The sequence below is a fragment of the Dasypus novemcinctus genome, chromosome 4 (assembly GCF_030445035.2).
Source record: "Dasypus novemcinctus isolate mDasNov1 chromosome 4, mDasNov1.1.hap2, whole genome shotgun sequence".
NCBI classification, from domain to species: Eukaryota; Metazoa; Chordata; class Mammalia; order Cingulata; family Dasypodidae; genus Dasypus; species Dasypus novemcinctus.
The window spans coordinates 98,171,306-98,243,394 of NC_080676.1; positions in this window are offsets into that span (position 1 = coordinate 98,171,306).

Sequence of the window (72,089 nt, forward strand, 5' to 3'; positions counted from 1 at the left end):
ATAATTAAAATTACTGGTATTCTTAGGCAAATAAGGAAGAAAACACTGGTAGCCATTAGGCAAATACAGCTGCAAAAATGCCCTCCAAAATTCTAGTCCTGTTCCTGTTTCTATAATGACTTTTAAACTTAACAATTCCATTAGAAATATTGAAAAGAATTGAAAAATGCTGTCTGCTTTTATAAGCCTACAATTAATCATAGCTTTAAACCAGTCCTCTCTACTTGCTCCTAGAAGGCTGTTTCAGAAATTATTCATATATATCTCACTAGAGTATTGATAAAATGGTAAACTGATGGAAGCAATATTTCTGGAAACCATCCCCTAAAATAGCTATTTCCTCTAAACTGTCATTGTTAAATGCAGTACAAGCATGCAATTTTATTCTACTTGAGTATTTTCTCCCCAAATGTATATAGGCTTACTGAAAAAATCAGCTAGCATTATATCTATTTGATCTTAAGATGAATAAAAAAGTAAATTTGTGTTTAAAAAGATTATTATTTTGACAAATTTTATTTTAAGAAAAATTGTGTTTTATAGGATGTTTGAAGATAATTCCAAAGATCTTTTTAGTAAGTCAAGGCATGCAGGTATGTAAAGTATGAAGGATGTACTTTTTTGAGATAAAGAGTGTAGTTTTATCCTAAAGGAAAATGACTGATTTTCACAGAATAATTAGCAAGAATATGTATGACACAGCCTAGGTGGCTATGGAAAGTTGTGAAAGGTTTATGAAAATAAATTTTATTTATCATGGTTGATGCCATGTAGGGTTTCATAAGCTTATTTATAATAGTTTTAGGAGTTTTTATATCAAACTGTGTATCCATGAAAAACTAGAATTTGGTTTCCTCCCTAATAAAATAATGAAATTTTTTTGGTTTATTAGACTGATTTTGATGAGAAGTTATAAAAAGTTTTTTTTAAAAACATTATCTGGGTATTCTGCCTAGAGAAAAAAGATTCTATGTTTTATCACAATAATATCCTTAATCATCCTTATTGTTTTAGAAGACAAGTCTTTTCATTTAAATAAAAATAATTTTTCCTTATAGTTATAATAACTCCTATTTTACTCTTTTATTGTCACTTTATTTAAATAAGGAACCAAATATTGTTTTATGATGACCCATTTTCCTTTTAAACTTAATGATCAAAACTGACAACTTTTGACATTTTGCCATCCAAAAATCAAACCCTAAAGGATATCTTATTTTAAATTGTTGCAAAGTATTTGTGTTTTCACCTTGTAAAAAATAAGATGTTAAAAAAAGCTAGGTTCATTTAATGTGTTATGAGTTGCATACGAAGTATTATAAAAATTAAAAGGGATTTTCTAATCTTCCGTGATTGAATTTACACTGGTGTTCATAGAAATATTCAAAGATTATATAAAATTCCTGGAGACTTGAGAATGCTATCACTACCTATAATGTGTCCTAATACAGTTCTGCATGATATGAGACAACAGTATAATGTTGTTGGTCATGGTTTTAATTATTGTAAAAAATATTACATGTCACAGCAAATTTCCTAGTCAGTTACATTGTTATACTCTTATGTTTCTCTGAAAGTGCATGTGGTCAGTTATAGGATAGAACTTCATCTTCGACAAAAAAATAACTTCAATGGAAAATCTAGGCAAGTATATAAATTACGATCTACTTGCTAATCAAAATAACATAATAAAAGTGTAAAGGTGAGGCAGGAAAAAAGTCTGCTCTGCTCTGTGGTTGATGAATTCAATAGAAGTTAATTGCCAAGTGTTTATGTCTTTGGAATACCTTCATTTAGAAAATGCTCTTAAGGAATTTAGTGCCTAGATTATAAACTCTTGCAATAGTCCCATTTGTCCCTTTGAGGCAGGTTGGTACAGGGAAATGAGGAGAAAATGAGACACAGCATGGCCAACAGACAACATGGTCATGAGACCCTGCCTGGAAACCACTACTACTAAAGACAAAGCCAGAGGACCTATCAAGACCTTGACAATGAGGTCCCAGCTGGAACTCTTTCCGAGGTTGAAGGGAGGCCCTGGATAATTTCAAGAAGGCCTCCTCACTGGTCCCAGATATCCCCAAACAAAAGTCCTCACCATTGGCCCCTGCCATTGGTAGGGTAGCCAATAAGAATTATTGCTTAAAATTAGCAAGGGGAGGAATAATTAATAGTTTAATAAAGATAACCCATAAGCCAAATTGCTGTCTCTGCCTAGAGGAGCCCACATCAAATCTCCAGCCATATTTCCATCCTTTTCTCCCACTCTTCAGCAAGCTCTGCCCCTTTCCCCCAGTACTCAAGAAATTCTTTTTACTGGCTTAACTAAACTGGCATGTTCTTAAGTTCTTTTATATCACATAGCCAAGAACCTAGAGGAATCTAGCACTTCCAAGGTTTCATCCTGGTTTTGGTTGTTATTTCTAAATTTTAAGGTGCTTTGCTCCTTGTGTGTAACCTGGTAGCCCCCTTGAACTCTGGGTGTCTACTGGACACCTGAGACTGAGAATTGGAGTTCTCCAGCTATACAGGTACCAAAAGACTTGCATTAATTCTAAACAAAAACAAAAACAAACAAAACCTCCATGCAGCCCTATTAAGAATATATATATATATATAAGAATATATATATAAATTAAGAATATATATATATATATAAAGGAATCAAACTTCAATTGAAGACGTAAGTGAGGATAACCTAGGGCAGCAGTTTGATATTATATATGAATTCCAAAAAGAAATATAGATTATGTTTGTAAACTGGTCTCTTTCCCTTGGCATGTTAGATTGTATTAAATTCAGAGGTTTTACTCTTACTTGATAAATTGTGATTAGGGCTTTGATTCAACCATATCAGTAGGACACTGAGTTCCCACCCTCTTGGTGGGTGGGTATTCATGAAAATGACAGGGCAGAGGAGAGAGTTTTGTAGTTTTGATGCTGGAGCCCCGTGAAGTAAATACACAGAGAAGAAAAACACAGAGGAAGAGAAACAGCTCTGTAGATAAAGCCCTGGAAAAAGAGATGAACCTGATGGTCTACAGCTGACCTTGTAAAGAGACCAGAGCAGCTGAGCTCAGAGAGAAATGATCCTCTGGAAGACAGAGATGAGCCTTTTGCCAGACCACAGCTGAGATCAGAAGAAGCTGGGACCTTTCAAGAGCCTTGAAAGGAAAGAGGAAGGCTGAACCCTTACAGACATTGTCTGCCATCTTGCATCAACACATAGAAACAGACTTTGGGTGAGAAAGTATCTCTTAAGTAACCTTGACTTGGACTCTTTAGGGCCTTGTAACTGTAAGCTTCTACTCCAAATAAATATCCTTTATAAAAGCCAGCAGATTTCTGGTATATTGCTTCAACTCCTCTTTGGCTGACTAAAAACCTGGTTAGGATTAAGATACATCAAAATACTGGGTAGAGAGGCTCTCTCTGTCTATAGGAGCCCACAATAAATCTTAGTGTGGGCTTTCCATCCTTCTTTCCCATTTCTGAGCAAGCTCTGTTCTTTTCCCCCACTTCCCAATAAATTCTTTTTACTGGCCTAACTAAGGTGGCATGTGCTCAAATTCTTTCATGCAATATATCCAAGAACCCAAAGGAATCCAACACTTCATGGATTCAGTTGGCAAGCATCAGCCAGGAGGTTTTAGAGGCAAGTAACCATCCCTGACACCCAGCAAGAACTGGTGAGTCTAAACTTTTAATTATAGCCTGTCTATGCCATCTTTTGGTTCTGCCATTTTAAAGGCAGTTCCTGGGCAGGCTCCCACAGGACATAAACTCAGACTTCCCAGGCTTCTCACTTTCTCTTCAGAGGTGGAAGGGGTGAGCTCCCATGTCAGGTAGAACCAAGGAAATTCTGGGTGGCAGTTGAAACCGTCCTTGAGATCTGAGTGGACATGTGGCCAAAGTCCAACAGAAGTCTTCTAGGGGTTTACCAGGCTCTCTCTGTGATTTGAGAGTAGATATCACCTATTACATCTTTTCTTTAGACCACTAGTTAATTCATTTTAATTAGAAGTGCCTTTAATCTTCCAACTACTGCTGTCCTCATATTGGGTCTGTAAGATGCTTTAGAATGCCTTAGAAACTGAAAATGCATTTGTTAACAAGGCATGAGTCCCACCTTCAGAAGTGCCCTGAATCTTTGCTCCTTCTCAGGCCTGGGAAGGTCCTGAGGTTGTCTCAGGGGACCCCTGAGGTTATTTGCTGGGAAGTCATAGGACAATTAGTCTCTAGTTTTTAAATGGGCTTTTAATGTCAGGTTTAACTGCAGAACTTGGACCCTGGGATTCACCATGAGTTGGGGTCCCTTGCGGCTAACTTTCCTAAGATTTTTAAAAGTAGGCAAAAGCATTTAAAGGTCCCTATCAGTCTGTTTCCCAGTAGGTCTGAGAATTGGACCAAGAAGTCTCCCAAAATCTCTAAGACTCTGGGGATGCCCAGAAGCGTAATGTTCTCAGTCTCCAGAATGTGAGGATAGTGAGCAGGGCTCCCTGATTTCCAGGAAACTGGCTCAGTGATCAAGCCATTCAGTCATGTCTAGCAGTGGAATGACATCCAAACTGACAAATGTACTTTATCCTCCCCTAAGATAATAGATGGCTCTTCCAGCATTCCAGCAGACTCCCCATTGGGGTGCCTTCTCAGAAATTGGGGCAATCTGCCTACTGATGGTCTAAAAAGAAAGAGGCTAATCTTTTCCTGCCACACAATGTAGCCACAGCATGGCTGAGAGTGGGCTCTGTATGGGACCTTCAGTTCCAATTAAACCTGTGTAAGAGATAATGAGAGGAAAAACAGATCTGAGGACCAGAGACCACATACCTATGTCATCCTAAAGGGATAAGGAATTGTACTACCAAACAAGTCAATTTTAAATAGGTTCATAAAAGTTACTCAGAGACAGAGCCTAGAAATCTAGCCTTATTTCAAAGAAAGCTCATAGAGCAAGGGTTCTTAACAATGGGCCAGTGAGCCTGAATTGAAATTAAAAAACAAAAACAAAAACAAAAACATTCTTGTAGGGACATGTTGGTGCAAGTGTAATGTATTTATTAAATAATACAATACACAGTATAGTGTGGACTGAGTAAGTGGTCCATGGTTTTCACCTGATTGGCAAAGGGGTCCATGGAACAAAAAATGTTAAAAACCCCTTTGTAGAGGCAATAAAAATACACTTTTGGTAGATCCTAACTCTAGAGAAGGATAGATGCTCCTAGGAAATCCAATCTGCTTGGATATCTGTAGAAAACTGTAAAAACTTTCCCTGAGCCCCCGAACTTCCATTAAATCCCTTTTAGAAACAGTCCTCTCAGTTTTCAACAATTGAGACCATTCCATCAAGATGGAGAAGGTAAGGAAGAGCAGACTACCACAGTTGTGATCCAAAACTTCTTAAAAAATGAAGCCAATAAAATAGCCAAACATAGTCAATAATAAAATAATAATGATAGTTTTAAAAATAAGAAATAAAATACAAAAATTTTTTTAAAGATTAAAAAATTTTTAGAATAGAAATAATAAAAAATATTTAAACAATTGTTTTGACATTTTGCCTTTCATTACTGTAAAATCTGTTGTCCTATATATATGGTAACATTTTCTTCCATTTATTCCCCTAGTGTCTTACTTTTTTCATTTAGTCTTCAAAGAAGTTTTAGGTTACAGAAAAGTCACATACTAAATACAGAGGACTCCCATATATCCAATCCCTTCCCCTTTTCCCCCTTCCAATATTAATAATATTTATATGTGAGTTATATGTTTGTTACAACTGATATACAAATATTGAAACATAGCTACTAACCATGGTCAATGGTTTATATCATGGTTTACATTTAGGACCACAACTTTTACAAATTTTTATGTAATTTAACATGGCCTGTATCCATCATAGCAAGATCCTTATGCTCCCCGAGGTGACAGAGTTGGACTCAGTTGTGGTTTCCCTATACATGGCTCTTCTGTCTTTCTTTTTGAACCTATAATTAGCACTAGAGTTGGTAGGTGTATGTTCAAGAGAATTAAATCTTTGGGTGGTTCAAGTGCCAGTTGGGCTCTGAATCTCAATGGAGTTGCAACACCTAATCTCCAGTTCATTGGACTTACCCAGGTCTGCCAACAAGGAGGTGAATTAACCAATACACCAAGGAATGCAGAGAGTCTACAACTGCAAGCAAGAGAATCCCATCCATCAGCCCTAATGGACCATGGGTCCCTCTCAATTTGAAGTAAAGTGGACATCACCATTCCAGAATCCTCAGGATTAGGGAATTAACTATGGACTAAAGTAGACTTACTGGTATTCTACCATAGACTAATTGTGATTCTAGCAATGGAAAAAATTATATCATCCATGTGAAGGTAGTGTTCAATGGAGGTTTTGAGGGAAGGGAGAGGTGCAATACAGGAGCATTTTGGGACTTGGAAATTGTCCTGAATGACGTTGCAACAACAGGTATAGGCCATTATTTATCTTGCCATAAACTACAGAACTGGGGGGGAAAGTATGTAAACTGCAATGTCAACTTCATTCATGTTTAGTGGCAATGCTCCAATATGTGTTCATTATTTGTAACAAATGTACCACACTAATGAAAGATGTTGTTAATATGGAAAAGTGTGGGAGGGATAGGGAGTCGGACATATGGGAATCGCCAAATTTTTTATGTAACATTTTTGTAATCTAAGTATCTTTTAAAAATAAAACTAATAATAAAAATAAAAAATAAAATGCACTTTCTAATTTCAGAAAAAAATCTTTAAGATGATGGAAGTTGTAAGTTTGTGTTTAATGAAATTAAGTTACAGTAAATTTCATTTGTTGCTAATTATAATTTAATAAGCTTATTTAAAGGTAAAGTAACTTACAGTTAATTAAAGTAACTTATGGTTAATTATAAAAGCATCCTCTTAACTGAAGCATTTACATGGCTAATTCTAGGTAGCCATTATTAATTATTAAGAGAAACCTGTATTTACTCTAGAAAAAGAAAAGTTCTACAAAGTTAAGTTCATTTGATATATTATGAACTGTATTGGAAGTATTTAGAAAGTATATAAAAATGAAAATACAGGCTTTAGTTTTGTCAAACCCTCTTGTATACTCAAACCAGGCCCAAATACGTTGCATGGTGCCTCTCCATTTGAGTTATTGCCTAGGTCTGTCAATGATCCCTAAAATAATAATGGTGTCTACACCATTTCTGGTTATAATCCTGAAGTGAATAGAGAGTACATTGCAGGTAGAGATATTATCTGTATTTTGGACTTTAATTTCTCTGTGAAACCAAAGAAGGAGATTTACATTGTCCAAAATTCATATTTTCTAAGGCAAACTATCTGATTTAAACTTTCTGGTCAGTATATTTGGACAACCTAACTCAGCTTTATTTGTCATGGAATGTAGAAGAAAGGGTAAGATTGTGATATTCTATATGGGTTAATGTTATACTCTGATGCTTTTCAGACTGTTTTATAGGTAAAATTTTAAAAAGTATTTGTAGGGTCTCTTGAAGGACTGAGGACAGAAAGGTAGAATTATTAAACTATCCTACTTGGGGAAGTTCTGCTATTTTCTCAAGTAATAGGGCCTCCCAACTTACTGAAACTGTAATCAAAGAACTTAGCAAGATCTAAATCTAACATCTACTCCTTTTGAGAAACAAAATATCCCCATCTAAACTTGTAACAGAGAGACCTATGAAAATAAACTCTGAAACACACGAACATTGACTCAGTGAAATATGCTAATGAGTGAAGCTCTCAATCTCAAGGCTCTGATAAAAGTTATTTCTGTAATGATAAAACTATACTTAATTACAATTAATGCCTAAGAACTGCCCCCTGAAAACTTCTTTTTTGAAACATGTGGCCTCTTTTCAAACTCTGAAAACAAACTTAGTACTTACCATCTGTCCACACAGGACATGAGTCCTAGGGTTGAAAATCCCTGGTCCCAAGGGATTAATATCAAATATTAATGCACGATGCATTCAGAGAAAGATTAAAGGGGTGGGATGTTTTAAAAAATAATATAGAATTTCTATGGCTGAGTGATTTGAAATAGTCAGGAGGACATTCATGATTCCAAATCCCTCAAGGTTAAGGAATGTCCAAAAATTCAAAGGGGAATTAAAACCATGGGCAAGAAAATCCAGTTTGTAGGGATTTACTGACTACAGTAAATTTACTTATTGTAATTTATGTTAACTAAGGGATTTATAACATGTTTGTAACCAGATTCCTTCCTTGCCCCTCACTTAAAGGCAGTTTGTTTAGCTAATCTCCATTCCTTTACTTGCTATTATAGTTGCCCTGGAAGTTCGAGATTATTTTTTTGAACCCCAAAAGGAGAAACATTATGTTTGCAAACTAATATATTCCTCTGGGTATGATACCCATTGATTGTATTAAATTCAGCTGAGACATCTTTGATTAAATTACATGTTAAGACTGCTATAGAGTTTTGTATTGTACTACATCAGTGAGGGGGAACTTAGATTAAGTCATCGCCCCCTTGCTGGTTCTGATATAAAGGGACACTTACTCAGACAGACACAGAATGAGAGAGCTCTGCCATTTTTGATACTGCTACATGACAGAAAGAAGAAGACTCAAATGGTTGAGGCCTTGGGAGGAGATGAACTATTTGCCTAATAACTCACAGCTGACATTGAGAAGAGAGCAGAACAGTTGAGACTGATATAGGAGGACCAGAAAGAAACAGCCCTATGCCAGAAGATAGAGGACTACAAGATCAAGCACAAAGCCTCAAGAGGCTGGGCCCACAGAGCAAATCAAGAAGAAATGGTGAGCCCAAAGAGGAAGACTGAAACCAGTGAAGAGATTGGTTGACATCTTGCTTCACCATATGTCAACACACCAGGATCAACAGAAGCTTACTTTGGTGAGAAAGTATCTCTAATGATGCCTCAGTTTGAACTCTTCATGGCCTTGGAACTGTAAACCTTTATCCCAAATATATCCCATTATAAAAACCAACACTTTTTCTGATACTTTGCATAGGCAGCCCTTTAGCAAACTATGACTGTTATTAACTTATGTTAACTGAGAGATTTACAAAACTTTTATAAGGATGCTTGCCCTTCCATTATGGTGCTGAACTACAGCACATTTGTTTAGCTTATTTCCATTTCTTTACTTGTTATTGTAGTTGTTACCTTATGTAATTGATGTATAAGATTGTTGTAACCAGATTTCTAGCCCTCTTTTGCAGCCACCATGTGCTTACCCTAGTTGGCTTTTATCAGTTTTCAAGTGCTTTTCAAATCCCTATTTGCACACTCATTATTAATGATAGCCAAAATAGAACAAATTAATATATGCCAATTTAAATAACATCATTCTCTCCACTTCCCTTTGTTTAAATCCCAAAAAAACCTTAAGTTCTTTAGATTCAGGGAGACAGATATGAGAATTCTCCTGTCTCCTTATCTGATTGCCTTACATTTAAACTGTTTCTTTTCTTGAAATCCTAGTGTCTCAAAATTGACTTCTGTGCACATTGGGCAATGTACCCTTGCCAGTAACAACCTTTTGGTCCATGCTCCAGTCAAACATCCAAAAAAATTGTTAGAGTTGTTAGAGCCCTTTCTAACCCCTTGACTCACAACATTGAATGCAGAATCTCTGCTTCTTGGGCCAGTGTGTTCCAACTTTATGTTCCTTTCATCACTATTTCTCACTCAATACCCATTCCCACACATAATTCCATGATTTCTGTCAATGTACTTTGGGCAAATCATGTTTTCCTTTTGTAGTTTACCTCCTCATTATACCTCACCTTTTGGGGTCTTGTTGGGTCTTCAATCTAGCTATAGGTCTGGAGAAAAGAGGGGTGATAGGGGTGGGTCCTAAGAGAAATTAGCAGTACCTTTCAAGATAACTATCTCAGTATAATTTGGGGAAACAGGGTTAATTTCTGCAGATCTGAGTATGAGGATGTTTCTGTAACTGCAGATTTATCAGGCATAGCAAGGTTAATCTCTTTAGTTGGAAGCAGAATGGCTGTTTCCTCAGGGCATACTGAAGGTGCGGTGGCTATTTCTTAGGATAGGTCTTTATGTTTTATCAGGCAAAGAAGTCTCAGCAGAATTTAGGGTTTCAATGTCCCCACTGTTATTACTATCAACACATTTGTCAACATTCCAATTTCCAGGATCCCATTCCTTTCCAAACAATGTTCTCACTTAATTCTTGAAGAGCTAGGGATTCAATTCATTCAATTCATTTTGTAATTCAGCCACCTGACAGTCTGTGCCTGGTTTTCAAAAACATTAAGCCTGTGCCTACAAGATATAATAATTTCAGGGCAAACTTACAATCTTTCACGGCCTTCATGAAGTGCTTGAGGTGGAATTAAAGTCCTGAGCTCATCCTTCATTCTATTTTTTTTTTTTTTCCCGTAAATTATCAGGGATTGAACCTGGGCCCTTGTACATGCAAAGCAGGTACTCAACCACTGAGCTACATCTGCTTCCCTTATTCTTTACTTTAATAACTTTATGCAGCATATTAGGGACAAGCAGTCAACATCATTAAACTCTTTGACTCCAAAAAACTCTGTTAAGGTATATACTGTTATCCAGAACCTTGCCTCTTACAAGCATTTTTGTAGCAATAGTCAACCATGATATTTTGAGTATCTCTATTCACAATTCACACCGTGCACTATTAGCACCATCTTGATCATTAGAAATAGTGTTCATTAGTGGCTATATTAGTCTGCCAAAGTGGTGCCAATGCAAAGTGTCAAAAATCCATTGGCTTTTATAAAGAGTATTTATTTGGGGTAAAAGCTTACAGCCCCAAGACTGTTGGCAAGTCCAACTTAAGGTACCATAAAAGGTAGTTTCTCACCAAAGTCAGCTGCCACGTGTTGAAGCAAGATGGTGGACATCTCTCCCAGGTTTTAGTCTTCCCATCTGGATTTCCTTTATTAGTCTCAGCTCTCTTCCCAAGTTCAGCTGTAAACTTTCCAGCAAAAGGTCCCTCTTTTTCTGGTGCTTTAACTATTTAAGCCCTCTCCTTTCTGTCACATGGCACGTTCAAAATAATAAAGTTCTCTCCTCTTCCCATGTCTTTTTTAATTCATTTCTGCTTTATATCAGGCCCATAGGGACTCAACTTGAGTCATACTCCATTGTTGTGGTTGAATCAAAGAAAACCCTCAAAGCAATCTTAACAGGTAATCTAATCAAGGTTCCTTCAACTGAATCCAATATAAGCAAACGGTATCACATCCAGAGCAATAGGTTAGTTTACAAACATAATTTTTCTCATTTTGGGATTCACAAAAATAATCTCAGACTGTCACAGTGCCTTTTTATCTACTTAGATTAGAGAACAAATTCCAAAAACCCAGAACCAATTTAGAAATCTCATCTTTAAAATTCTGTATTTCAAGAACTACTCTTCGTACATGTACATGGAGGCATTTATTACAGTAATTGGCTCACATGATTTTGGAGACTGGCTTGTCTGAATTCTGTAAGGCAGACTGCAACCTGGAAATTCTGTGAAGGTTTAGATGAATTCCCCAGGAGAAGCTGGAAGGCTGAAATAGAGATAGAAGAATTCTATCTGCTGAAACCATCAGTTCTCCCTTTAAGAACTTCAAATGATTAGATGAGTTTTCTTTAATTGCTGAAGGCAGTCTCCTTTGCTGATGAGTTTTCTTTAATTGCTGAAGGCAGTCTCCTTTGCTGATACAGATGTAATGAGCAATAGAAGCATTCAATTGAATGGTGATTTAAATCCATGAAATATCTTCAAAGTAATAATCAGGCTGAAGTTTGCATCTAGTCAAGTTGACACATGTACTTAACCATCATTATTTGCATATATATAATTTTTATGTTAAGTATTTTATGCTTCTATATTTTGTTTTGGTATGAAGTATGAGATAAATACCTGTCCTTTTCCCATAGAAAGATAATGCCACTTTTATTATATATGCTTGAATATTTTCTTATATTTTAAATTTAATATGCTTATCCTAAACTTTATAGCTTGGTAATAATTGCATCCATTGATTTAATCGTTAAAAATTTGTAGTCTATTTTATAATAAATCAAAGTTTCTTATATTCCATTCATACATGAGTCTGTATATTATATTTATATTTATAGTTGAACTTAATGATTATTTCTATTTCTAAAATTAAGTAGAAATATTCACTATAATTCTAATAAGTGGGTGGAGAATAATATGAGAAGTAATGTATTTTTGAAATATTAAGCATTCTCATCTACGGACATGCTCACCACTTACATAAATTTGTTTTGGTCATCAGTTAAATTTCTATTTTCTTTATATAGTTTATAAATGGATGCTATTGTGTTTATTTTTGACAAATTTCCTAAAGCGGTCATTTTTCTCATCTTGTTTAAATGATTATTAGGAAAGTTGCATTTAAATATTTTTAATGAGGTTAATTTTGTTGAACTTTTTTGAGCTGGCCAGATAGGCAATCACATATACAATACTAAAATTGTTCTTCCTTTTTCAACATTTTCCATTTAATTTTGCCCTGTGTCATTGATTTAGTGGGGAGAGTGAGCACAACTCATGTTTATTTTTTTAATAGAAATGCTTCTGTCAGTCAAATATTTCAACATTAATTTTGACTACTGATTTGGGGTTGATATAATTCTTATTTCATTATTTTGGAGAAATATTCTCACCCTGTTTTGTTGTTTTGCCATGAAAAGATGTTAAATATGATCAAATCTATTTTTGTCTTATTTTAATCTAATTTGTAGCTAATGAGTTTCCTTTTTGGATCAATCCAGAATTTTATGAATAAACAGCAATTGATCCTCATATGTAATTTTTTAAATGATACTTTAATTGTTTAATTCACAAATATTTTATATAGGGTTTAGGCTGTTGTTTCAAAAATGTTTTCTTTTGCAAGTTTATAAAAATGAGTTGAAAAACATAAGGATAAACCTTTTTTAACCATTTTGTATTACAAAGCACTTTTAGGAGTGTAGGCTTAAACTCCTGTCTAAAACCTTTATGGAAACCTCAAAATAGTTCAGAGTCAATATCATTATGTAGATTGTTGCTGTTGAGTTGGTTGATGCTTTTGCCTAGTAAATGATATATTTAAGTGTTACTTCTTTGATGGATTCAGCTTGGTTCAATTTTATTTTTTTAGAATCGCACAATTTATTATGATTTTAAACTTATTAACATTGTGATTTACTTATTTTTTTAGAAATGCTCTTAATAAAGTTACATCACATTACTTATTCATGTTTATGCTTGCATTTTTCTTCATTTACCTTTGATTTTTCATAAAAAAATATATTTAAAGTTTTCAGTCTTTAGAAGACTTAGATTTCAAATTTTTATTGTGCTATATTTTGAAATGGCCAATGTCTTCATTTCTGCTATAATTATTTTACCTAGTTTTCATTAAATTGTTTGGTATTCATTCTCTTGCTTAATTTACTTAACTTTGAAGAATTTACTCTTTGATAATATTTAAACATTTGGGACTATGAGTTTCTTTACCTATACATTTTTGCCACATCCAATAAAGTTATTTAAAAAATATATTCAGTTTGATTTCATTCTTAACTCATGATTCATTTTCTTCTATCCTTTTTCATTGTTTATATAGTCCATTTCCATTGCCTTTTTTTTTGTACTAAATTGATTATTCTTTTTATTATCTACCATTTTATCTTTTTATTCTGCTATTGCAAACTACTGTTTCTATAGTAGTTTGATATGGTTCATGAATTCCAAAAAGAAATATTGGATTATGTTTGTAAACTGGTCTGTACCTGGATGTGATTAAATTATGATTAGGGCTTTGATTGGCCACATCTGTAGGGTGTTGAGTTCCTGGTCCTTGATGGGTGGAGACTCACAGATAAAAGACATCGCAAAAGGAAAGAGTTGGAATTTCGATGTTGAAGTTTTGATGTTGGAGTTTTTGATTTTGGAGTTTTGACGCTGAGTCTTGAGCTGGAGCCCCAGGAAGTAAGCATAGTGAGGAGCTTGGTTGTAAGGAAAGAAAGAAGCCCTGGGAAGAGGAACAAGCTGTTTTACTAATAGTCTACAGCTGGCCTTGTGGAGAATGGCAAGGCCTAGAAAACCTCATAGTCTACAGCTGACCTTGAGGAGCTGAGCCCTGAATGAAATGAATCCCAGAAAGAGAGGAAGCTAGGAAGCCTGAGCCCTGGCAGATGTCAGCAGCCATTTTGCTCCAACATATGGTAAAAGACTTTGGTGAGGGTAGTAACTTATACTTTATGGCCTGGTAACTGTAAGCTTCTACCTCAAATAAATAATCCTTTATAAAATTCAACAGATTTGATATTTTGCATCAGCACCCTTTTGGCTGACTATTACACACTCTGATTTCCTTTTTGATTAATTTAACACATTTCATATACTGATATATCTGAAATATATTTACTTTATCATATATTCATATTATTTATCCTTGTTAAATATATGTTCAGAGCAAATTATATATACATTGTTTCTTATTATTTTTTATTATGTTTCTCTCTTTAAATTTCTATAAGACATAAAATAGCAATGTTATATAATTTGTGTAAAAAAATGTTCATGCTAGATAATCATGGTACTTTATACCATTCTCTAAAATGCAATGGTTCTTTTTTGGCTTATTTAAAATGTTTTGGTTTTAATTATATTTTCTGATATCCATTTTTTTTCTTAATTTTCTAGATTGCCAAAGGGGTGCTGATGCAAAGTACCAGAAATCTGTTGACTTTTATAAAGGGGCTTTGTTTGAGGTTAAAAGCCTATAGTTTTAAGATGACAAAATTTCCATACTAAGGCATTACTAAAGATGCTTTCTCACCAAATTTATCTACTGTTGATCCCATTGTGTTGTAATATCATGAAACAAGATCACCAATGATCTCTGCAAGGTTTCAGCCTTCCCCTTTGGGCTCTCCATTTCCTCTTTGGTTGCTCTGTGCGCCAAGCCTCTTAAATTATCCTGTAGCCTCTCTCTTCTGGTATAGGACTTGTCCCTTAGGGCTTTTGTCCTTGCAGCAATACTTTGGGAAAAACTGGAGTCTTTTCTCTCACTTGGCAGTTAGTTCCCTTTTATTCCTCCCTCTGTGTTGTGTGAGCCCATCTGTATCAGACCCAGCTAGGAAAGGGGATTCAACCCCTCATACCTTACTCACCTAGTCCAATAAAATGCCTCACACTATTCTTAACAGGTAATCTAATCAAAGACCCTACAGCTTAATTTAATGTAATCAAAGGATGTCACACCCAGAGGAATATATTTCTTTACAAACATAATCTTTCCCATTTTGGGATTCATAAAATAATCTCAAACTGCCATACTCTACCCTCTGAATCCCAAAATAACGTTACAATATTTTCTTAAAAACTGAAATAATTTCAGTAGCAATGCTAAGTACAAGATCACATAAAAATCAGCTATAGGAATAGAGGTTGTCTTGGGTCAGAAGTCTACTCTGGCTGTAGACCTGTGAAACCTATAAAACAACTTATCTGTCTCCAATATACAAATGAGGTACAGACATAGGATAAACATTTGCATTATGCAAGGAGAATTTGAGAGAGAAACATGCATTATAGGTCCCCTGAAGGCATACTCCATCAGGTTTCAAAGTCTGAGTTATCCTTAAAATAATGCTTTCTTCTCCTCCTCAGGACTCATTGGGGTTAACCTATTCCATAGACTTACACAATGGTCGTACTTCTGGTTCCACCTTCTTCAAGCATCTGGATGGTGACTGAGCTCCAGAACTCACCCTCTAAGAACATTTGGGTGACAGTCACGTGTTCCTCAATCCCACTGGCAACATTCTCTCTAATCTCTGGCATATAGGCCGAACCCCCTCGGTTCAGTGAGGTGGAGACCTAACTCTCTCCAAACTATGGAGAATAGGCCCACACCCCCTCAGACCAGTGAGATGGTGACCTAATTCTCCCCAGCCACCAGAGAATGTGCCTCTCTGTAGCCTGGGGTGGCAAAACTCTCTCTAAACAATGAGCTGTAACATCTACCCTCTTCAAATGCCAGCGCAAGTTCACCCTCTGCATACACATGGGTGGGGTTCCTCGCTTGGCCCAAGGAGATGTCTTAATTCCAGACCTCAGCTTCTGTGGTTTTCTTCTTAAAGGCTTTTCCCTTTCAATTTCTCCCCTCCCTGTCCCTTTTAGTCCAGTCTGACAGTGGTTTCATTCATACAGATCTCACAAAATACTTGTTGTTTTTTAGCATGTTGTAAACAAGGATCGAGCTATCAGATAGTACAAATTTCCACAAGTCCTTCATGGATAATTGCATTTTCAATCCTGACTTACAAGTTCTAAGTTCAGTTAATTCCTCAAATGGGGTATTACCAACTGGGTGCTTGATTTCCAGAAGCTTGGAATTTCTGAAATAAGTCTCTGGTTTCTTTGTGCCAACAATTCTGTTCTCAGCTTACCGCTTTCCTCTCACATTTTGCTGTAAACTGCAAGGAGAAGCCAGGCTGTACTGTCCACATTTACTTCAGAAATTTCATCAGCTAAATGTCCAAGCTTACCATTTTCAAATTCTGCCTTCTATTTAATATTAGGAGGCAATTTTGCCAGGTTTTCTGCCACATCAACACATGGATCACCTTTCCCCTAGTTTCTAATAATCACTTCAACATGTCCTTCTAAGGCCTTATCAAATATCTCTTTAGTGAAGTGGTTGTGGCTCAACCAATTGGGCTAACCAATTTACCACTTGGAAGATCTCTGGTTTGGGTTCTGTTGCCTCCTAAAGAAAACAAGCTGGATGCAGCACCCACTGCAATGAGCAGAAATGCCTAACTGAGCAGATACCACAAGCCAGCAGATTCCATAGCCCACAGGGAGCAGATGTGGCTCAGGCCATTTGGCACTCACCTCCCATGTGGGAAGTCCTGGGTTCTGTTCCTGGTGCCTTCTGGAGAAGGTGAGCAAACAATGAGCAAACATATAAGAGAAGCATCTGGGGGGAGGGAGGATAAATTAAAATAAATAACTCTTTTTAAAAATTGTCTCTTTAGTATCCATATTTGTACCAACAGACTCTTGAAAGTTATCTAGGACTTTTCCATCAAGCATCTAACAATTTCTCCAAAAATACCCTTTACCATTTATCAAACTGTTCTAGAATGTTTGGTAATTGTAGCAGCACAACCCCACCCTTCTTGTACCAATTTCTGTTTTGTTTGCCAAAGATATGCCAATGAAGAAAACGTGTTGGTTTTTATAATGGGAATTTATTTTGGGTAAAAGCTTACAATTCCAAGGTTACAAAAACTCTAACTCAAGGCATTATAAGAGGTGCTTTCTCACTAAAGTCAGTTGCCATATGTTGAAGCAAGATTGTGGGCAATCTCTGCCTGTCTTTCCTTCCCCTCCAGGCTTCCTCTCTTAGGCCCAACTGCTCTACTTCCCAAATTCAGCTGCAAGCAGAAATAGGACTTGTCTCTTAGGGTTTCCTTTATCAGACTTGGCTTTTCTGATCTCTTCCTAATTTCAGCTGTAAACCATCAGGAAAATTACTCATCTCTTCCAGGGCCTCAGCTGTTTGAACCTTCTTCTTCTGTCACATGGCAGGGTAAAAAATGGCAGAGATCTCTCTTACTGTGTCTATATGACTGTCCATTTATATAAGATGCAGCAAAGGTGTGGGTACTCAACTCATGTCCCACCTCACTGTTGTGAATCAATAAAAAGCCCTACAGCAATCTTAACAGGTAAACTAATCAAAGGTCCCTCAGCTGAATTCAATGCAATCAAGAGTATCACACCCAGAAGAATAGAATACTTTACAAACATAATATTTATCTCTTTGGGATTCATAAAATAATCTCAAACTGCCACACTTAACTTTTTTACTGTTCCCTGATGTATCATTTTTTAAAGATTTATTTTATTTATTTATCTCCCCCTCATTGTGTTGCTGTCTGTTCTTAGTGTCCATTTGGTGTGTATTCTCTGTTTCTGCATATCTTCTCTTTAGGAGACACTTGGAACCAAACCTGGGACCCTCTGTGTGTCAGAGAGGCACTCAATCACCTGAGCCACTTCACTTCCCTGGTTTGTTGCATCTTTCATGGTCTTTCCTCTTTGTGTCTCATTTGTTGCATCATGTTGTTGCATCAGCTTATCAGGGCTGCCTGCCATGTCAGCTTGTCTTCTCCAGGAGGCACAGGGAACTGAACCCAGGACCTCCCATGTGGTAGGCAGAAGTCTAACTGCTTAAGCCACATCCGCTTCCCCCTGAGGTATCTCTGATATAATCTTAGTATTTTCCTTTTCAAGTCACTTTTCTTAGGTCTATTTTTCATTTACTTTATATATTACATGTCTTCATTTACTACAAGCTTCTCTATCTTTTAATAGAAGAATTTAAAATATGTATTATCAAAATATTTCTTTTTTGAATATAATTTTCTTATGTTTTAATAATAAGATGAATACATGTTTTCAAAACTCACATATTACACTAAAAGAAGAAACAAGTAACCAAATGTACCAGATTGAAATAAATCATGATAATAGTTTAGCAACCATGCACTGAAATCATTCTCTCACAAAAGACAGAGATATAAATATAGCTATTGTTAGAAAAATAAATACAGATGTATGTGTATGTAGAACCTGGAAATAAATCAGTGAAAAAGAAACACATTTGTTCCTTTCATGAACTTCATTTCAGTGAGTGAAATTACTTATTAACATCAATAATAAGTAATAAAATAATATAAAGTAGTCATATATGCTCAGGGAAAAATGAAATAGTTTGAAAAATTATTTATTACTGCATAAAAAATTTCCCTCCAAACTTATTGGCCTAAATATCCATTTATTATTTTTTGTATGTTGGTCACGGAACTAGACTTTTCTGCTGATTCAGCTGGGCTTGCTATTGTGTCTGTGGTCAGGTGGCTTACACTGGTTGATGTAGGATGGCCACGTTGAAATGTTTGAGGTCTGATTTTTTATCTGCTTATGCAATAGTTGTTCACAGTGCAGTGATAAGAATCTGATGTTATACTACTTCCCAATTTCAGGGGTGTATGTTTTTCTGTATGCCCAAAGTCACGCTGGAATGAAAGTCATTTGGGTCTTTGTCTATTTCTCTGACCACACCCAGCTGTTCAGATCCAGTAATTGCTACCTGACAGTTGAATAGTTTTCAACAGTGCCCAGGGGGCTTAATGGCATTACAGAGTAATCAAATCTAATTCAGGCTCATTTTAAGGCAGGGGTTCTTAACCAGGGGTCCATGGACCCCAAGGGGTCCATTTGCTTGAACTGAAATTTCAAGAAAACCTTATTCTTGAGGGTATGTGTTGTAGTGAGTGTGAAATATTTATTAAATAATACACAGTATAGTGTGGACTTAGTGAGGGGTTTTTGGTTTTCACCTGTCTGGCAAAGGAGTCTGTGGAACAAAAAATGTTAAGAACCCTTGGTTTAATGAGTAGTTTCTGAGGTCAATTTTTGAGATGTGTTCTGGTCCCAGGCATGTACTTCCTTACTGTCTCTTTCCCAGCTTTTCTGCATCTGCCTCAGGAAAAATCTCTTAACCACTGCACTGGAGCTAGGGGTAGGGATAATGAGCTGTTTCTCTCTGAGAGATGCCCCTGCTTTAGGAGCAGAGTGTGTACTAGTGTGGGAAGTGGACAGTAGCCTTGCCTTCTTGGCTTGCTCCTGGTGTGGAAACACTGTCTTTTGGGCTGGAGCCAGGGCAATTGAAATCCCAGTATACTTAGCAGTCCTGCACTCAAAATAGCACCTCTATCTGATTAATGGGACTGGGTAGAATAAAGGACTCCCTTTCTCTTAGCTGTACTTGCCCAATACTTAGTCTCAGCTGCTGGTAGCTGGGCCAGAATGAGAAATACTGATATTCTTACCAGGAAGACAGTCCTCTAACCAGAACTGTATTTTATTTGGTACACCAAAGAAATTGGAGTTTCCATCTGGTTGAGTTGGGAGAGGGGAATGAGGGAATAGGTTTTGATTCAAAGATCTCTGACTCTCATTATTACTTCAGTATATTTTCTTTTCTTTCTTTCATGATTTTATTTTAAGTGTTGGATTAAACCTGGAGCCTTGTAATTGGGAAGCTAGTGCTCAACCACAGAGCCACATCAGCTCCTGAGATGTTTTTTTCATTTGTTTGTTTATCTTTGTTTTTAGGAGATACTTGGAACTGAACCTGGGACCTCCCATGTGGGAAACAGGCACTGAACCACTTGACACTCTCTATAGTATATTTCCTTGAACACGTATTTATTCATTTGCTGTATATCCTTAAAATCATTTTCTGATACTTTCAATGGATGTTTTTTGCATTATTATTAAATATTTTTAGCAGTTTCTCTGGGGAAGTCTGCAAAGTAACTTCTGCTGCCAATGACTAATGCCTTTCACTTATAGGATATTTTAATTTCTTCAAATTTTGCGTTCTTCAGCAGTATATTTTATTTATAACTATAAAATTTCAAATTGCCTGTGTATATCTTAATGAAGGGTTATATGGAATCAGGTAAAACATTATATACTTATCAGCCTATTGCTTCCTGTAAACTATGCAATGTGTGGTTGGGAAATAACTGTAGATTTGGTTTAAAATATATTTTCCTTTTTATTGGGTCAGTGGCCTGAAGACTGTTTGGCAAATGAAAATGTTAGGCAATTTCTTTCATGCACCCATGGTCATGACCTCGGGTGCCATGGTCATTGTCAATGTGTTGTAGGTACCCATAAGTAGAGGAAAGTTCTGTGAGTCCTTGTAATGTTGAAGCTGGATTCACTCATTGATATCCAAAGCCTGTCTATACAGGTTAGTGCATATATTTGTCCATCTGACAGAGGAAGGGGTCCTATGTAGTCTGTTTGCCAACATTGCCCAGCCTGTATTTCCCACAGTATCAGTCCCATATTATGGAGTAGGGGACGCCTCCATTGAGTACATGTTGGACAAGTCTCATAGGCTATACCTACATTGCTATATTTCAAAAGAAGATATAAACTTTTACATAATTTCCATACAGTCGTAGGTTTCTTGTGCCCCAATTTACTATGTGGCCAATCTACTTGGTCATGGTTTAAATCAATCCATTTAATTTTATCTATCATGTCAGCTTCCAAATTTCCTGGAGTCATACATGAATTATGTGCTGAAACATGCCAGATTGTTATTTTGGAATCAAAGTTTTGTGCCCTAACCCAGATATCTTCCATAGGGATTTACCCCATATGTCCTTACTGGTGAAGGTCCATTTCTCCTGTTATTACTGTCCCATCCAGAAAGTCAGACCAAGATACATGGTCCAGCTGTCAGTGCACATGGAGATCAGTATAGGCTCTTGAACTATAACCATCCAAAAGACTCATAGTTCAGCCCATTGGCTGCTCTGACGTTCTCCTTCATTCATCCATATGGTGCCCATAGTTCTTTGAACTGTTATTTCTTACCATCGGGGGAGGGGAGTATTTCCTGTAGGAATCACCAATTTACCAGAGTCATCCAATGCGGCTCCTCCACCCTCTATTATTGATGCTACTTTTTCTATCATTGGCACAGGTGGTGTAGGAAAGTTTGGATTTTCTACATTCATAACTGGCTCCAACAATTTTTATAATTCCTTAGATAGTAGACTACTATGGAGACAACGCTTATAAATAAGCATGCTATTTTTGTATTGTACTAGCCTGTGCACAAGCACTTTTGGGACATATACAAGTGTCTTTGACCCATCTACTTATTGGCAGATAAATTCACACAATTATTGGCAAAGCCATTGTTATAGGCTCAGTTCGCTTAAGACCAAGATATACTGCTAATAGTTGTTTTACTATAGAATTATATGATTGTTCTATTCCATTCCATTATTATTCTATTTCCTTTCTGGTTTCCAGAAACAGAGTGGTACTCACTTCTAATTTTGTTTTTGTCACAGGCCCCACCCAAACTCTTCTAGATAACTGGCAACATCCAATTCACAAGCTTGCCCTGCTATTAAGGTAACTGGAGTTTGGATCTGTTTTACAGCTCGTTATCTTTGTTGTTGAAATGCTGGCTCAGCTTATTGTTTCACTGCCACTGAGCTTCCTTTATGATCAATCTATATAATGGAATAGCTTAAAGTATTTGAGCTAGGTGGGGATAAAAGATCTCCAGTAATTTAATAAGCCTATAAAGCTTGCATCTCCTATATGGAGCAGGGAGTTGGATGCATTTGTACTTTATCTATGACTTCTTCCAGAACAACCTTTGTCTTTCAAGACCAAACCACCTCTAGAAATTTTACAGACTGCCTGGGCCCCTGGATCTTGGCATCATTGATAGCCCATCCTTAATGCATTAAAAGATTCTATAATGGTAGGGGTCTGCTATTTATTGAGATTTAAAACTGTCAGAAGTAAGCATAATATCATCAATATAATGAAACACAATGACATTTGATGACTTTTCCCATCTTGCTAGATCAGTTGTCATCATTTTGTGACAGATGGTATACATCCATGTGGTAAAACTTGAAAAGCCCACTGCTGCCTTGCCCATGTAAATGCAAATTGATTTTGGCTCTCTTCAGCTAGTGGGATACTGAAAAATGTGTTAGCTAAGTCTAATATATACTAGAACTGGACTGATAAGTTATGGAGAAACATTGAAATACTTTGTACTATAGCATAAATAAGAGGAATGCCTTAGTTTGCTACAGAGCTGCCAATGCAAAGTACCAGAAATACGTTGGCTTTCATAATGGGGATTTGATTTAGGGTAAAAGTTTATAGTTCTGAGTTCATAAAATGTCCAAATCAAAGCACCATCAGAGATACTTTATCACCAAAGTCAGCTACTGATGATCCTGGTGTCCTGCCATGTGGTGAAGATGGTGGCCAATCTCTACTAAGGTACCTGCCTTCACCTCCAGAATCTACAGGCCCTATAGAGCTCAGCTGTGGAAATCCAGACATAGGGTTGTCCCTTTCCTATCCTCTCTCTCAGTCTTGGATACTCCACTTTCTTTCTAAGTTCAGCTGTGGGCTATCAGGCAGATGGCTCATCTCTTCAGACTTGGGTTGCTCCATGAGCCCGAACTTTGTGCTTAAGCTTTGGCTGCTAGCAATCCTCAAGTCTCTATCACATGGCAGGATCAAAAAGGGCAGCTTCTTTTCTCTGTGTATTTCTCTTTGTGTTTCCATTTATACAGGACCCAGCAAGAGGGCAGAGACTCAATCTGAGCCATACTTCACTAACATAGTACAATCATAAGTATTCAAGTCATCTAAAGTGAATCTCACACAATCAAAGGGTAACACACCCACAGGAATAGATTAGTTTAAGAACATAATCTTTTGGGATTCAAAAGAGAACTTCAAACTGTCACAAGGAACAACCTTATTTAATTTTCTAAAATCAACCGTCATTCTCCAACTACCATCAGTTTTTTTTTTTTTTTTTCCAATGGCCATACAGAACTATTCAGAGGACTATTTATTTTCACCAGTTCTCTTAATGTCTCATTGATTTCATCATGTCCACTGGGGAGGCAATATTATTTGATATGAGTGACACTCCTGTATGGGGCAGGTATATTAGGGACCAATGAGCAGCAACCCATATAATTGATTTCACCATGCAGATATGAAGCCCTTTTGGGCCCATTTCTTATGACTAACAAAAATACTACACTTTCCTGGTGCTATCTTCCAATTCCCCTGTAACTTTCCCTATTCATTGAAAATTTTAATATACAACTTACTCTCTTCTTCCTTTCCATTGTTCTCACCATCATTACTGATAATTTCAAGATCTGTAGATGGCTCATACATTAACTAGGAAGTCGATTTTGTTCAATACAGCACTTCCAAATATATTTACCACTCTTTCATATCTGGCATCCACTCGTATAGCTTCTATACTTCTTTACCACCAAGAATCACATCTTGATTTAGAGTATCCCACTCTCTGACAAACCCCTTTCTATCTATGCAGGTTTTATTTGACCACCGCAATTCCAAAACTTCTTTTACAGCATTAAGGTCCTCAAGTATATTGATCTTTGTCTCTCTCCACCATCTTTTTCCTGTTCTCACTATTCTACTGACCCAGCTTAAATTTCATGGAGAAAACTATAATCACTCTTCTGCAAATAGTCTTAACTTTTTCCATCTTTTCTTCAGTTTTATTAACTTGAGAAACCCCATTTCTTAAAAAACCCAGACTTCTCCTTCTGCCAGATTACCAAAGTAGCTGAGCATGATTGGAGAAAGAAAAATACAAACTATTTTTTTTAACATTCACAATATCTGTATATATGTTAACTCATTTAGTACTAACAACAAAACTACAAAGTATGCATGATTATTATCCCAACTAAAAATAAAATTGTAAATGTAAAAGTAAAGTATCTGCACAATTAATTAACATATGTGTCAAGTGATATCTCTTATGTAAGAACATAAGATTTTCTTTCAAATAGAGTACACATTATGCTTTAACATTAATGGTAGTGTGGTAATATGTGGATAATATAGGGGCAAATACAATTTTAAAATAATAATAAAGGGCTTAATTATCTCTGTTGAACATAAAGGAAGAGACTTCTTCCGGAACTCCCAAATCTCTTTGCATTTAGTCAAAAGACCTAGAGACTCAAAATCTGTTTCCCCAAGTCTAAGGAGTTTAGGATTTTTATGGATTCAAACAAGGGGAGATGGAGTTGTTACCATTATAATAAAAAGAATAAACAACTACAATTTGCAAATTGTAAAAGTGGAACTAAGTTAAGGTAATCACTATACTAACAAGTATAAACAACCACAGCGCCATGCAATGGGGTAGAAATAAATGAGAACTAAGCTAAAATAACATTACAGTAACAAGTATAAACACTGTAATCAACAGTTACAATTAACCCCTTTTTAAAAAATTCCTCAAACTTGAAGGAAAGCAAGATTTCCCTTGCTGCTTTCAGACTGAAGAAGGATGTAGATACTATGCGGCAAAGAGATGGAATTATTTTGCTTGGAGCTGAAGGTATTCAGAGTTTCTGGTTATCACCTTTGGAGTGACTGGCACCTCAGTGGCTTAGTACTCAACCAGCATAGGAATAATCAGGAGGCCTTAAGTTTCTGAAAAATAACAGGCAAATTCAGAATTATATTTTCAAACAAAAGAAGTACAAGGATCATGATTAGGGAATTTATAAGTGAAATAACTTCATAGGTTCCCAGATAGACTCTGGAATGTTTACCTTTTCATTTTATGCCCCAAACACTTTGAAATGCATCACGGTATTACATCAACCTATACAGAATACTAAGACTTTATTCATTATTCCAGGTTTTAAATCAGATAAATCTGAATTAGGTTGTTCGAATGAACTGGCCAGACAGGTTCAATTAGTGTATCATAGAAAATGTAAATATTGGACAAAATAAATCTCTCCTCATTTGGTCTCACACAGAAATTAAAATTTTAAAACACAGACAATATCATCCTTTATCTTTCATGCTGATTCCCCTTAGTTCCAACCAGATCAGCCCCATCACATCCTAAATTGAAGTCTAGTTCCTTTTGCAGCTTCTTTAACAGTTATTGCATGGAATAACGCGCTCCTTCAGTATGTCCAGAGCTGGATAACCCCAACTCTGGATCTCAGCTCTTAAACAGACACACAAAGTTCCATGAAGTTCCCAGGTTACACACCCAAGGGACAAAGCACCTCAAAATTTAAGAAATAACAGCCAAAGCCAAGGAACAAATGTGACAACTACGAGAGCTTACTAGATTGTAAGGCCTTAATTCTCTTATGAACATTTTCCAAATGGAGCTATTCCAGAAATAAAAACATTTGACAATTAACGTATTTTGAGGTCATCAACTACAGACCATAGCAGTTTCGTCCTGTCTCACTTTTTACAGGGGTATGTTAATTAACAGGTAGAACATAATTCATCATGCAGCTCAGTGTCAGGTCATACCATGGACAGTGAGAACATTGACTAGTTTTTAGGCAATTTATACTATCTCTAAATATATGAATAATATTTCACCTACACAAATTTAACCAACAGAAGTTTAGAAAATCCCTTTTAACTTTTATAACACTTCCCAAACCCTTCCCAAGCAACTTACAACATATTAAATGAAATTAATTATTTTTAGCACCTCACTTTTTATAAGTGAAAGAAATGACACTCTTTCCATAACAAAGCATATCCTTCATACTTAATACACCTGCATACTTTATACTTTAAGTTATGAAGATTTTTGCCTTTATATATTATACAAAACCCTATTATTTTTTTAAAATGTCAGAATAACTTAATTTCATTAAGCAGAAACTTGTATTTTTCACCATCTTGAAGTCCTATTAGATATGATGCTAGCTTATTTTATCAGTACCTGTATAAACCTAAGGAAAACATACCCAAATAGAATAAAATTGTATACTTGTATTGCTGTCAACAATGATAGTTTATGCAAAAATTTTTTTTTTAATTAAATTTTTCCTCAGAGGTTAAAAACCTCTTTGTTTCTATAATATCCTAAAATTATGAACAACTTTAAAAGTATACTGACCAGGCTCTTGAAAATAAATAATTGTTTAATTTGTCACAGACATAATGTGGGGAAAAAAATCTTCCATAGCTCTCAGGACATTTTCTTTTATTTACTGAAATTTGACAATTAGATTTTATTAAATTATGCCATCTCACACATAAAAATATGTTTTCATAATGATTTGTCTTGTGCGGCTACTGTCACACATGTATTATTAGGAAAAAATAATTCCAGATTGGGGAATTTCCTCAGAACTCTTCAGCAACCAAGGATAAACCATGCAAAACATGGCTTATTTCACACTTCCCTTGTGTCTATAACCTCCAAACCCCAGAACTTGATATTAAACCCACACCTCCCGCCATATTTCTGCACCCATCCTTTCTCTTATATTTGCAACTATTAGTTTGTTTACCTTACATAAGGGGCTTAATTTTCCTATATTTAAAGAAGGCATATAAATATTGAACCAAAGGAAAACTAGAGATCTAATTTTCACAATATTCTGCAGGGCTAACATTTTTTTTTTAATTGATGGTTTTGGTCTTGGGAGAAAAAAAAGTCATAATGTCTTAGATTTGTTTAAGTTCTAGGAGAAAACCTTGGGGGCAGGGATAGAGCATTAGGGTGGTAGTGCTGCTGCCTTCAGCTAGTTTTTTTCAGTGTCCAGGATGTTTACATTGTTTACAAATATAAATGCTATTCTTTTTTTTTTAAAGATTTATTTATTTATTTCTCTCCCCTTCTCACCGCCCCCCCCACCCCAGTTGTCCTCTGTGCCCATTCACTGGGTGTTCTTTGTCTACTTCTGTTGTTGTCAGGGGCACGGGAATCTGTGTTTCATTTTGTTGTGTCATCTTGCTGCATCAGCTCTCCATGTGTGAGGCATCACTTCTGGGCAGGCTGCGCTTTTTTTCGCACTGGGTGGCTCTCCTTACGGGGTGCACTCCTTGCGTGTGGGGCTCCCCTACGCGGGGAACATCCCTGCATGGCATGGTACTCCTTGCACGCATCAGCACTGTGCGTGGGCCAGCTCCACATGGGTCAAGGAGGCCCGGGGTTTGAACCCCAGACTTCCCATGTAGTAGGCGGACGCCCTATCCATTGGGCCAAGTCTGCTTCCCCTCATCCACCTCTTGGTTCATCATGCTATTCAGTTCCTAGATTATTCTCTAGCATTCTGTCAATTGGTATTTACATACCTAGACAACCATTTTCAACGACATCCGTAATTATAAACCAACTGTTACTCACTACATGTTACCATCCACTCTATACATTTCCACACTTTTACAGTAAAGCTGATTAAAACTGCTATATCAGTAGTCCATCTCAGTCTTCCTCTTATCTCCTTTAAGAATTCACCACCTACAACCAGGTCTAGAGGATATTTTCCTACAATTTCTTCTAGAAGGTTGACAGTTCTTGCTTTTATTTTGAGGTTTTTGATCCATTTTGAGTTAATTTTTGGATAAGGTGTGAGATAAGGATCCTTGTTCCTTCTTTGGGTATGGATATCCAGTTCTTTCAACACTATTTATTGAATGGACTATTCTGTCCAAGCTGTGTGGGTTTGACAAGCTAGTCAAAAATCACTTGGCCATACATGTAAGGGTCTGTTTCTGGACCATCAATTTGTTTCCATTGGTCTATGTGTCTATCTTTACACCAGTACCATGCTGTTTTTTACCACTATAGCTAGGTAATATGATTTAAAGCCTGAAGATGAGAGTTTGCTTTTCTTTTTAAATGTTTCTGGCTATTCAGGACCTCTTACCCTTCCAAATAAATTTGATAATCATTTAAAAAAAAAATGCCCATGGAATTTTTATCAGGATTGCATTGACATTGTATATCAATTTGAGTAGAACTGACATCTTAATGATATTTAATCTTCCAATCTATGAGGATGGAGTGTTCTTCAAGTTATTTAAGCCTTTTTTCAATTCTTTTAACACTGAGTTGCAGTTTTCTGAATACAAGTGCTTTGCATCATTGGTTAAGTTTATTCCTGACTATTTGAGTTTTATCTGTCATATTTTATTTTCACCATTCTTTTGATGCGTTGTTATTTTTGTTGATAAAAATCTTCATTTCTAGACTCTCTATCAGGACTCTCTCTGTGTTTTCTTTTTGGGCTACAGCATACCCTTTAGCATTTCCTGAAAATCCAGTCTCTTGGTTAGAGTTTGTTTCTGTTTGTCTGTGAATATTCTAAACTCTCCTAATTTTTGAAAGACAATCTTCCCAGATGTAAGATTCTTGGCTGGAAGATTTTCTCTTGTAGTATATTAAATATATCATACCATTGTCTTCTTGCCTCCATGGTTTCTGGTGAGAAATCAGCACTTAATCTTATTGGGTATCCTTTATATGTTATGCATTGCTTTTCCCTTGCAGTTCTCAGAATTCTCTTTTTCTTTGGCATTTGACATTCTGATTACTATGTGTCACTGAGTTGGTCTATTTGGATTTTTTCAGATGGGAGTAGGTTGTGCTTCTTGATCATTCATGTTTATGTCCTTCAAGACGGTTGGGAATTTTTTACCATTATGTCTTCAAATATTCCTTCTGCCTCTTTTACCTTCTCTTCTTCTAGGGTACTCATATCATGTATGTTTCCAAGTCTCTTGCTATCATTTAGTTCCTTCAAACCTTGTTCAATTTTTTCCATTCTTTTCTTCATCTGTTCCTTTGTATGTTCACTTTTGGAGGCTATTTATTCAAGTTTACTAATTCTTTCTTCTGTCTCCTCAAATATGCTATTACATGATTCCAACATTTTTTTAAAATTTCATTTATTGCACCTTCTATTCCCTTAAGATCTATTTTTCTATGTATGCTTTCAAATTCTTCTCTGTGTTCATCCAATGCCTTCTTAATATCCTTAACCTCTTTAGCCATCTCATTGAATTTATTAAGGAGATTTGTTTGAATATCTATGATTAGTTGTCTCAACTCCTTTATGTCATCTGGAAGCTTATCTTTTTCCTATCACTAGGCCATATCTTCCTGTTTCTTGGTGTGGATTGCAATTTTTTGCTGGTGTCTTGGCATCTGGCTTATTAGAGTATTTATTTTGGGTGCAGTTTTTCTCTTTAGTTTAGGACTTCCTTCCTTTTTTTCCTTGCTAGTTATGCAGTAGGAGCCAAGGATGGCATTGGTGCTATAAGTTGTAGAGTCTCAAGCTGCCCTCATAGTCCTGGGATCGTTGAACCTTCTCCCAACTTTCTCCTTTGCCAGGGGTAGGGACAGAGTCACAGCTGTGTGGAATAATTCAAGTCATGCAGACCTAGATTGTAGTTGCCCAGAGAGACTGATGTAGCTTTACACCCCTTTCTCCGCTGCTTGGAACAGGGATGCAGCTGCAGGTGTGGGCAGTAATCTATGCAGTGTGGGTTCAAAATGACCACAGTTGCCCCAGTAGACTTCCATTTATTCAGTCTGTGCCAACCAAAGATACCTGCAGTTACCTGGATAGGCTTGTGCAGGACCTGTCAGCCTGCTCCCTGCCAGAGGTGGGGCTGAAGCCTAGGCTAGGGCTGTATGTTTATCTGGGTGAAGGAAACTGGTTTCTACCATCACTGTGATTTTTGGTCAACTAGACTTCCAATCATCCTGGGGGTGGAGTCAAAATAGCAGCCACTGGCCTGTTTCTGGCTTGAACAGGTTTAAACTTTACCTGTTCTTAGGGTTATGCTTTAGCCAGCTGAATTTACTAATAGTATCTGAAAACACTGGCCAACCATCTCTTCCTCCCCTGTTTTTGGGAAATGGAGCTTCTAATTCTAGCCACATCATAGCTCCTGGGATGACCTGTGCTGCCAAAGTAGGGTAATCATTGCCTCTGTGGCTTGGCTGGTAATTTCCCAGACAGGTTGGCACTGGTTCCCCCAGCTTCCTCCCTGCTGGAGGTGGGGATGGGGCTTAACCTAGACCTGCAATCTGAGATGGATGGAAAAATGCTGGCACCTACCAACTCTGTGATTTTCAGTCTGCCCCACTTCCCATCGTGCCAGGGATAGAGTTAAGATGGACAGAGTTTCTGACTTGGACATGTTCAAACTTTAGCTATTCTTAGCACACTGAATTTACTCATCAGTAGCTGAAGTTGGTACCCAACTGTCTCTTCCTCCCCCATTTTTGGGAAGTGGAGCTTTCATTCCCAGCTGTAGAACAGCTCTTGTGGTGGCCTCCATGGTGTGGAGTGCTCTACTTGGAATCTCTCTGCAGATGGTCAGTCTCCTCCTTCCATTCCTTCAAGGATATTGCAGGATGCTCTTCCAGTCTCCTGGAGCCCAAAAAGAGGTGCTTCAGCTAGGTCCAGATAGCTCTGGGTGTTTACCAACTACCCTGTAGCTGGAGCTGACTCTAAGTGCTCCTTTCTCTGCCACCATCTTGCTGGTTGTCCTGCTTATTTATTTTTAAGCAATTTGAATAGAGCTCTTTTAAGAATTTTTTGTTTGTTAATTTGGTATTACCATCCAGAGGTAGGAAAACATATATCCATTAGACAGGCATAAGTAGAAAGATAGACATGCCAAAAAAAAAAAAAAAAAAAAGAAAGAAAGAAATATAAAGCTCTAATTTGAACCATAATTTTTCTCTCTTTTCTGGTGTGACTTGCAATTTAGTTATCATTTATATACTGTATTAATGGAGAGTGAATATACATTATCTCCTTCTATTCTATAGAAGCATTTTAAGGCCATTTCTCTCCTGATTCTAAATTATACTGAGGCAAGACTATATTATAGAATTAAACCTTCTTGTTGTTTTTTTTCATAGGCTCACAACCAAAACCTTTCCAATTTTTCAGAATATAGAACAAAGGGTTACATTCAGGAATGCTATCAGAATTAGAATTTCTCATTTTAAAAAGTTTTAGTATTTAGAAACAATTAGGAACAACTGAAGTATACAAATGCAGTAACATACCAATTAACAATTTAAACAAACAATATTTACTATATCTAAGTAACACACCAAATAATAATTAAACAGATATTATATACTTCATATCATTAAATACCAATTAATTGTTGGATTACTTATATTTCAGGAGTGTACTCAACAGACAAACTCAGGTCAGGGCCTTGAAACTTATACAGAATATAGTATTCAGAAAGCAAAAAAGTATAGATGTCACAGCAAGTGGGTTTGTTCTGGAAGTTAGACCCTGGGCCTCAAAACCCAGATCCAAAGTCCATACTAACTTTTCAGTTTTGATGAAGCCACTCACTTACTCAGAAGTCTAGACCTGGAACTGGAAAGTAAAGCTAGCTCCAAGATGCTAATGAACCTGGTATGCTGGTAGGGCAGGATAAAATCTGGTTTCTTAGTCTGTAGACCAGGTGTTCTTAATCTTTTTTGTTCCAAGGACCCCTCTACCAGTCTGGTGAAAAACACAGACCCCTTACTAAGTCCACACTATACTGTATATTATTTAATAAATATATCACACCCACATGAACATATTCCCACAAGAATAATGTTTTTTTGAATTTCTATTCAAGTTCACACACCCCTTATTAAGAAATCCTGCTCTAGACTAACAGGGTCTAGTGACTGTAAAAATTTTGATTGCCATGCCTACCTGTTCTCCTGGGTTTCCAGAGCTTTGGGCAGTTGAACTGCTATTCACTACAGACCTTCTATTCCACCACAGTTATAAAAATTTTACTGATAAAAGTAGGAGTTCTCTGTATGATGTGTTCAAATGACTAATTTCTGAGACAGTGGAATTTCAAAGAGAGAAAGAGTTTTTACTGCTAAGTGGCAAAGCAAGGAGATTAGATGACCTAGTGGCCTAAAATCTGTCTTCCCAAGTCTAGGAAGTTTAGGGATTTTATGGATTCAAACAAGGTGATGTGGCATTGTTACCATTACAATAGCAAATATAAACAACTACAGATTACAAAATGTAAAGCAGTAGCGCTAAGATAAAGTAACCAATACAATAAAAAGTATAAACAATTATAACATCATGTAAATGGGTGGAAAGTAGTCATGACAATAAAAAGTATAAACAACCATGTAAACCTGTAGTTACTAAGTGTAACTAAGTGTTACTAAGTGTAGAACTAAGTGAAAAAAACCATTAGAAGAGTAAGCATAAACAATTATAGTAAAGAGATGGAACCACAGTAGATTTAAGCTAAAATAACCATTACAATAGCAAGTGTAAACTCTGTAGTAAGTGGTTACATATGGATGTAACAATATTTTTATAACTGCATATCATTTTATATTCTAAATATATTACATTTTCTTCTACTCATAATAAAATTTTAAATAAAAAAGATTAGAAGCAAACTGTATAAATATGGTTGAATATTTAATTATAGCCTATTCTCAAAACCCTCTGAATGTCAAAAGCCTACTTGCTTTCACCATTATAGATCAATATTGTTCAGCTGTTTCTAGGTTAAAAAAAAATCAGACCAAAATATGAAATATTGACAAATATATCATAAAAGAAGAGTTAGAATTACCTCTATTTGGAGATAATAATATGGTTATAAACATAATAAAACTTTCTACTATTAATAAAATAATTTGATAAGTTAACTGAATATACGAAAAAAGTTTCCATTCTAACAATAACCAGTTATACATGAAAATGAAAAAATATATATATACCAATCATCATAGTGAAGACAACTATAAGATATTTAAATGTCATTTAACAAGAAAGGAATAGGATTTTTATGAGGAAAAGTATAAAATATTATTAGAGGGTATAATATAAATCTAAATAGAGAGACTTAATATAGTTATTGGTAACTAAATTTTTGGATAAATTATAGCACAATGTGCTATATAACTCTTAAGGACAATGAATTACATATTTATCAATTGCCCTGGCAATAATTTCCATGTATTGCATGTGGGAAAAGCATGCTTGTGAAGTGGTGTTATTTCCATAAAAACCATACATGTAAGGCTCCATGCATTACTATTAATTTTAAAAGGACATGGTCGTATTGAGGGAAGATGGCATCAAACTAACAGGCAGAGCTCAATGCACTTACAAAAACAATGGAGAAGAGTCAAAAGCTGTTCAAGGGAGCTGCTATAGGAGTCAACAGACCAGGACAGAGTTATAAAACTCCCAGCAGTTTGAGGGGCAGAGAGACAAGCCAAAACAACAAACCTGAGTTACCAAGCCTCCACAGAGCTGTAAAGGGCTCTCCACCACAACCCCAAGATATTGAGCTGAGAGTAAAACCCCTGGCTCACTGCACCTGAGAGGGGAACAGGCATCTTCCTCCCTGTCAACTGTTTCAAGGGAAAAGGAAAAGGGAGTTGGGGAGATTTTTCTACAATATATTTGGCCAGCAAAGCCTGCTTTGAATTTCCACTCCAGAGATTTAATGCTGGAAAGTCAGGACTGAAACATTTCCATGGAAAGGTGTGTTGATGCATGCCCTTTTGTGGCCAGTCTGGAAATTGCACAGACAAACACTGTATTTGATATTCTCTGTATTCTAACTCCTGGGAGAAAATACATACTGCTTTTGTGAGTCCCTGGCCCAATTTTGATAACTTAACCTGGGCAATTTTAGAGACTTAGAACAAGTTAAACCAAATTTTAAAGAAGAGTTGTGGGGAAAAATAGGCAAGAGAGAGAAATTGCCATTAGATTAAATTCACCAACATATTCAAATGCCTAGACGTCAGCAAAAAATCATAACTTATACCAGGAAAAAGGAAGAGATGGTGCAGCCAAGGGGACTAACCAAATATACCAAAGAGTTACAATATTTAAGAAAATTAATCAGTGATATTCATACAACGTTTATAAAGCACTTCAAAGAATTGAAAGAAAATATGATGACAGAGATAAAAGATTAAGAAGACACTGGATGAGCATAAAGAAGTATTTGAAGTCTAAAAAAGAAAAGTAACAGGCCTTAAGGGCATGAAACACATGATGGATGAGATTAAAAATACATTAGAGGCATATAAGAGCAGATTTGAATTGTTTGAAGACAGAATTAGTGATTCTGAAGACAGAACATCTGAACTGGTAAAAATAGAACAGAAAAAGAAGAAAATGGAAAAAATGGAACAGAGCCTCAGGGAATTAAATGACAACATGAAATGCACAAACATTCCCATTATCAGTGTCCCAGAAAGAGAAGAGAATGGAGAAGGGCAGAAAGAATATTTGAAGAAATAATGACTGAAAACTTCTTGACCCTTAAAAAAGACATAAATATCAATATCCAAGAAGGACAATGAATTCCAAGCAGAATAAATCTGAATATACCTTCTCTAAGTTACCTTCTATTCAGAATGACCAACATCAGAGATAAAGAGAAGATTTTGAAAGCAGCAAAAGAAAAAGAAAGCAAAACATATAAGGGAAACTCAATAAGGTTAAGTGCTGACTTCTCATCAAAAACCATGGAAATGAGAAGAAAGTGGAATGATGTAGTTAATGTACTGAGTGAGAAAAACTGCCAGCCATGAATTCTGTATTCAGCAAAAATGTCCTTCAAAAATGAGGGTGAGTTCAAAGTCTTCACAAACAAAAACTGATAGAGCATTTTACCAAAAGACCAGAATTACAAGAGATGCTGAAGTGAGCATTGCAGCCTGAAATGAAAAAACAAGGGCAAGTGATTTGGAGAAGAGTGTAGAAATGAAGATTGTTAGGAAAGGTCAACAAAAGAGTAACAAGACAGACAATAGAATATGAAAACAGAGAGCTGAAGTACAAAATGGTAAAGTCAGTAATGCTTTTATGGTAATAACATTGAATATTAATGTCTTGAACACCCCAGTGAAAATACCTAGACTGAAAGAATGGATAAAAAAAATGAGCTTCCTATATATTGTCTACAAGAGACCCACCTCAGATGTAAGGATACAAAGCAAGTAAAAAAATGAAATATCTCATGCAAATAGTAACCAAAATGAGCTGAAGTGGCAATACTAATATTAGACAAAATAAATTTCAAATACAAAACTGTTATAAGGAATAAAGAATGTCATTATATATTAATAAAAGGGGCAATTGACCTAGAAGAAATAACTAAAATAAATACAGCCAAACTGAGTGCCCCATCATACATGAGGCAAACACTGGCAAAAATGAAAGGAGAAATAGATTTCTCTACAATAATATTTGGACAATCAATACAAAATATTTTGAGAATCTCAATATTGGATAGAACAACTGGACAGAGAATAAATAAAGACAAAAAGAACTTGGATAATATGATCAATGAACAAGACCTAACAGGCATTTATAGAGAACTGCACTCTAAAACAGTAGTATATACTTTGTTTTTAAGTACTCATGGATCCTTCTCCAAGATAAACCATATGTTGGGTCACAACACAAATCTCAATACATTTAAAAAGATTGAAATTATACAAAACACTTTCTCTGATCATAATGGAATGAAGCTGGAAACCAATAATGGATGGAAAAAGAGAAAATTCATAAATATATGGAGACTAAAGAACAGATTCTTGGCGGTGGACTTGGCCCAGTGGTTAGGGCATCCATCTACCACATGGAAGGTCCATGGTTCAAACCCCAGGCCTCCTTGACCCATGTGTAGCTGGCCCATGCACAGTGCTGATGCATGCAAGGAGTGCCCTGCCATACAGGGGTGTCCCCGCATAGGGGAGCCTCACGTGCAAGGAGTGTGCCCCATAAGGAGAGCCACCCAGTGCGAAAGAAAAGTGCAGCCTGCTCAGGAAAGGTGCTGCACACACGGAGAGCTGACACAACAAGATGACGCAACAAAAAGAAACAGATTCCCGTGCTGCTGACAACAACAGAAGTAGACAAAGAAGATGCAGCAAATAGACACCCAGAACAGACAACTGGGGTGGGGGGAGAGAAATAAATAAATAAATAAATCATTTTTTAAAAAAAAAAGAACAGACTCTTAAATAATCACTGTGTCAAATAAGAAATTGCAAGAAAATTCAGGAAATATGTTGAGATGAATGAAAATGAGAACACAACATGTCAAAACCTAAGGGACACTGCAATGGCAGTACTGAGAGGAAGAATTAACCTGCAATGATTGCATTAAAAAAGAAGAAAGGGCTAAAATTGAAGATCTAACTGCACAGCTGGAGGAATTAGAAAAGTACAACAAGTAATCACAAACCAATATCAAGGAAAGAAATTATTTAGCAGAAATAAATCAAGAGAGAATCAACAAAACCAAAAATTGGTTCTTTGAAAAGATCAACAAAATTGACAAACCCTTAGCTTGACTGGCAAAGAAAAAAAGAGAGAAGATGTAAATAAATAAAATCAGAAATGAGAGGGGTTTATTACCACTGACATCATGGAAATAAGAGAGATCATAAGAGGATACTATGAAAACTGTATGCCAGAAAACAAGTCTATGTAGAGGAAATGGAAAAATTCCTAGGAGCACATGAACCACCTACAAAGATCCTACAAGAAACAGAAGACCTCAACAAACCAATTGCAAGTGAAGAGACTGAAACAGTAATAAAAAACCTCCCAAAGATGAAAAGGCTGGGCCCAGATCTGGCTTCACAGAAGAATTTTATCAATCAGTCAAAGTTGATCTAATACCAATCTTGCTTGAGCTCTTCCAAAAAATTGAACAGGAAAGAATGCTACCAAACTCCTTCTATGATCCCAACATCACCCTAAAACCAAAACCAGATAAAGATACTACAAAAAATATTTACAGACTAATAATTGTAATGAACAAAAATCCTCAATAAAATATGTGCAAACAGAATCTGAAAGAACATTAAAAGAATTATACACCATGATCAAGTGGGTTTTATCCCAGTTTGCAAGAGTTTTTCAAAACAAGAAAATCGATTAGTGTAATAAACCACAGTGATGAATTGAAGAAGAAAAAAAATCACATGATCCCCTAAATTGATACAGAAAAGGCATTTGACAAAATATGGCACCTTGATAAAAACACTCCAAAATATAGGAATAGAAGGAAGCTTTCTCAATATAGTCAAATGCATTTACGAAAAATCAACCTTGTACTTAATGATGAAAGACTGAAAGCTTTCCTGCTGAGATCAGGAACAAGATAAGGATTTCCACTGACACCATTTTTATTAAATATTGTTCTAGATGTTCAGCTAGAGTAATTAGGCTAAAGAAATAAAAGTCACCCAAATAGCAAAGGAAGGCAATTTTCACTCTTCACTGATATGATCTTACATCTAGAATCTCCTGAAAGTTCCACAACAAATCTACTAGAACAAATAGATGAGTTCAACAAAGTTGTGGGATAAAAGATTAAAATGCAAAATTTAACACTGAGAAGCAACTGAGGATGAAATCAGAAAAAAAATCCATTTATAATAGCAACTGAAAGAATCAAATATTTAGGAATAAATATAACCAAGGCATAAATGATATGTATTCAGAAAACTACAAAACATTGCCAAAAGAAACTGAAGAGACTTAAATAAATGAGTGGACATTCCATGTTCATGAATAGGAAGACTAAATATTTTTAAGATGTCAATTCTACCCAAACTGATTTACAGATTCAACACAATCCCAATAAAAATCCCAATAGCCTTTTTTGCAAACACTTAAGAACCAATTATTGAACTTATTTGGAAGTGTAAGAGATGCCAAATAGACAAAAAGATCTTAAAGAAAGAAGAGCAAAGTGGAGGACTCTCATTTTCAGAATTTAAAGCATATTACTTAGCTACTGTGGTTAAAACAGCATGGTATTGACATAAAGACAGATGCAGTGAATGAAGGAACCTAATTGAGAACTCAGAAATAGACCCTCACATCTACAGTCAATTGATTTTTGACAAGACGGTCAAGCCCTCCTAGCTGGGCCAGAAAAGCCTATTCAAAATTGGTGCTGGGAGAACTGGATATCCATATCCAAAAGAAAGAAAGAAGACCCCTATCTAATACTTTACACAAAAATTAACGCAATATGGACCAAGGACTTAAATATAAAAGCAACAACCATAAAACTCCTAGAAGAAAATGTAGGAAAATATCTTCAAGATCTTGTGGTGAGTGGTAGTTACTTTGAGGTACCAGGGTCAGCAATTTTACCCTAGACCTCATATGTGGAAAGCTGGCACTCAACCACTAGGCCATACTGGCTACCCTGAGTTATTTTTTATTCATTTTTTTCCTGTTGTTTGCTTTTTTGTTTGTTTAAAAGAGGTACCAGGAACCAAACCTGGCACATCCCATGTGGGAAGTAGGTGCTCATGTATTTGAGCCATGTCTGCACTCTGGCAGTAGTTTCTTTACCCTTATACTGAAAGTACAAACAAGCAGAAAAAAAAATAGATAAATAGGCCCTCCTCAAAATTAAGCACTTTTGCATATCAAAGGACTTTGTCAAATGGGTGGAAAGGCAGCTAACTCAATGTGAGAAAATATTTGGCAATCAAATATCTGATATGGATTTAATATCCATGATATAAAAAGACATCATGTAACTCAACATTAAAAAGACAAACTACCCCCTCAAAAAAAATGAGCAAATGACTTGAAAATACAATTGCCCAAAGAAGAAATAGAAATGGCAATGAAACACATGAAAAAATGTTCAACATCACTAGCAATTAGGGAAATGCAAATAAAACTACAATGAGATATCATTTCACACCTATTAGATTGGCTGATATGAAGAAGTCGGAAAATTGTAAATGTTGGAGAATGTGGAGAGATAGGAATGCTTTTTCACTATTGGTGGAAATGTAGAATGGTATAGTCAATGTGGAGACTGTTTGGCAGTTCCTAAGGAAGTTTAATACAGACTTGTGAGTGACCCAGCAATACCATTACTAGGTATATACCCAGAAAAACGGAGAGCAGAGACATAAAAAGACATTTGCACACTAATGATCAATTTATGATTGCCAAAAGTTGGAAGCAACCCAGGTGTCCACCAACGGTTAAATGCATGAACAAATTGTGGTGTTCATACATGATGGAATGTTATGCAGGAGTAAGAAGAAATGAAGTCATGAAACATATGAAAACCTGTATGAACCTGGAGGACATTATGTTAAGTGAAGACAGCCGGACGCAAAATGACAAATACTATATGATTGTGCTATTATGAACTAAATATATCATTCAAACTCATGGAGCTAATAATTAAAATACAGGTCACCAGAAAATCTAAGGAGAGTAAAGAATGGAAAGTTGATGGTTAATCTGTGCAGAATTGGTAAAAAGGTTGTTTTTAAATCTTTGGAGGAAGAGCGGGAGCCACTGGCAGGCGGTTACTGCCTGTCCTCAGGACCAGCAAGGGGACTTTACCGTTTACAGAAAGGCAGGCTGCTAGGAGCAGGGACCCCCACCCTGTAGTCCCCCTGCAGTCCCAGGAGTGTGTTTGTGAGGTAGACAAAGGGCCCACCAAGGTCCTGCCAGATGACTAAAAAGCATCTGCACAGCTCTCCAAGAAAGACCCATATCCCACATGGACCTCAAGACTGGCTAAGCAGTGACAGGATTCTGCTGGAGCTGTTTTGGGAAACTACAAAGCAGGTGTCTGGATGTTGATCTGGAGAGACTGCGACAAAATTAGTGCTTCCTCTGGTAAAACTGTGGGTTTATAACACTGAACTCCAAAGCTGTGAGAACGTAAATCCCTTTCCCTTAGGGCAAAGGGCTGCAGCTTTCCCTGAGAACTACCAGCAACAAGGCAGAGTTCCCAAGCCCTGTGTTCCCCTAAATCCATAAGTCCTAAGCCCATGTTCCCTGAACCCCTGCAACCCATATCTCAAAGACCCACATACCCCGAGTCCACATTCTCCCAGGCCTCTGTTTCCCAAACCTGGTACTCCCAGAAATCTGGCATTGCCCTAGCCCGCTGGGCTAACTTGGGAGTGGGAGGGTTTAGGTGGGAGATGCAGAGAGGCCCAAGGAGTGCAGGTTAAATTTTCTGGTCCCCCTCTTTTAATGAGTTTGGAAGAGCATACAGCTGACTTGGGGTGAGCCTAGGAAGAGAGGAGAGATGAATCTGCTGAGAGAGCCTGATTTGCCTAAACATCCTGGGATAGGAAACTTGGTCAGGAAGAACATGGAGTCAGAAAATTAACTAGCCTCCCTGTAGCACACCTAAGGGAGAGGGGCAGTAGGCTGTGCTTTGCAAACTTACAAAATCATATTTAGGGTTCCTGGCAAGGGGTGGGTGCTCTCTCTCAAGAAATGAAGAGACATTATTTTCTGAGGAGAGTTGGTTCACCAGGGACCCATTTGAATCTCCTCTGGGAGCCCTCACTTAGTCCTCCTCCTTCTCTGGGAGAGAAGGAAGTGAGGAAGGGAGAAAGGGGGAAGGCCAGGCTCCTAAGCAGTTTATTCAATTGCAAAGAGATTCCTTCCTTGAGGACTTGTCTGGTCTTTCTTGTTGCCTTGTTTTCTTGTTTCTCCTTCCTCTTTATGCCCCCACAGCTGTTTTATTTCTTTTTTTCCTTTCTCTTTCTTTTGCTTGCTTTTTTTAATTTTCCCTTTTCTTTTTTCCCTTTTTTCCTTTCTTTTCTCTTTTTTATTGTATTAGGTGCTACAGGCAACAATTCTTATTTGCTGTGCTTCCTTGTCCTCAATTTCCTCCTTCCTGTGTGTACTGAATTTGGCTACCAACTCTATCTCCTTTCCTTTACAACTTTCTATCTTTCATCATTTATTGTTTCTCTTGCATTCCACCTCTTTTCATTTAGCCCACAATCTCTAATACCTCTATTCTGTTTTCTATCTTTTATTCACTCTTTATATTATTGTCCTTTCTTTCCTCTTTACATCTCTCCAGACCACAAAGGCCTTTTAATTCATACTATATTCCTCCCCATATTCAGTTTACTATCCCATTATAGGTACTCCACTTTTTTACTGTTATAACCCCACACATCTTATATGAGTTCAATATACATTCTCCTAGCTCTCACATGGTTCTTCTGCTAACATCCACTATCAATAATACTATTATCTTTTTCTTTTGTTACCCCTTTTGCTGTCTCTGTCCCTAATATTTTCCTTCAAGGGAACTTAGCCAACAACAAGGAAATAGAATAAGAAGAACAAAGTGACAAAGGGGAGACTTAACACGCACACGAAAACAACTAATTGAACCCCAACATGAAAAAAACTAATCAACTGAATAAACCCATCAAGATACAGTGATGACAAGACAGCAACAAAAAACTACAAACCAAACCAATAACCAGGAAAACATAACCCAATCCAATGAACAAACTAAAAACCAGGAAGAGGAGTGGAACACCAAACAACTAATTAAAGCTCTCAAAACATGTATCATGGACCAATTTAATGAAATGAAGGAAGAGATTAAGGATATTAGGAAAACACTTGGGGAGCATACAGAAGAAATTGTAATCATGCACAAAATGATAATGGATATGATGGGAATGAACAGCACAATCCAAGAAATCCAAAATACACTCTCAGCAAGTAACAGCAGATTTGAAGAGGCAGAGGAAAGAATTAGTGATTTGGAAGTCAGTATATTTGAAATCAAATGGATAGTAGAACTGATTGATAAAAAGATAGAAAAAAATCAGCAGGGACTTAGAGACCTGAATGACAATGCGAAATCTGAAAACATCCGCATTATAGGCATCCCAGAAGGAGAAGAGAAGGGAAAGGGGACAGAAGGAATGTCCCCTTTATTGGAGGAAATAATGGCTGAAAACTTCCCAAACCTACTGAGAGATACATGTACATATCTAGGAAGCACAACACACCCCAAATAGCAAAAATCCCAACAGGCCTACCCCAAGACAAATACTTGTCAAATTATTCAATTCACAAGACAAAGAGAAAATACTAAAAGCAGCCGGAGAAAAGAGAACCATCACTTACAAAGTAGGCTCCATAAGATTAAGTACTGATTTCTCATCTGAAACCATGGAGGCAAGAAGGCAGTGGTATGGCACAGTCAAGGTGCTAAAAGAAAAGAATTTCCAACCAAGAATATTCTATGAAGCAAAGCTAGTATTAAAAGTGATGGAGAGTTCAAAATATTCACAGATAAACAGAAATTGAGAGAGTATGCCAATAAGAAACCTGCCCTTCAAGAAATTCTAAAGGGAGTTCTGCAGGAGGAAAGAAAAAAAACAACAACAAAATATGACAAACACAAAGCCAAAGAAAATATGGCTGATATAAGTAATTCCTTTAAAGTAATAACACTGAATGTCAATGGATTAAGCTCACCTGTTAAGAGACACAGATTGGAAGATTGGATAAGGAAATATGACCCATCTATATGCTGTCTACAAGAAACACATCTTAGACCAGGGATTCAAGAAGATTGAAAGTGAATGGCTGAAAAACAATCTTACATGCAAACAATAACCAAAAAGGGGCCAGAGTAGCTACATTAATATCAGACAAAATAGACTTTAAACGCAAAACAATTGTGAGAGAAAAAGAAGGACACTACATATTAGTGAAAGGGATAATCTTTCAAGAAGAAAGAACAATCATAAACATTTATGCCCCTAACAAGGGCACCTCCACATATGTGAGGGAAACACTGCAAAAACTAAGAGAAGGAATAGTTGCCTCAACAATTATAGTGGGGGATTTTAACACACCACTGTCACCATTGGACAGAACATCTCAAAAAAGAATCAATAAAGAAACAAAGACTTTGAACAATATGTTAGAAGATCTGGACATCATAGACATATGCAGAACATTACACCCAAATACAGCAGGATATACATGCTCCTCAAGCACACATGGATCATTCTCTAATAGACCACATGCTAGGCTGAAGAGTAAGTCTCAATGAATTCAGAAAGATTGAAATCATACAAAACAATTTCTCTGACCACAGTGGAATGAAGCTGGAAATCTGTAAGGGCCAGAGACCAGATTTGACACCAATATATGGAACTTAAACAACACATTCTTAAAAAAACAGTGGGTCAAGGAAGAAAACTTGACAGAAATCAATAACTACCTTGAAACTAATGAAAATGATAATACAACATATCAAAACTTATGGGATGCAGCAAAAGTTGTACTGTGAGGAAAATTCAAAGCCATAAATTCATACCTCAAAAAAGAAGAAAGAGCTAAAATTGAAGAACTAACTGTGCAATTGGAGGAATTAATAAAAAAAAACTAAACTAACCCCAAAGAAAGAAGAAAGAAAGAAATAACAAAGATCAGAGCAGAACTAAATGAAATAGAAAATAAGAAAGCACTTGAAAAAAATAAAACAAAGAGCTGGTTCTTTGAGAAGATCAATAAAATTGACAAACCCTTAGTTGGACCAACAAGGAAAAAAAGATAGAAGATGAAAATACACAAAATAAGACCTGAGAAAGGTGATATCACCACTGAGCCCTCTGAAATAAAGACTATCATAAGAGGATACTTTGAAAAACTATATTCCAACAAGAAAGAAAATTTAGAGGAAATGGACACATTCCTAGAAACACATAAGCAGCCTACATTGATGAAAGAAGAAATCAATGCGCTCAACAAACCAATCACAAGTAAAGAGATAGAATCAGTCATTAAAAACCTCCCAACTAAGAAGAACCCTGGGCCAGGTGGTTTTACAGGTGAATTCTACCAAACATTCTGGAAAGAACTAACACCAATCTTGCTTAAACTTTTCAAAAAAATTGAAATAGAAGGAACATTGCCTAACTCATTCTATGATGTCAACATTATCCTAATACCAAAGCCAAACAAAGACACCACAAGAAAGGAAAATTACAGACCAATCTCTCTAATGAATCTATATGTGAAAATCCTCAACAAAATACTTGCTAATTGCATTCAACAACACATTAAATGAATTATACACCATGACCAAGTGTGTTTTATTCCTGGTATGCAAGGATAGTTCAACATAAGAAAATCAATTAATGAAATATGCCACATAAACAGATTGAACCAAAAACCCCACATGATTGTATCTATAGATGCAGAAAAAGCATTCAATAAACTAAAACATGCTTTCTTGATAAAAACACAGCAAAAGGTGGGAATAGAAGGAAACTTTCTGAACTTGATAAAGGGTATATATGAAAAATCCACAGCTATTATCATTTACAATGGTGAAATCCTAAAATCTTTCCCTCTAAGATCAGGAATAAGGCAAGGATGCCCACTATCATCCCTTCTATTTAGCACCATGTTAGAAGTACTTGCTTGTGCACTGAGGCAAGAACCAGATAGAAAAGGGATACGAAAAGGAAAGAAAGAAGTCAAAATTATACTATTTGCAGATGACATGAGCCTATACATAGAAAGCCCTGAGAAATCTACAACAAAGCTTCTAGAACTGATAAATGAATTCAGTAAAGTTGCAGGTTATAAGATCAATCCATAAAAATTAGTAGCATTTCTGTACACTGATGATAAGCAATCTGAGGAAATCAAGAAACAAATACCATTTACAATAGTAAACTAAAAAATCAAATACCTGGGAATAAATTTAACTAAAGATGTAAAAGACTTATACACAGAAAACAGCACAACACTGTTTAAGGAAATCAAAGAAGATATAAATAAATGGAAGAATATTCCATGTTCATGGATAGGAAGATTAAATATTATTAAGATGTCTATCCTATCAAAACTGATCTACAGATTCAATGCAATTCCAACAAAAATCAATACATTTTTTAATGAACTAGAAAAGCTAACTATGAAATTTATTTGGAAAGGAAAGAGGCCCCAAATAGTCAAAAACATTGAAAAAGAAAAATAAAATTGGAGGAATCATCCTAATTGACTTCAAAACATATTACAAAGCTACAGTAGTGAAAACAGCATGGTATTGGCACAAGAATAGACACACTGAACAATGGAACTGAATTGAGAGTTCTGATATAGATCCTCATATATACAGTTATCTGATACTTGACAAGCCACCAAACCCTCTCAACTGGGAGAGAATAACCTTTTAAACAAATGGTGCCTGGAGAACTGGATATCCATATGTAAAAGAATGAAAGAGGATTACCAACTCACACCTTATACAAAAATCATCTCAAGATAGATCAAAGACCTAAATATAAGAGCCAAGACCATAAAGACATTGGAAAGCAGTGTAGAGAAGCATCTACAGGAACTTGTAATAGGAAATGGCTTCATGAACTTCACACCAAAAGCATGAGCAGCAAAAGAACAAATAGATAAATGGGACTTCCTCAAAGTTAAAGTCTTCTGGACCTCAAAGGAGTTTGTTAAGAAAGTGAGAAGAGAGCCTACACAATGGGAGAAAATATTTGGTAACCATATATCTGATAGGAGACTTATATCCTGCATATATAAAGAACTCCTATATCTTGAAAATAAAAAGACAAACAACCCATTTAAAAAATGGGAAAAAGATTTAAACAGACACTTCAAATGGCTAAAAAGCACATGAAAATATGCTCCAAATCTCTAGCTATTAGGGAAGTGCAAATCCAAACTACAATGAGATACCATCTTACTCCCATAAGGTCAGCAGCTATGAAAAAAAACAGAAGACTACAAATGCTGGAGAGGATGTGGAGTAATGGGAACACTCATCCATGGCTGGTGGGAATGCAGAAGGATCCAGCCATTCTGGAGGACAGTTTGGCAGTTTTTCAAAAAAACTAGCTATAGATTTGTCATATGACCTAGCAATTCTACTGCTGGGTATATACCCAGTAGAACTGAAAACAAGGACACAAACCAATATATGCAGAACAATGTTCATAGCAGCATTGTTCACTATTGCCAAAAGTTGGAATTAACCCAAATGCCCATCAACAGATGAATGGATAAATAAAGTGTGCTATATACGTACAGTGGATACTACTCAGCTATGAGAAGGAATACAGTACAAACACACCTGATAGCATGGATGAATCTTGAGGACCTTATGTTGAGTGAAGCAAGCCAGGCATTGAAGCACAAATACTGCTTGACCTCTCTGATATGAAACAAGCAAACCAAGCTATCTCAGAGAATGAGAGATTGGAAGATAGGCTTAAAGGAATTTTTTTGGGGGAGAAGAAGGTTGCAAGCTGATGCCTACATAAGTGAGTCTATGATAAGCTGGAGGTAAGTATTTGTACAGTGAAGACATAAAATGGGGGCATAGGGATACCATTGGGTGGAGATTTGAGGGCCTGAAGACTAAGTTTGGGAGAATGGGTCAGATGGCCAAAGGAATTGGGGGGAGGTCCAGGGGGAACAGTTGAATATGGGAAAATCTCAAGTATATTGTTGAAACTATAAGATTGAGAAAACTCTTTAGAAAATATAATAAGGAAGGATTATGTGCTTTAGGTGCTTAAGGGGGGACATCTGGCACAGGGGCAGGCTGCTAGGGAATATGTGAGTGCTCAGTTTGTCATAATGTGTTAAATCATTGGGTGGAGACCATACAAGAGTGTGAAGGTGTACCCATGTCCTGGGGAGACCCGATGTTCTCAAATGGAGAGAATTGTGTCCCTTGAGAGAATTGGGGGCTCCCAATGGGTTAGGCAAGTCTAGTATGCCAAGTCCTCAGCATTGTTGCAAGTATCTGTAAATCTGGTCCCTCAAGTAGTGAAGATTGATTGTCACTGTGGGCCCTGAGGGGAGGGGGAGAGAGATAAAGAATGGATGGAAGCAGGGCAACTGGGTGGCAATGGAAGTGCTCCACAAGATCGTGTAATGATGGATATAGGACATGTTAATGTACACCAAAAATGTATACAAATTTATAGGCTAAAATGTAAACCATAATGTAAAACATCAGGAAACTAAAAATTTAGAAATTTGTACAGTAAAATATAAACCATAATGTAAACCAAAATGGAAGCATGTTTGAAAGCTGTGTTTCAAAATCTGTACATCAGCTGCAGCAAAAGTGATGTGGGCATGTAAGAAGATCATTGCTGGGGAAGGGGGAAAGGGTTTGATATATGACATATGGGAGTCCCCTATATTGTATATGTGAATTACTGTGATCTAAAACTTTTTGGAAGACAAAATTAAAAATAGAAAAAAAAATTTTTTAAAGGAATGGATGTAGACACTGAAAACGAAATGAAAGAAAGTGCTTTGCCACTGCAGATACAGGGCAACACCTATTACAGTGATGAAAGGCAAAACGTTGAAAACAAATCTTTATAATATTGTTCATTTCTATTAATACACCAATTTATTTTTACTTTATTTTAGTATTTCTAAATTAGTATGTATCCTTCTAATCTTTAAACCCATCACTGTTTTCATTTTCCTATTAATTGAATTTGGCAATATATTAGGCTTCATTGTTGAAAAAGTTTTGGACCACAGAGAGGTTCAACTATGGCAGGCGAGGAACATTGGTGTGGGGCGTTATTAATGGGGGTACGTGGTTTGGAGGGAGTTCTCCAGGGCATGTATATGGGGGACATAAAAATGTTTAGATAACAGTTACAAATGACAACTGAGGAAGTGCTAAGTTCCAAGCCAGTGGCGCTCTATCACATTCCCCAATGGAAGAGCAACCATCCCCCAAGTGGAACTGCAAAGATCAACAAAGAAGGATTATCCAACAATGAGCCTTGATGACTATGCTTATGAGTCTGTGTGCCTGAAATATGAACTAGGCCTAGAGCTGCAGGGTGCCTAAGAGTTACCTCCTAAGAACCTCCATGTTGCTCAAATGTGGCCCCTCCCTAAGCCAAGCTCAGCATGTAAATGCATTACATTCCCCCCAGCATGGGAAGCAACTCCTGGGAATAAGCCTACCTTGCACTGAGGGATTACTAACAAGCACCAGCTGGTGATATAAATAGAAAAAGACCTTGAATAAAAGGGTCCACTCAGACAAGCAGAATATCTCAGCCCACATGTAGGATCGTGTGTAAAAACTGTTTTTTAACCTTGAATTAAAGGGAGAAATGGCAAAGTCAAATGAGTTTATATGGCTAAGAGTCTTCACAAATAGTCAGGAGGTCATCAGAGGGGTCATTCTTATGCACTCCTCAGGAGGACCCCAGAAACAGCCAAAGTGGATACAACCCCAGGTGCTGATTCTCCTCAGGGCTGAGACCCACAGGGATATGGTCATGGCAGATAGCTCTGGAACTCAGTACCATGTCAGTGGGCCCGACTTTGGAATCTGAGTCCCTGAGTGTGATGGAGTTGGACTCAGATGTGACATTTCTACGCATACCTCTTCTGTCACATTTAATGAACCTTTGGTTGGTGCTAGTATTGGTGTATACTCAGGAGACTTGAATCTCTGGACTGTCCATATGCCAGCTGGGCCCTGAACCTCAGCAGAGTTGCAACTCCTACTCTCTGGTTCATTGGACTTTTGGAGGTCAGCTAACAGGGAGGCGAAGATGGTCAATCACCACACCAGGGAACTGAGAGTGCCTATAATTGAAAACAGGAGAATTGCATCCATCATCCATGTGGAATCTAAGCCCCCTCTCAATATAGAGGTGGAATGGATATAACCATCACAGGGTTCACGGGAATGGAGGAATAAAATATGGATTAGAGTGGATTTACTGATATTGTACTATAAAACTTTTGTGACTACTAATAGAAGAAATTATATCATTGATAGGGAGAAAGTGGCCACAGTATTTGCTGAGGGCAGGGAGTGGGAGGAAGAGATGTGATGAGGGGCATTTTTGGGACTTTGGAGTTGTTCTAAATGATACTGCATGGTCAGATGCTGGGCATTATATATCCTGCCATAACCCACTGAATGGACCAGGGAAGAGTGTGAACTACAGAGTAAACTATTATCCAAGTGGTGCAGCAGTGCTCCAAAATGTGTTCACCAAGTGTGATGAGTGTGCCACAATGATGGGGGAGATTGTTCGTGTGGGAGGAGAGGGGTGGGAGGATGGGGGGTATATGGGAACCTCTTATGTTTTTATAATGTAACGTTTTTTGTCATGTATTTATCTTCAAAAAATACAATTTACAAAAATGACGGGAGTGGGAGAGTGGGGTGTGTGTTATATGGGAACCTCTTATGTTTTTTAATGTAACATTCTATGTGATCTATTATGTTTAATTTTAAAAGTTTTATTTAAAAAATAAAATAAAATAAAAAAACAAAAAATCTTTGGAAATGAATAGAAATGGTGAAAGCACATCACGGTGTTTGTAACTAGCAGAATTATTACATGGGTATGATATTGGTCATAATGGAAAGTATAAGGTTATGTATATTACTAGAAGGAAAACTAAACACTCTAAGATGAGACTGTGAAAAATAGTTAAAGTTCATGTTAAACACAAATAGGGTGATATTGCATATGTAAGACTTTTTTATAAAATATAAATACAAATATATAATACTAGAGAGAAGGAGAAAGAGGACAGGTATGTATGGCAGGAACAGCATAGAGTTACTGAGAGATGAGTTTTGTTTGTCTGTTTTTTGTTTATTATTATTATTATTGGAATAAAAGTACTCTAAAAATGATTGAAGTGATGAATGCATAAATATGTGACTATACCAAATACTATTGATTGTATACTTTGAATGGATTTATGCTTTATTAGTGTGTATCAATAAAATTGATTTGTTAAAGAAAACAGTGACCATTTTCATGAAAAAGCAAATGAAATAACAAACAAATAAAGATTGTTCTTAGCATATCAGGAATTTGCACATATTTGCATGAGGATGATGAAAGATATGGAAATGTGGATCAAAAACTGTTAACCTTGGAGCCTTACTTACCCTAGAAAGGAGGATAAGGAAAAGACTTAGAGGAAATGGCACCATTGTTTTTCTTTTTATATCACTTACTATTATATAGTATATAATTATACTATAGTTATTACATTAATTGTCTATGAAGAGTGTTTTGATTAAATGTGTTTTCAAGTTTAGTCATGGTTTTATTTCTTTTCTCTTTTACACTGTAGTCTGATCAGCCTTATACATGTTTGATCGCTGTACTGGTACATTTTGATCTGATTGCTGTTTATGAGAAATAATAGTAACACTGAAAAGAGTTCTCAATTTCTCTAGCTCAATTTGTCAAGGTTCAAGTTTTATTTGCAGTTTTCTTCCTCTATTGTACAGGGACAATCAGTTCTATTGCTATTACTATAGGTATTTCTGTTATAATTTGCTATTGAATGAATGTGTGAATACCAAAAAAAAAAAAAAAAGCAGAAAAAAGAGAAGAAAAGAAAAAAGAAAAGAAAAACCTAGAGTCATTACTGGTATCTTTCATAAATAAATTCTACAGAATATTTTTGTGATGATAATTTCCCATCTGTAAAACAAATTTCCAAAATGAATGAGAACCCAGGAATGCAAAATATTACCATATCTTCCAGCCACAGCTGGTGTTTTTCTGTGTTTTGTCTTCTGGGGTTCACATTCTTGGAGAGGAACAGAGGTTTCAGACTTTGACATTATTCTGTATCTATCATTCCAGCTGCATGCTGGGATGTCAATCTTTTTATTGCCATTAATGTGTTCCCAGGATTTCTAACTTCACCTACCTAAACTTCAGGGATTGTGGGATGAATTCCAATTTTATACCTCAGCCAATTTTTACTGCTATACAATGGAATGTTCTCTAGTGTCTTATCAGTTCTTTTAAAATTGGAAAATGAAGACAATGGGATAATATATCCATATCCATTTCTCTATTTCTTAATTATATCCATCTTTAAAAACAGCTTTTAATTTTCCCTAGATTTCCTTTTCTTATTTTTGATCATTATTATTTTGTTTAATAGGAATTGTTTTTTCTTACAAGTGTTTTTTTTTATCTTTTAAAAATTTCCTTCCACTTAATCTGCATTTTTTAACTTCATTTTAATTTTTATTTGAGTCCCTTGCCCTGTTGTATTATTTTCAATATGTCTTTGTCAAGGATGGGTTGACTACCTGGCCCATTTTCTGTAAAATAATTATGTTTGAATTTGTAATACATCCATGAATTTGGAATCAAATTCTTAATGACTTAACCCTTAATCACCTTTATGTCACAGTTTAGTAGCAAAATTATGGATTGCCTAAGAGCTATTCTGCAGTAGATGTGTTATATTACAATACTGTTCAAAATATTTACTTGCCCTCCATGTAGGACAATCATAATTTCCCACTCACTGATATCACACTTGACTTGCTGTGGCTCTAAAATGTGAATAAAAGTGACATGCTACTTCCTGTGCAAAGTTTTAAGAATCATGTTTTCTTTCTTTCTGTTGCATTACCATTATATCTCAGATAGGAGTTAGCTTTCATCTTGGGTACCAGTTAAGATTTGTAGCTGACCTATATGTGATGTCTGAGAGATATATAATATGAGAAGAAATTAAACATTGTTTTTTGTAAGACTTTGAAATTTTGAGGCTTTTTACCACAAACACTTAAGTTGGCTGACAAAGTAGCTATTCCTCTACCCAAAATTCTTTTGATTGTTACAGTCCTGATTTTGAAAATCAGTTTTTCAGCATCTTTTTTCTTCCACTGGAATACAAGACTTGTGAAAAATCATTTCTCAAATCTAGAAAAATTACCATTTATGAGGAATTGAAGTAATTATTTATAGGGGTGTATGTTACTCTTGCTGAAATAGGGGTTTAGTACTTGAAAGTACCTCATCAAAGAAACTAAAGATGTCTTACCCACACTTGGCTCCTTATATCTTTGTAAAAGTCTTCTAATGAATTCCTTATATTTTTTTGACATCTTTTGTCAGAGCCATTTGTTAGATTTAGGGCAATCAAATAAATACCTACACTCTGAAATTATTGTGCTTTGCCAGCCCAAAAGGTTTTGCCCAAGACACAGTTGATGATTCCTAGGTTCTGTTCATAATACTGAATAATAACTACTCCTTTTTTGCCTGTGTGTACATATTTGAAACACTAGCTAAATAATTCAAAGCCTGATCTTGTTTTATCCTTACAACTCTAATATTTTGTGTGCTAAATTTTTAAATTGCCTCTCAGCAACAAATCATCCTTTCCTAAATGGTGATCCTGAGGCTGGAACTACAAACTGCACAGTCAGATTTCTTTGCTAGCAGCTCCCCGTTAGGTTCTGGAAATAGGAGACACTACAGGAATATTGGAAGGCAATAAGAAGGGACAACGGGATATCTTCTACTCATCTTTCTTTTTGCACTGCCCTAGAAATGACATTTGAACTCAGACACCAGTTTCTTTCAATAGGCAGAGAACCAACTTCATTGCACCAACAAAATGGTTTTATCAATATCTGGTTAGTATCCCCAACTGAGAAGATTGAGTCACTGCTTCAGTGGACTTATTTTATGAGTACCCACTTTCTCATAATCCCAAGCTCTTCCTTTTGCCCTGTATGGTTTATTGTGGCATAGTACAAAATTAAAATAAATATGTTAGAACTCACTGAATTTTAACAAAATGAATAATGTATAACCAGCATCAACATCAGAAGAAAGAACATTTTTGCCACACTGGTAGGTCCAAATTTTCCCCTTCATGTTACTGCATTTAATAAGGGTTAACTAATATCCTGACTTCTAATAGCCTAGATTGGTGTTGCCTATTTTTGTATTTTATATAATTGGAGTCATACATACATTTTTTGTTATCAATTAGTGATTGTTCTACTTTCCTAGGCAGTTCAAGCAAATATAATTAAATGGTTTAGATTAAAAAATGGGAATTTATTTGCTTACAGTTTTGAGGCTAAAAGAAAGTCTAAATCAAATCACATCAAGACAATGCTTTCTTCCCAAAGACTGCATTCTGTGGCTGACTGCTGGTGATTCTTAGTCCTTCGTTTGTTGCATAGTAATGCATATGACAGTCTCTTCTGGTCTCTCTGATCTCTTCTGGGTTTTATTGCATTCAACTTCATATTTCCTGTGGATTTCTCTCTGTCTGAATTTCACTTTTGTAAAGGACTTCAGTAATGGGATTAAGACCCATTCTGATTGAGGTGGGTCACATTTTTAAGTGAAGTAACCTCATCAAAAGGGCTTACTTACAATGGATTCACACCCACAGAAGTGGATTATACTTAAGAACATAAATAATATGACAAACATCTTATCAGCAGTATTTACAACTTCACACCAACACAGTTCACTTTCTGGACCTCAGAATCGCATGTTCCACCTATATGTAAAATACATTCATTCCCTCACAACTTAAGCCATTTCAGAAACAATGCTAAATACAAAGTATGATCAAAATTGTTTATGGGTGTAGTCTGTCCTGGGGCACAATTCCCCTCTATCTGTGGGGAACCTAAAGTACAAGTAATCTGTGTCCAATATACAGAGGAGGAACAGGCAGAGAATAAATATTCCCTTTCCCATACATAGGGTAAAATTGAAAGGAAAACAGAGTCATAGGTCCCAAATAATTCTGAAATCTGGCAGAACATACTCCATTAGATTTTAAGGTCTGAGAATCATCTATTGAATGTTGCTTTGTGCTCTAGGTTTAATGAAGCAGAAAGTGCTTGCACAGTGGCCATGCGCTCCCCAAACAATGGGTTGAAGGCTCCACCCTTCCAGCCTGTTATCAGGATGGCAAACAGGCTCTTGTAAATGCTTGGGTACAGTTTCTCTCAGAAGCACTAAGGTGGCAGAACTCTTCCTGGACAACAGAGCTGATGACTCACAGACTTCAGGTTCCAGGTTAGACTCACCCTTTCCATGCTCCTGGGTGGGTCCACTCTTTTGGTCCAAGAAGATGTCTTCTGTTTAGACCTCAGCTTCCATGGTTCTAACCTTGAAGTGATTTGTCCCTCAGTTTGTCTCTTCTGTTTCTATTAGTCCAAACTGACAGTTACACCATATAAATTATGCAAAAACCTTGTCAGTCTTCTATGTTGCTCACAAGGGTTCAGATTATCAGACAGAAGACCTTTCCAGAGCTCCTTCCTGTACAACCACATGTCCTATCCAAACTTCGATGGAAATTTTCTGACTGCTTCCATGTTCAATTAAACCCTCATATGGAGAGCTAATCTCTGGGAAATCACTATCCAGAACTCAGAAGTTTCCAAACCATCAGTTTCTGCTTTCTTTGTACCCAGGAGTTCAGTTCTCAACTTATCCCTTTCCTCTCTCATTTCACTATAAGCTGCAAGGAGAACCAAGCTGTACTTTCCATACTTAGCTTGGAAATCTCACCATTTTAAAACTAGGATCACCTTTCCTCCAGTTTCCAATAACATTAATTTTCACCTAAGGCCTCAAGAGAAATACCTTTAGAATCCATATTTCTACCAATATTCTCTTCAAGTACCTCTCAATTCTTACAGCCTCTACCAATTACCCAATTTCAAAGCCATTTCCACATTTTTGGTGTTTGAAATAGCAGCACCCCACTCTCCTCGTACCAAAATCTGATTTAGTTTCTTAAGAAGCTCAATGAAATACCTTGAAATGGGTTACATTAAGCAATGGGAACTTGTTTCCTTATATAATAGAGGCTTAAAGAAAGTTTAAATCAAGGCATCATCAAGGTAACTGTTCTCCCCAAACTCTGCGGAATTCTGCAACTGACTGCTGACAATCCTTGGTCCTTAGCATATCACATGGCAATGCACACGGTGGCCTTTCCTTGTCTCTCTGTTCTCTTCCCAGGTTTTACTGATTTCAGCATCTTACTTCTTGTGGCTTTCTTTCCGTATGCCTATATTTAACTCTGTTTATAAAGGACTCCAGTAATAGAATTAATATCCATCATGACTGAAGGAGGCCAAACCTTTTTGACTGAAGTAACTTCATCAAAATTCCTACTAACAATGGGTTTGTACCATTAATTCATACCATTAATACATACAGGAATGGATTAGTTTTAAGAATATGTTTTTCTGGGATACATACACCTTCAAACCATTACAGTGTTTATCCAGAGAGATAGATCCAGTAGGAGATAGGCATTAAGATATTTATTGCAAGAAACTGGCTTTCACACCTATGAGGTCTAGCTATGCAATTTCAAAATTCATAGGACAGGCTATCAGTAACAACAGGTGAGAACTCTGAAGCTTCAGGTCACAAAAAAATATTTTTCTTCCTCTTCTTTTCCTGCCATTCTCCACATCTCCACATCTCCTTCACACTTCTTCTCCTCCTCCTCCTCCCCCTCCCCTCCCCCTCCCCCTCCCCCTCCCCCTCCTTCTCCTCCTATCCCTCCTCTTCCTCCTTCTTCACCTCCTCCTCCTCCTTCTTTGTTCTTAAAGAATTTCAATAATTGAATCAGGACATGAGGTTAAATCAACTGTTGTTGTACTTTTATTGTATCTACAAAATATCATCATAGCAGCACCTTGTATTTGTTTAATAACTAGAGACTATATCTTAGCCAAATAGACATATAAAACTGGCCATAACCAGTCAGTAGCCATATGCATCTCCTTAAATTATATTTTATCTCAAAATAAAGACATTAAAATATTGTTATCCTACATAACATAACACAAGTATCCTACATACAATCAAAACCATGCTAACTATTTCTCTGTGAAAAAGTTCAAAGATCTTGGTTGATGTTCTTTCTTCAACTTGATATCCTGTAAGTAAATAGTGGGATGTAAAGCTAACTATTATTAATGCATCTTATATTTGATGATAAGGGTATAAAAGAGGGAAGAAATTAAAAAATCTTAAGTGCACACAAATATATGCATAACAAAATAAGGAAGAAATGCCCATAATGATTACTGCCCTCATGTCTGCAACTAGTCACCAATCAACAATCAGGTATTCATATGTACCTTTTCTACTATCCATTCCAAATTCCCTTTGCCCTAAGCAAGAATTTCAACTAGTCATGACTTTTTATCTGGTTGGAATACCGAAATCTTTATTTTTGAATGGTCTGGGCCATTAGCAATCTTGTTTGAATTGGGTTATTATAGTTTCCATTGACTTTAATCATAAGGCTTGGTAGTACTAAAAGATACCCCAAGGGATCTCCTGTATACCAGAGATGCTCTTCCTTAATTTCTTTGTGCAATAGCAGCCCAATTCCCCCTAAGTAATCAGGATGAATCACCCCATCCTGAATAATAGTTTTTGGTTTTTTTTGCCTGTTGAATCAGAAGCATGGATATACCAAAGTGACTGGGTGACTGTCAACTTCCAGTTCAGTTGAATCATTGCTTTGTCTCCAAATGGAAGTATACTTGTCTTTGAAAATAAGATATCTAGAGAGTATGGAGCCTCAGAGCCTAACAACACTGGAATGGGAAACAAAATTTTTGCAAATGGATCACTAGGGGTAAGAGTGAGTGGTGCCCCAGGACAGTTAACAAGGAGATGAGGATGGACAACCACCACACCAAGGAACCAAGAAAGTCTGCAACTACAAGCAGGAGAGTCCCATCCATTAGCCATGTGGGATCAAAGCCCCCTCTCAGTTAGGTGGAGTGGGAATCACCATTCCAGAGTCCTCAGGATTGGGGAATGAAATATGGACTAGAGTGGACATATTGGTGGACTTATTGTGATTCTTGCAATGGAAGAAATTATATCATTGATGTGGAGACAGTGGCCACGGGAGTTGCTGAAGGCAGGAAGAGGGAATTGTCCTGAATGACATTGTAGAGACAAATGCAGGACATTATATATTCTGCCATAACTACCAAATGGACTGGGAGAGAGTGTAAACTACAGTGTAAACGATGATTCATGCTGTGTGGCAGTGCTCTAAAATATGTTCAATTGTAATGAATGTTCCACACAAATGCAAGAAGTCATTGATGTGCAAAAAGTGGGGGGTGTGGGGAGTGGGGTGTATGGGAATCCCCTATTTTTTTAATGTAACATTTTATGTACTCTACATATCTTTTAAAAATAAATAAAGAGCATATTTTTTAAAAAGTAGTGAGTGGTGCCACGTCTTTTCCCACCCTTTTTTACTGGACCCATGATCCTGGCTATGGAAAATAACATGATAGATTTAATTCTGATACAGAGAATATGTGGCTTCCTTTAGGACATTGCCCCAGCCCTGCAAAATATTGCCATCTAGCTAATCTTGCTATATAGATGGTCTTCAAAAGACCATTCCAATGTAATAATAAGACACTTGCTTTAGAATAATGGATAACATGGTAATACCAGTTGAGTCCATGAGCATGGACCAATGACCACATTTTCATTTGCTGTGAAGTGACTTGCTTGATCATAAAAAATGCTGAGTAGAATACCATGATGGTGACTAAGACATTCTGTAAGTCCATAAATGTTGGTTTTGGCAGAAGAATTTCATGCATAAAAAGCAAATCCATATCGATTCTTGTCAGGTAATTGTCATAAAATTGTCATAAAGTGTTTTGAGATATGATCATAAATCAAAAACAGATTGAATAAAAAGCAAATTCAGCACTTGAAAGCAAGTTCAACAAGACAATACTGTGAATGCTCAGCATAATTTAATTGCTTACTTCATTGCAAGCTATAGATGTAAGCAATACACAATGTTCAAAACCACACAGTACATTTCAAGTTGGAGGATATCAGAGTATCTAAAATCCATTGGCCCAAAAGCTGAAACGAGGCAGGTGAGTAACTTTAATGAAAGGTGTCAGGAGTGAGGTCTGATATGTCATTAGTGAAGGGTCCAAAGCTGGTGATGAGAGGTGCTGGAGTGGAGATAGTGACAGCGAGGTTTACAGTATAGCCCAGGCATTGGAGCCAAGTGTCAGAGCAACCAGGTTTCAGTCTACTTCTACCTGATGCTCACTGAGGTGACATTTGTACTGGGCTTTTATGCATCAGAGGTCTGGTTTTTCTGACAGGCATCAAGTGAGTCCATTCCATAACCTTGTATGAATATGTGGTTATCATTTCCTACAAAAACATATTTTCTTAACTTGTTTACATTCTAATTGTGGCCAACTTACAATGTTTTTTGGGATTCAAGATCATTAGTATGATTTCATTGCCTGAAAGTGTCTATTCCAGTAAGAACAAAGTACTGCCCCATCCATGAAGGGAAGAGTCAGTGGCATTAACCTGCCAGTAAGTAGCTGAATAATCACCTCAAGGAATGGTGCCTTACCAGGGCCTTTGTATTGGTCTCTGCTGCTGGTAGACTGAGCACTCATCAACGTCTGTAGCCAGATTGACCTTGGTGAGTACCAGTTCATGTTGCTGAGCCCATGCCTTACCTCCTTTCCTACCACCATTGGCATTATTCAAGAACCTATTGAGTAATGGCAGGAGTGGTTGAGAAAAGAGGCTGACTTTTCCACAAAACACATTATCTTATCCTCTTGTATATTAACATCCTCTCTTGGTGAGGTCATTCTTTCATGAGCATTCACATGGGATGCAAATACCTTCATATTATTTGCCCATTCACTGTGTTATATCAACATAACTTTTTCTCCAGACTTCCTTGTCTTTCCTTTTCTAAATATATTCTTCTAAGTCGTTTACTATTCAGCCAAACTGTTGGGCACATTATAGATTCTTACTGCTGGCTATTTCTCCTTTCAAGCAAAATGAACAATAAGGTGTGCTATTCAAATTCTGCCTTTTGGGGGAGATTTTCCTTCACCAGTAACCTTCAGAGATGTACCAGAAAGGGACTAAATAGTCTTGCAGCTGTTCACTTTTGGGCAGAGGTGCATATGACACAGATCTATCTATAAACCAGGTCTGAGTTTCCTTTTCCTCAGTCTACTTACCATAGGGAATTTTTCATGAGGCTATAGGTATGGATTGGTCTAGAAAATGTAATGTAGCAGAAATAGGAGCCAAAAGTTATTGGATCACTCTCATGGAACTTACTTGTGGCTTCAGGTCTTATTGAGCCTGTTTTTATAAATGCCACTTCCATTTGATAATGTATCATTACTGTGCATGCCCAGCTTTTTGGCATGCTGACTCAGACAACATCCAGTCGATGATGAGCATCTTGGGTGACATGGCAACATGATCATTCAGGATTAAATGTTCAGTCTCTACTAAGGCCCAGTAGCAAGTTGAAGTTGTTTCTTAAGAGGAGAATAATTATTCAGAGAATAGCAGTGTTTTGATCCAAAATCCTGAGGGTTTGTGTTATGATTCACCTAGAGTGGCCTGCCAACAGCATCAACCACATCATTATCTAGCATAGACACTTCAAGCAACAATATATCTGTTGGACCATATGGCCCAAGTAGCAGAGTAGCTTGCACAGAAGCTCGGAAGTATAGAACATTCTTATTTTATGAGCTCCACTCAAAACTAGTAACTTTTTCAGTCTCTTGGGAAATGGACCAGAGTAGTACATCCAAATGAGTAATTTCTCACAGTCATATGGAAGATGTATCTTCTAGACTCTGCAAGGGTAGGTGAGAATGTCTAATATGATCAATCTATTCTAACATTCTAATCTTTCTAAGCCTTTGAATCCTCTCATATACTTTACACCAGAGGAGTTCTGGCATTTCAATTTCAGGTAATGTTTGTCACCTTTTGGTCCAAGTTTCAGCCAACCATACTCAAAACCTGTTAGAGCCCTTTCTAACTCTTCAACTTTAAACATTGTATTCTGAATCTCTGCTTTGTGGATCCAAATCAATAAATTTTGCTTGAACCAATGTTATGTTTATTCCATACCAGTACTCCAGACCCTTTAGATCCATTTCCACATAGGGTCCCCAGATTTCTCTTTGTATAAATTGGAAAAACCATATAGTTCTTTTATAATGTAGCACATCTCTTCATAGGTCACAATTTCTCATCTTTTAGGGTCTGATGGGAGTAGAGTCTAGTTTAAGTATAGAATGTTTAAGTATAGAATGAAAGAGAAATAATAGGATGTAGCAGTTTGATATTGATGAATTCCAAAAAGAAATATTGGATTATGTTTGTAAACTGATCTTCTCCTCTGGTTGTATTAGATTATATTAGGTTCATAGGTTTACATGATTAAGTAATTATGTAAACCTCTTGTGCCCGTAGGGCATTGATTCCCCCCCTTTTGTGGATGGGACTCACAGATAAAAGACATGCAAAGGACAGAGTTGGGGGTTCTTAATGTTGGATTTTTGATGTTGGAGTTTGATGCTGAAGCTGGAACCCTGGGAAGAGAGGAACCCTAAGTCCAGAGAGAAGAAGACCTGGGAAGAGAGGTACCCAGGAAGCCTGAACCCTGGCAGAATTTGGCAGCCATCTTGCTCCAACACACGGAAATAAACTTTGGTAAGGGAAGTAACTTAAGCTTATGGCCTGATATCTTTAAGCTCCTATTGCACATAAATACCTTTTATAAAAACCAACTGATTTCTGGTATTTTGCATCAGCACCCCTTTGGATAACTAATACATAGGGGTAATTCCTGAGGAGAAACAACAGTGCCTTACAAAGCAACCATCTTAGATGAGGTCAAATTCTTCAGATACAGCAGGGATAACTTCTTTAGGCAAAAGTGGAAAGACTTCTAGCAAAGAATACTTGGCAGAATTTAGGAGTTTGATATCCCCAGCTTTACCAGGATTTGTCCATATGCACCCATTCCAGTTTTAGAATATCATTTCTTCCCAATAAATGCCTTCACTTTGAGGTTCTCTGGGAGGTTGAGAATTCAATTTGTGTTGTAATTCAGCCACTCACAGGATAAGACTCTGAAGTTAGTTTTCAGAAATCTCAGGTCTGTAGCTACTGGAGATGAGTTTCTTTCAGCGCAAGTATAGAATCTCTCATGTCAGTTATGCCAAGCTTGAAATGGGAATTTGAAGATTTGATCTCATTCTTTATTTTCTACCACTTTCCATAATGTGGTTAGGGAAACATTCAATGTCATTAGAATCTTTAGTTTGACTGAAATAGGCTAAGGTATGAAACACGTAATCATCCAGAACATTGCCTTCTACATGTATTTCATTGGGAGTATCCAGAGGTGAGGTTTGCACATCTCTATTGCCACATGAATCATGGATACCCAGTATCCTCTCTACAATTGGAGGTAGAGTCATTAATGCCTCTAAATCTAATCATTTTAGAAAAGCAATTCCAGAATAGAAAAATTTTTTAAAAATAATCTTTAGTATTATATTCCACTTCTGGTGCCAACATTTGTAACTATCAGGGCTAAGCAGAGAAATAGAATGAGTAGGCAATATATATTAAGAGAGCTAACATGGAGTTGAAGAAGGTCAACCACCACACCATGGGGCCAAGAGTGCCTACAAGTGAAAGCAGGAGGACTGCATCCAGCATCCATGTGGAATCTAAGCCCCCTCTTGACATAGATGTGGAATGGACACAACCAATCCAAGGTCCACAGGATGGAGGAATAGAATATGGATTAGAGTGGACTTACTGATATTCTATTCATGAACTATTGTGAATAGTACATCGAAGAAAATGTGGCATTGGTGTGGAGAAAGTTGCCATGGTGGCTGCTGGGTGTGGGGAATGAGAGGAAGAGATGAGATGTGGAGGCGTTTTCAGGACTTGGAGTTGTCCTGGTGTGGTGCTGCAGGGACAATTACTGGACATTGTAGGTCCTCCCATTGTCCACTAGGTGGAACGTGGGAGAGTGTGGGCTATGATGTGGACCATTGACCATGAGGTGCAGTGATGCTCAGAGATGTAGGCACCAAATGCAATGAATGTCTCATGATGATGGAGGAGAATGTTGCTATGGGGGGAGTAGTGGGGTGAGGGGGTTGGGGAATATACGGGGACCTCATATTTTTTGAATGTAATATTTAAAAAATGAATAAAGACAAAAATTAAAATATTAAAAAATTGAAAAAAGAGATCTACTGCAAGGAATTGGTTTACGTTATCATGGGAACTGTTCAGGCATTTAAAATGTTTAGGGTAGTCTATAAGGAAGGACAGGCTGGAACTATTGGATACAAGCTGGAGTTGCCGTCAACAGTTGGCATTTCATATTCTTCTCCAAGGAAAACTTAGTTCTTCTTTTAAGGACTTTCAAGGTATTAAATCAGACCCATTCAGATAATAAAAGATAATCTCACTTACTCAAAGTCAACTAATAATGGGCTTTAATCACATCTATAAAATATTTTCACAACACATAGATTAGTACTTGATCAAATAACTGGGGGCTATGTGCCATGTGGGCACATAAAACAGAAAACTGCCAACTATTATGTTTGTGAACTTCATCCCTGTTGTTGAGGGAACTTATACTTGATTTATTCCCATTGTTGTAAGTATTTCCTTGTGTGGAAATACCACAATTTATTTATCTACACTCTTGTCAGTAGGCATTTAGGTAAGTTTCAGTTTAGAGCTACCGTGAAAACTGTAGTTATGAACACTTTTCTGTATGCATTTTCATGAGCTAATGTATGCCTTTCTGTTGGAATGAAGATATGAGTGTAGTTGCTGAGTCATGGGTTCTGTGCAGGTTCAGTTGTGTAACAAGGTACTTGCATCAATATGCATTCCTGCTGACAGTGTATTAAAGTTCTAATTGTTTCATATTCTCCCCTTATTTTATATTTTTCATAGCCTTCTAGGGTGTGTGTGTAGGAGTATATCATTGTGGTTAAAATTAGCATTTTCCTGATGACTAATGAAGTTAGTGATAATTTTTGACCATTCAGATATCCTATTCTCTGAAGTGTCTGTATGAGCCCTTGTACATCTTTCTATTGGATTGTCTTTTTTCCCCCGCTTATTATCTAGTAGGATTTCTTTATTCATCCTAGATATAAATTCTTTGTCAGATATATTTATTGCAAATATCTTTTCTCTATATATAGGTTTCTTTTTCACTTTCTATTGAGGAAATAGAAGTCCCCAGTTTCTATGAAGATTAATTGATCAATCTGTTTTTCATGGTTAGTGGCTTTTATTTATTTTTTTTGGTCATATTTAAGAGGTTTTTTTTGCCCTCCATACAGATCAGGAAATATTTTCTCTTCCTCTAATTTTTTTTTTATTGTTTATAATTTACATTTAGGTACAGTTCATTAGGGATTGATTTTTAGGAATTGCATGGTTCTATTCCAAATGAGACTAAACACATTTTTGTTCACATGGCTATTCAATTGTCACATGCTAATTATTAAAAACAAATAAGCAAGAATTTGTTCTCCTGGTGCACTGTGGTGCTGAGAATGTTTCTGAACAATTATATTTATTTCCTACCCTTGTGCAAGTACCATAGAGTTTTCAATAGTAGAACTTTATAGTGGTATCAGCTCTCTAAAAACCATGTCATACTTTCTGATGATTGCTTTGGCCATTTTTCACTCATTGTATTTAAATAGAATCATCATGCCATTTTCAAAACAAAGCCATATAGGATATCATTAATCTGTTGAATCTATACATATGTGTTTTGATATAATATATTTTAATTTTTACATTTTGTTGTATTCAATATGGTAGTTATTTGTTAAGGAATTTTACAACTACATTTATGCATGTTGTACTGCAATTTTCCTTACTGATAATATTGTTGTGAAATATTGGAATCAAAGTTATTCTGCCTTCATAAAAAGAGGTATAGAATGATCCTTATTGTGCTATTTTCTGGAAGAGTTTGAACAAGATTATAAGAATGATGATATACCTTCCTTAAAAATTGCAAAGATTTAAATGATAGTTTTCTGAACTTCTGTGTGTATGTGTATGTAGCTTTTTAAAAACAGACTTAATTTCTTTAATGTAAAGTAGACTACTAAAAGTTTGTATTTTTTTTGTTTTTTTGATAGTTAATTGATTTGGGGAATTTGTCAACTTTCCAAATTTATTAGTTTAAGCTTGCTTATAATATTCCCTTATAATTATCATTCTATTTTACATCTGTTTTGAATTTATTTGATTTTTGAACTTTTCTTTGTTATTTTTCTTTCTACATTTCTTAGCTTTGGTTTGATGTTTTTCATTTTCTAGCTTTAAGAATTATAAGGCTGAATAATTGAATTCCAGCTCTTTTCCCTTTCCAATATATGTATTTGAAACTTAACATTTTCTTCTACTTTTTAATTTTTACTATTAATTTATCCAAGTCATAATTCAAGTTTAAAACAGAAGAAAAGCACAATCCCTGTGGCAATTCCATGTTCAAAGAACTATTTTTTCTTTTTTTAAAGAAATTAATTTTATTAATGCATATTAATAAAGCATAAATCCATCCAAAATGTAAAATCAATGGTATTTGGTATAACCACATATTTGTTCATTCATCACTATCATCATTCTTAGAGAAATTTTATTATTCCAACAATAATAATAATAAACAAAAAACAAAACTCTTCACCTCTCAATCTCTCTGTGCTTCTCATGCCATACATAGCTGCTCTTCTGTTTCCTTCTCACTAGTATATTTGTATTTATATTTTGTAAAACAGTCTCATATATGCAATATCACCCATATTCATGTTTTACATGAGGTTTTACTATCTCATGTAAAAACTATCCCTTGTTACAGTTTTTAGTTTTCCTTCTAGTAGTATACCTGACCTTAGACTTTCCCTTTCAACCACTGTCAACAAATTCCTCTACTTTGCATCATATAATCACACAATGTTTTATGGTTATATCTCAGTTATTACTCATTTCAGGATTTTTTTCCCATGTTTCATTGGATACCTTCCTTGGCTATGAATAATTTGAATTATATTGCTTAATTTCCAGATTGTTGGCATTCTTTTCTAATCATAATTACTTATTTTAGTTGTACCTGCCTGCTTTCTTATCAGAAGACATACCTTAAGGATTAAAGTCTTATGACCTTTCTTTATATTTTACTGAAAATTCTTTGTGTTATGTGAGTTTATATGGTGTATCATTTTCAATCATTTAACCTTTACCATATTTTTGCTACATACCTGCTTCTTTTAATTTAAAATATGTTTCCAATTTGCAGTATAAAATTGAGAGTTCTTTTCATACCACCTGCCAATCATGGTTAGTTCGCTTTCATTCAATGTAAGCACAGATACAGATGAGTTTTTCTTGGACAGTTACAGGACATTGTAGATCCCCCCAGGGCCCACTGGATGGAACGTGGGAGAGTGTGGGCTATGATGTGGACCATTAACTATGAGGTGCAGCGATGCCCAGAGATGTACTTACCAAATACAATGGATGTGTCATGATGATGGGAGAAAGTGTTGCGGTGGGGTTGAATGGGACTTCATATTTTTTGAATGTAATATTTTTTGAAAAATGAATAATAAAAAAAAACATCTTACTAGATACATATTTTTTTCTCTTTGACCATGTATTTCTTTTTTAAATTATTTTCCTTCCATCCTTTGGCAGGAATTACTTTTGTCATTCCATTTTATTTTCTCTATTAACTTTCCAGTAATATCTTTAGTGGTCACCTGAGATTCACAGTATACATTTCTGGCATTAGGAATTTCCTTAAATTGGTACTTTTGTCACATCAGAGAAAACAATAAACTAACAACTCTTTCACTCTGCTTACACATTTTTCTCTTTAGCCTATTGTTCTTCTATATTTTGCTTCTACATATGTTATAAACCTCATAGGAAATAGTTATTGTTATTGCATTTTACAATCTTCTATATTGTTATTTTGTATTTGTACACATGTTTTCCTAAGTATTTTTCATAGTTTCCTATAGTTCCATTTTTTTTTAATCTGTTGTAATATCCCTGCATCTCAGGGAAAATTCAATGCATCTTTCATCTGCTCCTGATTCATAGGAGTTTTGCTAAGTAACCATAGGTTAGCTGATGGTAATAAATGGGAAATCAATATTACACTTTATTTCTAAACAGATTCCATGATCTCAGAATAATGCTCTGTAGTCCACTGGTTTGAGCAGTGTAGCTGGGCTGATGACTTAAGTTAAGCTGTTCCTTACCTTCTTAACCTTTTTCACTAGTGAATTGCCAGAAAGCAAACACCTTGCATATTTAAGGAAAAAGAAGCGAGTTCAAGCAAAAGCAAGCACTTAATCTGGGGAAGCAGACCAATCCAACAAGATGAGTTTCATGGAAATTTGAATTTTAAATGAAGTCAAGAATAAAACAAGATAAATCATCCTGTTGGAAATGCCCTAGTCTTACAGATATATTAATGAGTTCCTGCTCTAGAATCACCATTGTTGTCCTGCCTCTTATCTTTTCTGTATCTGGATGACAGGTTCTTACTTTTATTACTTCAGCCACCTTTATCCTTTCATGAAATTGATTCTTCCCTTCTACTTAATTAAAATGAGTCATCTCTATTGGCTATGACAATCCTATTCGGTACAGTAGGACAAGATTCAAGCATCTTAGTTTTTTTGGCTAATGAAATGTTGAAACATTATATACTATACTTAATTCCATAAAAATTGATAAATCCAGTCAGATCCTTTCTGTTTCCCTGGAGTTGGTATGAAAGTTTCCTTCTACCTCTCCACATATTGTAATGATGGGATCTTGTTCATATGCAGAAATTCCTAATATATACCATACACATAAAAGTATATAAGGTCTGGAAATTATATTTTCCTTGAAAATGTTATATGAGCTTTCCATTCACTGTCAGGTATGGAGGTTTTTGAGAAGGTAGTATGTATGTGTTTATGTGTGTATGAGTATGAAATAGTTCTATTTCTTCTGGGGAGTGATTAGACCATTAAGGTATTTTACTTTGTGTCACATCAATTTGAATAATGGATATATGTATAGAAAATCATCCCTATATCTGAGAAAAATTATTTTTGACTGATAGACAAAGTTAAGTCTTTGCTAAGTTAATTCCTTATATGTAAGCTTCCTTGTACCAAATGGTAGGTAAAGGAGACAGGCCAGGAAGATGTTCTAGAAGTATTACTATTTCCATTGGAATAGGGTAGTTTTGAGAAAACTAATAATTTTAAAATATAGCATTTTGAGAACCTCAGAAAAAGTACCCATTTGAAAGTACATGTGAGCCAATCCCTCTTGTATTTTAATGTTATTTCAGGAATGCCTCTGTTTTCCTAAGAAAAATGACAAAATTAGCAGCACATATCCTCAAAATATGAGCCATTTTTCAATAGAAATGATGTAAATCTTGTGAAATTATCATGGGATTTTCTGTTTGAGTGCTACATATTTAAATATTAAATTAATATAAAATAAGTAAAAAAATATTTAGAATAAAATATAATGCTTACATTAAATTTATAATGTAGCCTTATTCCCCAAATTTATTTAGTGACCACTACATTCAAGGTACAGTACCAAACAATGCAGAGACTTCAATAATGGGTAGAATAGGTAATAAAAAACAGGTGGATATCTATCATTCATCACTTTCTATAGTAATCACTTTCCTGTACTCTAAGGTAGAGTGTAGTTGTTCTGCTTTATAGCTGAAGAAACTGATGTTCATAAATGTAAAATAAATTTATATTTTCTAACTTGAAAGTAATAGAGCTGGAATTTGAATTTGTGTCTATTTTGTCCCAAAACCCATGTGTGTGTATGTTTTCCATTACAGTATATTGATTTATAGAATAGTTAAGTCCTTATCCTCAAATAGCTTACAGTGTAATGGAAAGGAAGGCAAGCATAGAAAAAAATGAATGATAACTGTACTCAACTATCTGAGAGAAGATGGAGAGGAGAATGATGTTTCAAAGGAAACCATCCCATCTTTGAGTTTATTCTAGAGAAGAATAATTGGAGGAATGTGTATGGGTATAAAGTGACTGCAGAAGTACTGTCAAAAAATATGGTCTAGTTTGTTAGGGTCACGGGAAAATAGTGGATGATGATGACTGTGATTTGAAGCTGTATGTACCCAAGAAAAGCATGTTCTTAAATCTAATCCATTTCTGTGGGTGTAAACCATTGTCAATAGGATCTTCTGATTAGCTTACTTCAGTTAAGGTGTGACTCCCCTCATTCAGGATGGGTCTTAATCCTATTACTGGAATGAATACAGAGAGAGAGAAAAAGCAACAGGAAACAAGGAACTGAAATCAACAAAACCTGAAAGAGAAGGGAGAGACCAGCAGACACCACCACTGTGCCCTACCTTGTGACAGAGTAGTCAAGGATCACTAGCAGTCCATCTTTGGAAAGAAAGCATTGCCTTGATGATGCCTTGATTTAGATATTTGCATGGCCTCAAACTGTAAGCTAAAAAATTCCTGTTATTTAAAGTCAATTCATTTCATGGTATCTGCTTTGAGCAACCTAGGAAACTAAACAATGCTGGAAGAATAAATTTGTGTGTTTTTTTTTCTTTTAATATCAGGATGAGTACTTTGAATCAATTAAAATTAGAATATCAATCCCAAATTATTGTATGGGATAAAGCAGAACATTGATTACAGGGAAAATACCATATTGTAAAATAAAACAAAACAGAAAACTGAGAAAGCTCTGATACTATTATTATAGGATAGCCTATATTATCATAAACAGAGATATCTTCTTGGGCCTTTGAATCCTTATAGAAGTTCTATATCAATAATCTAAATTAAAGAGTCATCTGAAAAATTATAGGTTTGTTGTCTAATCAGAGGATGAAATCTACATGAAGGGTATTGGGAAGTATTTTTAAGCTTGAGACTGAAATTAAGTAATATAATGGAGTCATGGAAGGAATGTTCTATACAATTTGAGGAAACCAAGAGGTCAATGTTTTGGAAGGAAAGTTACTGATATTTTCAGGGAGAAAGTAAAAATTTGTTTAAATGTTGTGGTGATGTCACAGTGAGTGACGATTTCAATGAAGACTGAACATACACTTTTGAATTTAGGAATAACAGGCAGAAAGAAAACTAATATTTAATAAGCATCTAATATGTGTTTGCTACTCTTCCAGTATCTTTTCTCATTTAATACAAACAGCAATGCACTTTTCAGATGTGGAAACTGAGGTTCAAAATGCCTAAGAAACTCCAAAAGAACACAGCCATGGTAACTTCCAGAACCAAGTTCTAAACAAGGACAGTTCTGATTCCAAAGCTCTTTCTTTCCATTGTTCCATGAGCCCTGTATTCTTGAGGTGAAATGCAGGAAAACAAATTCAGTAGACCGGAGGCAATTGAGGCATTTTCCTTCATGGAAAAAGATGTGATTGGATACTAATAAAATAGAGATATGTTTTTAAAACTGAGGAGGCAGATGGGGAAAAAGGAGGTAGCTTAAGACATCAGAATTCAATGTAAATGGTTTTGTTAGCATGCTGATTTTAGGATTATGGGAATTTGAGACATAGTACCTTCTAACTTAGTTGGATATCAAAGATGCAAACAATTCAAAGCTGATTAGAGAAGGAATTTTGCTGAAAATAACATTTAACACTTATTGAACATTTACTCTGTGCCAGGCACTTAGCAAGGCACTTATACAAGCATTGTTTGTTAGTATTCCAAATAATTCTATAAAATAGCTTCTCTTTTATTTCAACAGTTGAGGAAAAGCAGCACAATGAGATGAGGGGATATTCAGAGAATCACTAAGTGGTGGACTAGCCTTTGACCACAAGTGACCTGACTCCAGAATCAACAGAATGTACCAACATACCACCTGATAATCTGTGTTACAGATTCCTGAAACCTAGTTTATCTAATATAGGCTTATTTCAGTAGAGGCTACTCATAAATTAGAAGCATTTGTAAGAAACTTTTGGTTTGTCACCTTAAGAGAAAATAATAGTGGATTTGTTCCAGGCTTCTAGGGTCTTGAACTAGAATGAGGGGATAGAAGACATGTCCATTATGTTTCCAGGTGCAGTATCCTGGACCATTTTTGATTAAGTGCTTTGTTGTACAACCCAGTAAGTCCAGAATTTGGAATTTGGCATTTTCCTTACACTACAGTTCATCAAATGAATCTGTAAATAGTGTACTGAATGGTAATAAATGCCATGGTTTCTATGGTACAGGAAGTAATAAATAATAAAAAAACCAGATGAATTGTGATTCTGTCAAATACACCATTTGAAATAAAAATTTTCAGATTTGTTTTATCCCCTTTTAATTATGCCTCTGAGTATATAAACTTTATCTCCAGTCTTCTCATATATGTAGGATGTATTAAGAGGTATGTTACTATCAGAAAACAAATGACCTTGAAGAAGCATAGAAATATATTTACAGTCACAGCTGGGAGAAGGAAGGTAAGAATAGCTTATTATGGGAAGCTGATTTGGCCTGGTGGTTAGGGTGTCCCTCTACCACATGGGAGGTCCGCGGTTCAAACCCGGGCTTCCTTGACCCGTGTGGAGCTGGCCCATGTGCAGTGCTGATGCGTGCAAGGAGTGCCACGCCACACAGGGATGTCCCCCACGTAGGGGAGCCCCACGCGCAAGGAGTGCGCCCCGTAAGGAGAGCCGCCCAGCGGGAAAGAAAGTGAAGCCTGCCCAGGAATGGTGCCGCCCATATGGAGAGCTGATACAACAAGATGACGCAACTAAAAGAGGCACAGATTCCCATGCCACTGACAACCACAGAAGTGGACAAAGAACGCCCAGCGAATGGGCACAAAGAATAGACAAGTGGGGTGGTGGGGAGAAGGAGAGAGAAATACATACATACATAAATAAATAAATAAATAAATCTTTAAAAAAAATACCTGATTAAATGAAAATCAGAAGTGTAACAGATTTCAAGGGCACAGAAGTTTTCACAAGATAGTAAATCAGTTAAAACAGGTATTTGCACTATTACTTGTTTTTTTTTTTGGCATTACAACAGAAAATTGTGGGTTTTTTTCTTTAGAGTCATTAAAGATATTAATACATATCTCAGGACTAAAATGTCAAAATTTCTTTCAAGACAAAAAGTAAAATTTGCCCTCAAATAAGTGAAGATTGTGAACTTGTTCATTAAAAATTGTATCCTCCAGGAAAAAAAAATTTATTGTATAGGTGATTCTGACATTCAGTGTTCCCAAAGGTTGTGCTACATTTAAGCTTTGTTTCTATGACTTTTTTTGTACCACTGGAATTTAATTGTTTTTAATGAATATATTTATTAAGTTTACATGAAATGTTACCAATATTGCAAAAGTGTTATGTTTCAACATGAAATATTTTGAATCTACATACAGGTGGCTTTAGTGTCTAGATAGGAAAAATTAGACTATGCAATAACAATGTATAAATAGACAATTGGAACAAAGTAGCAAGACCAAAATCAATGAATCTAATCATTTAAAGAATATAAAAATTAAGTGAGATGTTGGAAGGAAAGAGTGAGCAGAAAATAGACTAAATGAATGTGAGAATAAAACAAAAGGTGAAGGTAGGAAATGTGTTTCTTATTTAAAAGATAGTATCTATGCATATTAATAGAATATCAAGACAAGTTTCTGCAAGAATTTGGTGAAAGGAAAAGTTAGATGGGGTATGTGTGAACAAATATCTATAGATGAAACTTCAACTTCATGAATTGTCTCTATGTAGGATAAGTAGTTCCTAGTCTATGTAGGACATAACCCCCAAAGAAAAATATTCTTCCTTCCAGTTTCTGTTCTATTAAAACAGAGGTTATTGTTTGAAATGTGTAAGAGCTTTAAGTCATTCTAAGAATTTGACCAGAGAAAGTCACTTTTGTAGAGCCAGCTATTTGTCTTTCTAAATGTACCTGCTGTATTCCCAGGCTCCAGC